Consider the following 72089-nt stretch of genomic DNA (forward strand, 5'->3'; position numbering starts at 1 on the left):
AAGAGTCAAACAGTTTATTAAATACATGAGATGAAAAATTAACAAAGCATAACAGTGTTTGTGCTACCTCTCCAGAAAGTTAACACTTTTCCAGACGATGGCTTGATCTCTAAGGGAATTTAAAAAGCATGGGAGTAAATTATGCATGGAAACATACAAAACAGTTTAAAAGCAGGCTATTTTCTAAGAATCTAATTAAAGCCTCATTGAAAATTTTAAACATTTCACTCTAGCAGATATTTTGGCCCTGGCCTTAATAACTTTTCTTACTGATGGTCTTTACTGCTCAGTATTTCACTTCTGACCTTTTTACTGTGGAGGTGAATCTGATTTGGGTTTTCAATTGCTCCTGTGTTAGCAGTGGCACTAGAACCAGAAAGATTTACTTTCCAAGTGACCTCTTTGGGATACTTGATGGTATTTGAAGATACCTGTATCCTTTGTCCACACATCCACCAGCTGGAAAAGAAAACAGTGGTCATATGTGAGGATCTACAGAAGGCTGGCAAACCTGAGTTCACAATATTGTAAATTTGAAAGTCAACAGTTTTGTATGCTGTCCAGCTATTTTCCTGACCACGGGGAAGTAGAGAGGAAGGAAAACATCTGAGATCATTAGTATATCTGTCTCTCTTTTTACTTCCATCATTACCAAGAAAGGGCCAAGGCCAAGGGAAAGATGAAGTTTTGAAACATTTCATAAATTGTAGCTAATGATGATTTTTGCAAGTCTTCAATTGACCTTAACCATTAAAAAAGTATCTTACAGCAATACTTCATAAGTCTAAGTGTTTTCACATCCAATAGGACTTACCATATAGTATTATGTTTGTGTGTCTAAGACATCAACTGTATATTCATGAAAAAAGGGGATGTGGCAGTCTTTTTGTTTCTTATCTCCAATAACCAGGCATACAAAGCAGCTAATATTGCCATTAGGTTAGGAAATCAGAGAATAAGAAATACATGATTTTGTTCAAGACCACCTGATAATAACAGCATGAAATCAGGGTTTTGGGATAGGTACATTTATATATTTTTCTTCAACTTTTTTTCCCCATTATACCATTCCAAACAGGATTCATTCATTCATTCGTTCCATTTATTCAATAATTTATCAAGGGCCTAATATGAGCCAGGCATTAGGGATTCAGTAATAAGTTATCATCCATAAACAAATGAAAATGACAGTCTATTTTTTTAATAAAGGATTTTTTTAAGATTTTATTTATTTATTTGAGAGAGAGAATGAGAGACAGAGAGCACGAGAGGGAAGAGGGTCAGAGGGAGAAGCAGACTCCCCGCTGAGCAGGGAGCCCGATGCGGGACTCGATCCCGGGACTCCAGGATCATGACCCGAGCCGAAGGCAGTCGCCCAACCAACTGAGCCACCCAGATGCCCCGAAAATGACAGTCTATTAATCAACTAATTATAAAATTAATAAGGTAATAAGTGCAACTACACGTGGAGTAAATAAAACAAGACTATATCTAGACTAATCTAGGGGTAAGAAAAATTTTCCTACAGAGAGGAAATGTCAAGTTTTCCTTGATATTTGAGTTATGTTCTGGGGGATAAATAAAATACAAACTAGAAGTACATGTGTGCATGGGAAGTAGGGGTTGGAGAGAGAGAATGTTCATTTCTCGGCAGAGGGAACAACACTGCAAAAATCAAGGTATAGGAAGGACTGCTGCTCTTTAGAGCAGTATTTTTCAAATGTGGATACCAACTGGGGGATTATGAAATCAATTTATGGGACATAATAACTATTACATAGAATAATAAAAAAATTAGATATCACATTTACTAAGGGTAGGTATTGTTTTATAAAACTTCCATCAGTCAAATATATGTATTTATTTTTTTAGCATTGGGTCATGATGTAAAATATTTTTCTTACTCTGTGGCAGTCAAAATAGTTTGAAGCTACTGTTTTAAGGGACTGAGAAAAGGCCAGTGGGGCTTGAGAGTGACATAAAATGAGGCTGACACAGCAAGAAGATAGCAGATAATGAGAGCCATATTAAGGATTCAGTCTTTAGGCTAGAAACAATAGGGAGCCACTGAAGGATTTTTTTAATCAGGGGAGAAAAATGATCAGATTTAAACTTGAAAAGATTATTCTAACTCTATAATATGGAAAACAGGTGGGAATAGGGGGTCAGGGATAGTTATAGGGAGAGTAAGTCAGAAAATATTGTATTCTGGGGCACCTGGGTGGCTCAGTTGTTAAGCGTCTGCCTTAGGCTCAGGTCATGAGCCCGGGGTCCTGGGATCGAGCCCCCCGCATCGGGCTCCCTGCTCTGCAGGAAGCCTGCTTCTCCCTCTCCCGCTCCCCCTGCTTGTGTTCCTCTCTCACTGTGTCTCTCTCTGTCAAATAAATAAATAAAATCTTAAAAAAAAAAAAAGAAAATATTGTATTCATTAAGGGATGGATGCTAGCCTGGGTAAGAATGGTGGGACAGTAGTAGATGGATTCAAAACACAGAATATAAGATAAATTCAAAGAATATAATTTGGCACTGAAAAATGGTAAAAGAATAAGAAACTTCCAAAGATGAAATAAATCACTGAAATAAGAAATTCCATGGAAACTTAAGAGCAAATTAGATACAGTTGACGAGATCATTAACAAACTAGAAGAAAGAACTGAGGAAATTATGCAAAATGTAATGCAGCACAGGTGGCAGAGATCCAAAGTATGAAAGAGAGGGAGGTTTTGGGGGGAACTCAAAAACAAACAAAAACCTGATGAACCAGGAAGAATTATCCAAAGAGATAACTTTCCAGAACTAATGCAAGACAAAAGCCATTTTCAGAATCAGAAGATCAATGAATCCCAATCAGTATAAATAAAATTCACTTAGAAACATCATAGTGAAACTTCAGAACACTAATGAAAAGGAGATCCTAAAAATGACCTGAGGAAAGTCTCATTACAAGAGGAATGAATAAGAAAAAAGGCATTATTGTATAAAATAATGCCTAACTTATGAAGTTACAATAAAAAGAACAGAATGGACACAAATAACTGGGGAGGAAGATCACTGCAGTAAAAGTTTTCCTTATATTGTTAGAGAGGGGCAGGGATATTAATTTTAGGACATTAAGTTAAAAAAACACGTTAAGATTTCTAGGATGATCACTAAATAGAAATAGAACATTTAGTTGCTCAACCAGAAGATAGTAAAATCAAAGCATAAGAAGGCAAGAAATAGGGGGTGCGGTAAAAGAAACGCCAAAGTGGGACAGAAAGCTTGTAATGAGATGGTAGAAATAAACCCATATAGGTTAGTAATCATAATAAAAGGAAATGGATTTAACTCACCAGTTAATAGAAACAATTGTGAGACTGGTTCCAAAAACTCTACTAGATAAACGAGGCGTGGAAACACCATATGTTCACCAATATTTGGTTGAATTACATATGGTATATTCAGACAACAAAATACCACAAAGCAGTGAAAAAGAATCAACTACAGCTGAATACACCAACAGGAATATATCAACATCGATGAATCTCAGTGTTGGGAAAAGCAAGCAAGATTACTAAGTGTGATTTCAATTAAATACACGTCAAAAACATGTTAAGTACACGTGTCCATAAAACCAGACAGAAAAGTGAAGGAATTATTAACACAAAAGTCATGGTAGTGGTTGCTTCTCAAGGGCAAAGAGGAAAATACAGTATGCCCACAAGCTTGTTAAAGTTACTAGGACCGTTGTATTTCTTAAGGTGAGTAGCAAGTAGGAATACTGGGTAAATGATCATTGGTTTTTCTTTCAACTTTTTTGTATTTTTTTATATTTTATATTTTAAAAAGCATAAAGACGTGCTTGTGAATGCATAGAAACTTTTTAAAAAATACAAGAAACTATTTACTTAATGTAAGCCTCGTGAACTCTTGTACTTCACTGTGTTCCCAGTGCCTGTAAATGTTGCTGACACATGGGGGGTCCATTTATTGAATGGAAACAAATAAAAGAGCACAAAAAAGAAAATTAATCACTACATAATCTGTGCTCAACATCTTACTGGGGCAGTTTACCTGTTATCAAAACTTATGACTAAACCCAGAACCAGGTAATTTGTTTTTATGCAAATTTCAAAAATGCATTTTAATGATGAACAAGTGTAGATAATGTGTAAAAATAGCCATTATAGTTTTTTTTTCTGATTGATACTAGTAATCTATAGTGGCATCATCTTTCAAGTTCAAAGGGCAGCAATATGTGAAAAGTAAAAAGTGGTAGGAAAAGTGAACATTAATTATTCATATAATGGATAACCTTGAGGGAGCAAACCATAAATAGAAAAAAATCAAAGAGATGTTCATCAAGGTTTTGTCCAAATAGATTTTTTTTTTTTGGTGGGGTCACTAGTATCCAATGATTATACTGGTAGAAAAAAACAGAGCATCTTTTACTCTAATTTGAAGATAATGGTGCCAAGAGACTTGAATAGTTTTGTGGATCAAGATCCTCCTTTACAACCTACTAACCATATACCACTTAACCCTTTGTAAATTTAAGGCAATAATGTTGGAAGAAGGAGCAGTGTGATATAATTGAAAAAGCCGGTTTTCAATTCATCGCTTTAACGTTTAGTAGGTAGGACCTAGAGTAACCATCTGTTTCTTCATCAATAATATGCAAATATTAACACCCAAATTTCAGTGTTTCCAGGCAAAATGAGGCACTCAAATGTTAGTTTTCCTTCTTAAAATTCTCTAGATACATAAATGTGAAAATGCCTGACACACAGTAAATGCATATTAGCTTCCTATCTTTCCTCCTTGGGTTTTTTTTTTTTTTACTGGTCCATTAAAGCACATTAAATAACTGTTAGATTTGCTTTTAACTGCCATGTAATCACCTAGAAATCCTTGCCATTAATGTGGTTTGGTTGAACAATAGTTTTAAGATAAAAAGTCATTAACGATGCCTCTAAGAACTTTTTGCCTTTGGATCACTGGTGGGTAGGGAAACAGACAGCTTAACATACTTCCCATTTCTGTATAGCTTGAGTAACAGGTAATTTTATCTAGTTTTGTTTAATTATTTCTTATAGATCTGTACTTCTGATTCATGGAATTAGCTCTTGCACTCAAGGTAAGATGGACCTGTTCTGATCTAGTTACTGATATGCCCCTTTTCGGTACTTCCTCTATGAACCTTGACCATTTTGTACTACAGATGACCCTTTAAAGTTGGCATTTTCACAACACTGGCTAGAGAGTGTTGAATAAAAAATTAGCATTTGGCTTACCCTAACCAGCAACCCTCCCTTTACTTCAGCACCTTTGGGCTTGTTTAGAAGAACCAATACCATAATCCAGGGATCTGAAACCACAGTACATGGACCAAATCTGGCCTATATTCTCTAAACTTAACTGCAGGTTGAAGGTGACCTGATCAGATGCCAAATAAAAACCCAATATGCATGTATCTCCCACCCTTGCACCAGTCTTTTGAGTGCAGAAACAGAAATGTCTGTTGTCTGACTAGGTTTTAGTTCAACAACCAAAGTGAAAATCAAACCACTTCTGTGTAAAGGAGACCCAACCAGAGCTTTATATATTTAAAGATCTTGGGTATCCAGTAAACCATGTGCGTGTGTGCATGCGTGTGTGCAATATTCAAGAAGTCATTTATAAAATTCAGCTTATACTCCTTTTTAGTCTCTGTAGCTGCCCAGTGAGTGACAAGGAGCCACTTTAAAAAGTTAAGAAACAGCAGCTTTATTTGTAGTAGCCCCAAACTGGAAATAACCATATCCTTAAAGGTACATGGTTAAACAATGTGGTACATCAACACCATGGAATAAGACTTAGCAATAAATGGGAAAAAACTACTGATATATATAAGAACTTGGATAGATCTCAAGGGCTTTATAATGAGTAGAAAAAGTTAAACTCAAAAAGTCATGTTGTATAATTCCATTTCTAGAATATTCTACTGATGACAAATTATAGAGATGGAGGACAGATTAGTGGTTGCCAGGATTTAAAGCTGGTAGAGGTAGGTATGACCACGGAGGGAGGAGCACAAGGGAGAAGTTCATAATGATGATAGTTCTTTATCTTTTTTTTCCCCTGAACAAAAGGTCTCACATATTTACTACTGAACCAACCTACTAGTGCAGAAGTATAGTAACAGGAAAAATAATTTGCCCCATAAAAATGTCTATTGTTCAGGTAGTAGTGATGTTCACAGAGTGACAGTATATGAGCACATGACCTTCATGTAGCATAAAGGAGAAAAAAAGAGTTTCTTATCTTGACTGTACTGAAGGCTACACAAATCTACACAACTGATAAAATGGCACAGAGGTATTTGCATACATTGTCCCCATGTCTATATCCTGGTTGTGATAATGTATTATAGTAACATAGATGGAAAAACTAGGGTAAACTAGTTCATGACACCTCTCTCTACTATTTTTGCAACTTCCTGTGAATCTACTATTCCAAAATGAAAAGTTAAAAAAACACACTTGGATATACGAGGAAATTCACAAGATAAAATGAAACACAGCCAATTTTATTCAAATTCCCCAAAATTTATACTCAATATGTTAATTGTTCCTAAAATGTAGGTCACCCTTTATATAATGGTTTTATTATTTCATCTTTATTTTATAGTTTTTTCATCTTGTCTTTATACAGTTCTTCAGTAGAAGCCAGAGTCCTGAGTTGCCCAGTTAGGAGCCTAAAACATACAAAGAGAGATGGACAAGGTGAGAAGAAAGTACTTTCTGAAAAAGTTAACTTAGAAAAAAGTGATACTAGCATTTCCTTTTAGTACTCCAACCCAAACCACTCTCAAAGATTTTAACAACCTCCGTATTTCTACATGTCAATTGTGCCACTTGGAACAAAAAAACACACATCAGAATACCATCTAAACCAGTTTTTGACCAATTATAAAGTTTAACAATGACAGTATCACCAATACTGCAACAAAAGTCAATACAAATTGATCCTCAAGCATACAGAAAAGAACATTATATAAAAGTTGTTTTAGGTTGAGTTATTCTGACTTGGTTGGAAAAGGCATAAACATAATTTCCCAATTCTTCCTCTCTCTTAAAATTGAAGAACTATTCAAAGGACACAAACCTTTTGCTAAAACTTCAATCACATGAGGTCTCTGAATGCACATCTATTTTAGGAAGCAGCTGTGCTTCCTAAAAATAAAAACTTCCTATCCTCCAGTTACACATAATCATAATGGCTAAAAAGCATTAAAGCTTGTTTGGGATTCCAAAATTACAAGGCCATTCAAGTTCCTTTAATATCTAATATGCACAATCTCTACCAAAAGGGGGGATATATTTTTTTGACACAGTTTTTAAAGATCAACACTAATAGATAATAAGACCAACATTTTTATAGAAGTATTTCTTCAGATTTAAAAAGAACACAATTTTTTCAGTTTCCTTAACACATATATCTAAGAAAAATTCTTCTCAGTTTAGTAATATATTTTTAAAAAAAGTTTGTACCCCCAGTTAGAAATACAAAATCAGATATAACCAATATATTAGTATGTTCTCAAATGAAGTCCAGTAATAATTACGTTACATTATTGCTAAATTCCAGACAAAATAGAAAATGTGTGGTTCTTACCTCTGACCTACTATTCTGATTAAGTTTCTTCTCAATATTCATGGCCAACATCTGGCTTCTAAACGAAAGGCTTTTCGTCTTTTCAATCACTTGCTGATAAGGTGAAACTGCATTGTTACCCATAACCACATGACCCTAAAATGAGACCGAGGGAAATTGATCCTGTAATATTACAACTGGGTTTCCCAGGTAGGTCATGAGCATGACATCACAACACTACATGACTGTTGCACACACTATCATGCACTGTACAGAGATGACAATATTCACCCAGCAACAACAAACAATAGGTGGCTGCTGTAGCTTCAACACAAAGCAAAAATTATTAACAGAATAGAATAAAATGTCCTAGTGAAAAGTTCTCAAAAAAGTATTAAAGTAGTCAGCAATTTACAGATATAGCATAACTAATTTAATACTCACTAATTTGGAATCAATCTTGGCATCCAGCCTTGCATTTCTAATCAAATTTACAATCCACCTTTCAGCTTCTTCTGGAGTCATGTTCAGTTTGTCTGCCAACATGCTAATGAAAAAAGTAAAAACAATGTTAATGAAGTCTAAACACTTAGTTTCATACACACAATCTTTGAACCACACTCTGCACAGAGACTTTCAGATATTTATGGATATGGTATTTATGGATAAAAAATACCTTCTTTAAATACTATGACTCAGTAACTGCACTGTTCATATTTGTGCTATTACCTTGTACCACATGTGCATGACCTATCCCATTTCACCAACCAGTAACAGAGGAGAGGGAACATTTCACATTTACAGAAACCTCTGGCCTCTAGAATAGTACCTTACACTTAGCAGGTGCTCAATTAATAACAATCTAAGGGAGAAAAAGGTTTTATGATGCATAATGATTACACAAATTAAATCTATTACAAGGAACATCAGTGATAAGTATAATATAATGAAATAACCAAACCTTAGCATTAGTGTGCACGTTTGTGTTGTAAACTCTGAGGGCACTCTGGGAATTGCACATTATATAACCTAAGTGGCCACTGAATTTCCGAGGAAAGAGAAAGACACACATATACACAGAATGAGAGAGAGGGAGAGAGGGAAAGGAGCAAGAGAGATGACTGGGTTGAAAAAGAGGTGTTACAGGGCTTGCTTAATTGGAACTAACAAAAGCACCCCTTGGTAGTACGTAAATACATCACCCAGCTGATGGAAGAGTTTGCATGGACAGTATTTAAGAGTATACAGTATACATGTATGCACATAAGGGTGTTTAAACATTAACTGTTCTCTTTTCACCTCTCTTCACTGAAGACATTATACATTTGCCAGGCCCTCTAATGTTATCACTCGTTTGATGAAGAGAACTAGAATACCAATAATAGAATCTTTCCTTAGAATATTATAAACTAAAATTCCTGATCTGATAGCCTTCCCGGTTTTAAAACATAGTCAAGACACTGGCAATCACATAATTATGTAATTCCTTATGAGAATAATATCTGTGCTATTCCTATTTTATATATTTACTGAAAAAGAGTTAATAGAATTTCATTCAAAATGTAAAAATTAAGTTAGGTCATCAATAAAATAACTATAAACTAAATCTACAAAAACATAATCATTTAAAATTTATCCTTAAAATATGCCTGGAGTTAAAAACATCTTGATGATGAATATGAACCAACTCAACCATAAAACGCCCTGGATTTGTGTGTCACAATTTTGTTCTCTGTGTTTTTGCAATCTATTTTGTTCTAAGCACACTTTCTGAGCTAAAATAAAGAACAATTAATCCATGACTATTATTTCAGTTTCATGGATTTCATTTTATTCTCTTTATCACTGTTCTCTTTATTTATTCATGAGAGTCAGAGAGAGAGAGGCAGAGGCAGAGGGAGAAGCAGGCTCCCCGCCTAGCAGGGAGCCCGATGCAGGACTCGATCCCAGGACCCTGGGATCATGACCTGAGCCGAAGGCAGACGCTTAACCATCTGAGCCACCCAGGCGCCCCAAAATATACTCATTATTTTATCACGTCCTATAGCAATTTATCTTTTGTGTGTCTCCTGCATACCCCAAAACACAACTCTTTAAAGTGAGGCCAAAAGCATTTTATTCTGAAAAGCACAAAAGAAACTGTACTAAATATATTAAAACTCCAATGTTTAAGATCACTATATTTTGTTTTAAAGAGCAGAAAAATTATTCCCAGTAAGCTACAAATTATATGGAGTTGGTATTATAAACATGTTTTTTAATTATAATATAAAACCTATTTATGAGGGCTGTTTAAATAAAATTTTAATGAAACATTCAGTCTTGAAGCCCAGGTTATCTGTTGGATTCCTCTTCTTGCTGCCATATACAACTGAGAAGACCTGGAATTCTCTTTAACCACTGCCTCTTATCTAACCATTCTACGCTTACATGGACGACTCCTCTCCACCAGCCCTACTAAACCTCTCTGTTCATTAAACATGCCAGATTTTTAATCACTTCAGGGCCTTTGCATATATTGTGTCTTCTGCTTAAAAAGCTCATCCACCTTCTTCTTCATTTAGCTAGCTGTTACATGAGTCTCAGCTAAATCAGTACCCTCATAAGCCTTCCAAGACACCTCTGCAAACTGTAACATATCTGTTTGATACTTTCATAGCCCCTCTATTTTCTTTGGAGTAGTCATAATAGCTGTAGTTTTTTCTGTTGAATATTTGCTTTCATAATACACTGTATATATAACCAAAGAGTGTGCACCATAGCTTTTTTGTTCACTGCTATCTATCCAGCAATTAGCACAATGCTCAGTTTAGAGGAGGCAATTAATAAATATTTCCTGTATGATTTCTTAATTGGTCAACTCCCCCAGTCCAGGCTCCATTACTATTTCCCAGTTTTTTAACTAATCTACCTCTCTAGTCTCTCCTTAATCTATTTTACATAATTGCCAACTAACCAGTTTATGCCCAAATTCCTTTCAAAACTTTAACAAAGCCCTTCTACCAAAACAATAAAATCCAAACTTCTAAATTTCTCATTCATGGTTCTCTACAATTTAGCTACAACCTCATTTTCGAACCTCTCATTATTCTCCCCCATGAGTACCACATGCCAGCCAAACCAAACTAATTATCTTCCTTCCTTGCCATTCATTCAACAAAATATGAACTGTTAAGATGCTAATGACAAAATACAGTCTATTCCCCACTTTTATAAAGTTTAAGCTGGGGGGTGGGGAGTAGAGGACAATCACTTCATTCCCAAAATATATAAACTATTCTAAGTGTAAAGATGAAAAAGTAGAAGAAGCTATGTGAGATGCAAAGGAGTTTACTAGTTCTAGTCTGGAGGCTTGGGGACATATTATTTAAGGAAATATTTAAGGTCAGATTTTAGCATAAAAGAGAGAAAAGTCTATTCTGCATAATAACTCCACGTAGAAGTCTTCATCCTTTCTTTCTTTACAACCATATTCTGTCTCATTTTCCTACATGGCTGGGGCAATACGGCAACATGCATCAAGACCCATAAATATCTGCAAGCTCTGACCCATAATCCTACTTTGGGGATTTACTGCTTCACATTGTACTTGTTGATCCTTTATGTATTAAATCAGGTCAAAGCAAAACCTGAAATAAGGTCCAAGAAGTATTAGTAAATTACTGATGGCATCTCAGGTTATCTAGGCTACCAATCATTCTGAGAGTGAATTAAAGAATGTGGCAACAGTCCAGTTTCTTTTAAATAACAGGAAAATATACAGAATAAATGAAATTAAATGACAGAAATCCTCAAAATTGACAATTCTCTTACAGTCTACTGATTTTATGCAAAAATAGTAAAGATTTAAGAATAAAAATATAAATCTTATTAAAGCTTAAAAAACAAAAAGTTGGCTTAAGCTATCCTATACAATGCTTGTCTTATTTAAAATAATTCAGTTAATCAATAAACTAAAAGACAAAATGTGTTAAAATGCAGAATTTCTAAGAAAAATATCTAATTTGATCAAGATCTTAAGCACAAAAATAATTTCCTGATTATTCAGACTGTATAGAAAATCTCAACCTTGTCTACCGGCAGCTTAAAGCAGACATTTAACTATTTTGTGTAAATATCCCTTATACATATCTTTAAGTTGATGAGCACTTCTTTCTCAAGTGATGCAACAACATATTGAGTATGTTAAATAAGAAATATATATGGAACCACAAAAGACCCTAAACAATCAAAGCAATCTTGAGCAAGAAGAACAAAGGTGAAGGTATCACACATCCTGATTTTATTTTTATTTTTATTTTTTTTTTTTAAAGATTTTATTTATTTATTTGAGAGAGAGCATGAGATGGGGGAGGATCCGAGGGAGAAGCAGACTCCCCGCCGAGCAGGGAGCCCGACGCGGGACTCGATCCCGGGACTCCAGGATCATGACCTGAGCCGAAGGCAGTCGCTTAACCAACTGAGCCACCCAGGCGCCCCACATCCTGATTTTAAATTATATTACAAAGCTATACTAATCAAAACAGTATAGTATTTTTTTTTAAGATTTTATTTATTTATTTGAGAGAGAGAATGAGATAGAGAGAGAGAGAGAGAGAGAGCACGAGAGAGAAGAGGGTCAGAGGCAGAAGCAGACTCCCTGCTGAGCAGGGAGCCCGATGCGGGACTCGATCCCGGGACTCCAGGATCATGACCTGAGCCGAAGGCAGTCGCTTAACCAACTGAGCCACCCAGGCGCCCAAAAACAGTATAGTATTGATAAAAATAGACAAATGGAACACAATAGAAAGCCCAGAAATAAACCCATGCATATATGTTGAATTAATTTACAACAAAGGAGCCAAGAATATACAATGGGGAATTGTATATTCTTTGATTACATATTCTTCAATAAATGGTGCCGGCGAAACTGGACAGCCACATGCAAATGACTGAAATTGGGCCAAAATCTTATACCATAAATTAACTCAAAATGGATTAAAGACTGATTAAAGACTTGAACATAAGACTTGAAACCATAAACACCTATAAGAACACACAGGTGGTAAGCTCCCTGACATCAATTTTGGCAATGATTTTTTGGATCTGACACCAAAAGTAAAGATGACAGAAGCAAAAATAAACAAGTGGGACTATATCAAACTAAAAAGTCTGCATAGCAAAAGAACCCATCTACAAAATGAAAGGGCAAGCTATCACCAAATGGGAGAAGGTATTGCAAATGATTAGAGCTAAGAGGTTAATATCCAAAATATATAAGGAACTCTTACAACTGAAGAGCAAAATCCCCTAAATAATTCAACTGAAAAATGGGCAAAGGATCGGAACAGGCATTTTTCTAAAGAAGACATATGGACAGCTAACAAGTACATGAAAAGATGCTCAACATCACTAATCATTAGGGAAATGCAAATTCAAAACTACAGTGAGATATCATCTCACACATACTAGAATGGCTATTATCAAAAAGACAAGAAATAGGGATGCCTGGGTGGCTCAGGGGGTTAAGCGTCTGCCTTTGGCTCAGGTCATGATTCCAGCATCCTGGGATCGAGTCCTGCATTGGGCTCCCTGCTCAGCAGAGAGCCCGCTTCTCCTTCTGTCTGCCGCTCCTCCTGCTTGTACTCTCTCTCTCTCTGTGACAAATAAATAAAATCTTAAAAAGAAATAAAATAAAATGTGATATGGGTAACATTTCAAATTAATGGGGGAAAAGATAATTTTTCAAGTGAATACATGAATGATAAGAAGCCAACACTGCCTTACTGCTGATAGGCAGAAATTTTCAGTGGTCTGGAAAAAAGATCAAAATAGGCACAACAGGGAGCCTGGGTGGCTCAGTTGGTTAAGCGACTGCCTTTGGCTCAGGTCATGATCCTGGAGTCCCGGGATCGAGTCCTGCATCGGGCTCCCTGCTCAGCAAGGAGTCTGCTTCTCCCTCTGACCCTCTTCCCTCTCGTGCTCTCTCTCTCTCATTCTCTCTCTCTCAAATAAATAAATCAAATCTTTAAAAAAAAAAAAAAACAAAAACAAAATAGGCACAACATTCCCTAAAGCCAAAACCTAATCCAAAGCAAGGTCCTAACTCTTGTCAATTCTTTGAAGGCTCAGAGAGGTAAGAAAGCTACAGAAGAAAAGTCTGAAGCTAGTAGAGGTTAATGAAGTTTAACCCAAGATGAAGCTGCTAATGTAGAAGCTGCAATGAGTTACCCAGAATATCTAGCTAAGATAATTAATGAAGGTGATTACATCAAACAACAGATTTTCAAGGCAGAGCAAATAGCTTATATTGGAAGATGCCACCTAGACTTTCATAGCTAGAAAGAAGTCAATCCCTGGATTCAAAGCCTCAAAGGACAGAATGACTCTCATATTAGGTGCTAATGCAGCTGGTGACTTTAAGTTGAAACCAATGTTCATTTACCATTCCAAAAATCCTCAGCCCCCCCTTTTTTTAAGATTTTATTTATTTTTTGTCAGAGAGATAGACACAGAGAGAGGGAACACAAGCAGGGGGAGTGGAAGAGGGAGAAGCAGGCTTCCCGCTGAGCAGGGAGCCCAATGCGGGGCTTGATCCCAGGAGGTCCTGGGATCATGACCTGAGCCAAAGGCAGACGCTTAATGACTGAGCCACCCAGGCACCACCCTAGGGCCCTTAACAATTATGCCAAATCTCCTCTGCCTGTATGATAGCACATATGTTTACAAAATAGTTTACTGAATATTTTAAGTTGAGATCTGCTAAGGAAAAAAAAGATTCCTTTCCAAAATATTATTGCTCATTGACAATACACCTGGTCACCCAAGAGCTCTGATGGAGATATACAATGAGATTAACATTGGTTTTGTCCCTGCTAACACATCATCCATTCTGCAGTCCATGGGTCAAGGAGTAATTTCAAGTCTTAATACTTAAGAAATACATTCCCTAGGGCTATAGCTGCCATAGATAGTGATTCTTCTGATGGATCTGGGCAAAGTAAATTGTAAATCTTCAAAGAAGGATTCTCCACTAAGATGCCATTAAGAACATTTGTGATTCTAGGGGCACCTGGATGGCTCAATTGGTTAAGCAACTGCTTTTGGCTTGGGTTATGATCCCGGAGTCCCGGGACTGAGTTCCGCGTCCGGCTCCCAGCTCAGTGGGGAGTCTGCTTCTCCCTCTGACCCTACTCCCTCTTGTGCTCTCTTTCTCAAATAAAATGAAACTTAAAAAAAAGAACATTTGTGATTCATGGAAAGAGGTCAAAATAGCAATATTAACAGGAGTTTGGAAGAAGTTAATTCCAAGCCTTATAGATGACTTTAAAAGGTTCAAGACTTCAGTGGAGGAAGTAACTGCAGATGTGGTGGAAATAGGAAGAGACTAGAATGAGAAGTGGAGCCTAAAGATGGGACTGAATAGCTGCAATCTCGTGATAAAATTTTAACAAATGAGGAGTTACTTCCTATGGATAAGCAAAGAAAGTGGTTTTTTGAGATGGAATCTACTCTTGGTAAAGATTACTGGAAATGACAACAAAGGATTTAGAATATTCCATAAACTTAGTTGATAAAAAGTAGGGGCCAGTGTGAGAGAATGGACTCCCAATTTTTAAAGAAGTTCTACTGTGTAAAATGCTATCAAATAGCATCACATGCTACAGAGAAATCATTTGTGAAAGGAGGAGCCAATAGATGTGGAAAACTTCACTGCTGTCCTAAGAAACCATCACAGCAACCCCAATCTTCGGTGGCCCCCCCCATCAGTCAGTAGCCATTAAAATCGAAGCAAGACCCTCCCACCAGCAAAAAGATTATGACTCACTGAAAGCTCAGATAATGGTTAGCATTTTTCAGTAATGAAGTATTTTTTAATTAAGGTATGTACATTGGGTTTTTTTGACAAAATACTATACTGCACACTTAAAAGACTACAGTATAAACACAACTTATATATGCACTAGGAAACCAAAAAATTCGTTTGACTAATTTTATTGTGATATTCACTTTATTGCAGTTGCCTGGAACCAAACCCGCAACATGTCTGAGATGTGCCACATATTACTTTATAGTTAGCACAGAAATACAAAAAGGCTTTTGAAACTATCTTATCTCCATCTGGAAATGCACCTTTCTATATTTCTCTTTAATATCAGGAAGTATAATTATGAATATAAATTGCTTTGTAGTAATAAGAACTTTAAGAAAAATATTAAGATCTAAAATGTTACTTAATAAAATAAGCAAAGTAGAATGACTTCATAACTTAAAGAAATGCAAGAGTAGTTGGCAAATACCTTCTTTTGTGAAAAGCCAAACTAAAGGAAAATTATATAAATGTATGCTCCAACATGTTTATCACACACATTCAAAATATTACTTCCATACTTTGTTTTATCTACAACTGAAAACTGGTCCAAGAATTATTCTAGAACAGCTTTTAAATTTCAGACACACACCATATCTGATTAACTATTCAGCGATACTAAATTAAATCCCACCATAGTAATCTTTTTTGACAGATGTTGCATACTTTATGGTACACAGATTGGTAACTTATCCTACAAATCTATAAAATTGTATATAAACTGATAAAAACATTCTTAATATGCAGTTTTATAAAGATATGACTATCATATGTGCTTATAGCCATTAGTCAAGAAACCTATCAACTGAGAATGTTCCAAATCACAAACAGAAAGAGTTGTTTAATAAACAATTGGTTTTATAATACGTACTAATCTCTTCAGCATTTAAAATGTGTCCACTGTTGGACAGAAAGGACAGAGACAAATCTTTCCCTTTACCCCCAAAAAGATAGAATATCAAATAATTTTAAATTAGAGGCAAAGATAGATCAGCGCAAACTAGTGAACGGAATAATTTGTCATAATTAGTATACCGTGGAAAAGAGTCTACTTTGCAGCTTAAAAATATTCCATTTACTGAGTTATCAGGGTTCACTGAAGCTTCAATCTAAAGTACTTCTCTGATTTTCCAACACACAAATTATGTCCCTGTCATTCTAATTACTCTATATTTTTCTTCAAAATACCTATCATAATTTGTAATTTTATCTTTATTTAGTATGTTTCTTCCTCTGGACTTAAAGCTCTGAGGGTGTGCTTCCTACCTTCTAACCAGTGCTAGGTCAGAAGAGCCACTCATTCACATTCGTAGTATTTCCTTCTCTGAACACCTGTACTAGTTACACTGCTATTACTAATTACATCATAATCATGATACATAGTATATTTATCCTTTCTGGAAAGTTGAACATTACCTTTTAAAAAAGTTTCTGCATATTCTTTTTTTTTTTAAAGACTTTATTTTTCAACAGAGAGAGAGACAGTGAGAGAGGGAACATAAGCAGGGGGAGTGGGAGAAGCAGGCTTCCTGCTGAGCAGGGAGCCCGATGTGGGACTCGATCTCAGGACCCTGGGATCATGACCTGAGCTGAAGGCAGACGCTTAACGACTGAGCCGCCAGGTGCCCTCTGCATATTTTTTTTTAAAGATTTTATTCATTTGTTTGACACAGAGAGAGAGAGCACAAGCAGAAGGAGTGGCAGGCAGAGGGAGAGGGAGAAGCAGCCTCCCTGGCTGAGCAGGGAGCCCAATGTGGGGCTGGATCCCAGGACCCTGGCATCATGACCTGAGCTGAAGGCAGACGCTAAACGACTGAGCCACCCAGGTACCCCTGCATTTTCTTAAAATGACAAAATTATAGAAATGCTTAACAAATGAGAATGTATCAATATCAACATGTTGGTTGTGCTATTTCACTACACTTTACAAGATGTTATTCCAAGATGTTATATTAGAAATGTGAACTGTGTAAATGCGAAACTGTGTGAAGAACAAAGGGGATCTCTATTATTTCTTACAACTCCATGTCAATCTACAACCACCTCAAAATAAAAGATGTAATTAAGAAGAGGTTTTTATATCAGAATTATTTATTTTTTAAAGATTTTATTTATTTATTTGAGAGAGAGAATGAGAGATAGAAAGCACGAGAGGGAAGAGGGTCAGAGGGAGAAGCAGACTCCCTGCTGAGCAGGAAGCCTGATGTGGGACTCGATCCCGGGACTCCAGGATCATGACCTGAGCCGAAGGCAGTCGCTTAACCAACTGAGCCACTCAGGCGCCCCTATATCAGAATTATTTAGAGGAACTCTAAAAAAATATAGATACCAAGATCTCCTCCCAGGGAATGTTTCAGATTTTTAGGGGTTGGGCTCAGTCATCATGTATGTATGTATGTATGTATGTACGTATTTATCTTTAAGATTTTATTTATTTGAGAAGGGCACACAGCACTCCAGGAGGGAGAGAAAATCTGAAGCAGACTCTGCACTCAGCGCAGAGCCTGACACAGGGCTCAAAACCCACGACCACAAGATCATGACCTGATTCAGAAGGTCTGCAGTGAGGCCAGAAAATCTATTGTTTTTAAGTTGCTGTTTTTTTTTTTTAAAGATTTATTTATTTGAGAGAGAGAGAATGAGAGATAGAGAGCACGAGAGGGAAGAGGGTCAGAGGGAGAAGCAGACTCCCTGTTGAGCAGGGAGCCTGATGTGGGACTCGATCCCGGGACTCCAGGATCACGACCTGAGCCGAAGGCAGTCGCTTAACCAACTGAGCCACCCAGGCGCCCTAAGTTGCTGTTGTTTTAAGTTCTGTACAGCTAGCTTAAAAACCTGGTTTATAGAACAATGATTTTTTTCTATTATTGTTTAAAGGTAAACATTAAACTTGATTGGTCATTATCACAGATTTCAAATCCTTGGAGTCTGAATGAAGATGTTTTCTGTATTTATAAAAGCCCAACTTAAATACCTAACATTATTTTAAGCCATATTCCTAACCCATTAAAACAGCTTTAAAAAATGAAAAACTGGGGCACCTGATTGGCATAGTTTGGTCGTCCAACTCTTGGTTTCAGCTCAGGTCATGATCTCAGGGTCATGAGATCGAGTCCCGTGTTGGAGGACTCCGTGCTCAGCACAGAGTCTGCTTAAGATTGTTTCTCTCTCCCCACCCACCCCCTCTACTTGCAAGCTCTCTCTCTCTCAAAAACAAAACAAAACAAAACAACAACAAAACAAAGAAAACAACAAAAACAAAATCCTAAACCCTGGACTAAGTCCTACTGGATACAACCTCCCCCCTGCCAATGAACCTTACAGAGATCTCGTTGCTCTAAGATGAGTATTTCTTTTTTCACCTGAAGCTATATATTCTGCTTTGCCCCTATCTTAATTCTTTATATACTAAAACTACTAAATCACTGATTTTTCTTTCCATTACTTTAACAGGCTGTAAATGTGTGCCTAAAAATTGGCAACCTGATGCAGGTTCTTAACCCTGGATGTGCTTTGGAATAACCACTCTGAAGGTATAGTATAGTAGCTGTTACACATCATAGCAGAGCAGACTCAGAAAATCTGACCCAAAAACTCTGAGGTGGCTTCAGGGAATCTGTATTTGTAAAACAAAACAAACTCTACAATGATTCTGAGACACAAAGTTAAACAATGACTTATGATTTCCATCTTTATCTTCTGGCTTTTAGTGAAAGGACTAATGACAAGTTAGTCTAAATCTGATATTTCTAAAAATATCAATTGTGCACAATGAAAATGAGAGAATTCATAGTGAGGTACAATACAATGAATGTCCAAAACCTATTAGTCCAGGCTCTGTCATTAAATAGGACCTAAGCAGCTTAACGTCTCTGAGCCTAAAGTTTCCCAGCTATAAATAAGGAGCTACAAAACCAGTAGAAAACAAAGGAGTTGTACTGGATCTTTTTTTTTTTTTTTGAAAACGGTGTTTCCAGAAGTTTTAGGGTTCCACAGAAGTGTTTTAGCTGTCAGGAGGAAAGCCGAATAGAGATAGGCTAAACAGCATGAAGGGGCTCTGATTTGACTTACACAGAAACACAAACATATATATATATAATGCTACATCTGAAAATAAGCTGTAACATACACACATGATTTAAAAACCATGGTTCTAGAATTTGAAACCTGAGCCACATTTAAAGTGCTCAAAAGCCACAAATGACTACTGGCCACTACACTAAACGATGTAGATATAAAAACATCTCCACCACTGCAGAAAAAAGTCCTATTGTTGCTGATTCAGTAACTGTGCACTGTTGGATTAGAAACTCTTGAAGATTTCTTCCAACTCTAAAAATCTTTCTTAATATTTGAAGAAAATGCATTAATATATGTATTCAAAATCTCCTTAGTTAGAACACATTCCACAGGTAGCCAAAAACATTTAAACAATTAAAACAAAAGGGAAACACTATCACTGGAAAAGAGAAAAGATTTCTGGACTTTAGTTAGTCTGAAAATGCTTTAGACTTTGTCCAAAACTTTCAAAAAGCTACAGGTAGCAAAGAACTACAGCAATCAAAGAAAAGCATAAAAACTACACTGATATCAGCTTTAAAAAATTCTTAGATAATGATAGTCACATAAAAGCTTCTGGAAGCATTATCCACTCTATTACCTCCTTTGAACTATACTTCTTTCTTGAGTACACAGGACAAATAGTTTATTTTACTGTTAAACATGGTAAACTGAATCTCATAAACATAAAACAATGAATACAAGGTCCCAGAGTTAATAAAGGGAACAAGTCAGAAGTGGAACAAACTTTCTTACTCATGCTACCTCTGAAGCAAACACCAAAGTGAAAAAGCATTATCACGGATGAAAATACAAATTCACTAATAGAAAGAAAAGAAATTTATTCATTTAGCAAATATTTATTGAACACCTATACTGTACAGAGTCAGTATACTAGGTACTAAAGATATAAAAAGGAGAATTTGCTTTCAAAAGGGTCATAACAGGGATAATTAAGGTCTAGACAAAACACCCAAGTGACCATACTATAATGAGAAATGGGGAAAAGTCCACAAGGAAAAACCAAAATATTAGCATCCGTCTTTCACAAGGCTGAATTATAAATCTTAAAAAAAAAAAAAAGGCAGTGCAAGAATTCAGTTATCTATTGTCCACTAGCATCCCACATATAATTCATTTCACAACCAATGACATATTAGGAATCTGCATGTATTCCTTAAGAGAATCAGATTTTTTAAATTATGTGTTTGCTAGGCTGTAATAAAGTACTAATAAAACTGGTCAAGGCTTTAAATTCCCATAGCAAAAGCCCCATGATTACACTATACTTCTAACTCTGAAAAACCACTTCAATAACAACCCAGTAAAATTAGGCAAACAAGTACGGATGCCTCAGAAAAAACAAATGGCACTAAAGAAAAACTCTGGTCTACACACAATTCCAAAGAGGCAAACATTAAAGTAATTTTTTAAACATTTATGGAGCATATTTACTGTTTGACCTCATCTGTGGCCAAAAGGGCGCTAGTTATTTTTCAAATTCTAATATGAAAATTAGTTTCTAATAAGTTATGTAAGTTTCACAATTTTTCCGCCAATAATTTTCTCACACAACAAAGAGAATTTCAATTGAAATTCCCCATACTTTCCATGTTTCAACATTTTAGGATGTCACAGTTTACTATATGAGAATTCAAATATATAATTAAATAAAACAAACTCAATTAACTGAAATGATTACCAAATGTGGTCTTTCAACAGTATTTCCGATTCACTAAGGGCTAACTTCTTCCTTATTTGAACTCCTGTTGAAACCATTCTAAAACTGGCTATTTCTCTTTTCTCCCTACATAGGGCATAACAGTACTCTTTAAAAGGTTAACTGACAATCATAATACTGCCTTGAAGTTACCATTTTCAAAAATCATGCTATGCCACACACATAGAACTAAAGAAGGTATTTCTGAGTCTGTAGCATCCCCAAACAAAAAAAGTTAGGATTTTAATAAATCACTATCAGATTGTTTTTTTTCTTCTAAAGCAAAGGGAAATAAAATAAAAATCCAATTAACTGGAATCCTATTAAGTATAATTTTACACTCAATGGAAATTTCCAGGAATTTAAAAGTAGAAAAATACAAATCAAATCAGAGTGTTCTTACTTAATGCTGATACACTGGTGGATGCGACAAAAAGTCTCAAATATGAAGAGACGAGCATTTTCAATGAAATCCTCAAGACAAGCCACCAAGAAGAAGTCATTCACAAGTACCTATGTAAAATATAACAAAAAAATTAATAGCACTGACAAGCAATTTTCAAAAATGTGACCCAAAATACTTCCTGTGTGCTTTACTCATTGTTCCAGTTACTACAATTCTCTTACCTAATATCACACAAGTTCTACACACAGCACTTTCTAGAACACTATGTTCAAGCCTCTAACAATTTAAAGAAGTAAATGAATGCTACGAGAAAAAACCTTAAGTACTGCCATGTTTTCTTGTTCTATTGAGGACTTAAGCAACCCTGTGACAAAGTAGCTTTGTCCTATCCATTACGCTACATAAATGCTTTGTAGATAACGTGACTTTTCTAGCTTCTTAAAATAGTTATAACAGACTAAAAATACGCGTATTTCTGTGAAGTGAGTAGACTTGGAAATAAGCAAGGGAAAAAAAAATTCAAGGGGTGGCTCCTACTCCACATTTGGTATCATAATTAAAAGAGAATTATTTTAACTTCATTAGTGTATATTTAACAAATATACACCAAAACATAATAACACTGCATATAACTACACGAACACAAATTATCACATTGGAATCTATTTTATATTTTGTCCAATGTGTGAAAATCACCTCTGAAGTTATACTTACATGATAATATACTTACATGATAATTTTCTCCTTAGAGAAATAAAATCTTAGTCCTTCAACAAACTCTTTATATTTTGTGTTAACATTTGGATTCAAAAATGAACCTGACAACTAGTAACACGGATATGGTAAATGTATTCAAAAGGTAAGTTTTTAGTTTAATTTCTTAGAACTCTGCAAACTAACATAAAAAAAACCCAGATATCTAACTCTTTCAGTTGCTCCAAGGTACTTTAGTTTCTACCAAAAGACATTACTGTTAAAAAATTCATGCCCTTATAGCTTTACTGGTTTATAGCAAATGTGAAGTACAACGTGTGAAAAATTCTGAAGATAGGCCGATTTATGAAACAAATTGAGAATCAGTATGTGCAATTCTATACAATCTCATACATACATATAAAGTACTTCACATATTTACTCATATAGGATAAGACATGGAATTATGGGCATATGTGTGTATTTATAATGTCGCCAATGTTTTAACAAACTACTAACAAAAGGGATACACATATGGTAATAACATTAAAAATGTCTTTACCCTAGCACATCTTAAAATGATTGTTTCTGATATAATTCCTTTAATAAAACACTACAAGTTAACTCTCACAATATCCAAACATTAAAGAATGTTATTAATTTATAAGTAAAAATTCATACTTACTGATTCACATTCCCTCAGCTTTTTCTGAGCCCCATCAAAGTCAAAGTTAACATATAAGCATTCAACAAATTCTGTAATTGGGTCTTTATATGTGTAAGACTCCTGTAGAATTAAGTCAAAGGTCAAGTTGGATCAGATTAACACTGTTTGGTAGACTACCCCTAGAATATCCCAATCTTCCTGTTTTCTCGTCCCTTACCATTAATTTCTAGCAAATTACCTAGTGTCATTTTCTCAAAGCAACTGCTCATATCCTGATTCCAGGCCACACCTTAAGCTTATAATGTCTTCCAGACTGAGTTCTCTAAATTCTCATCCTAGGACGCCTGGGTGGCTCAGTCGGTTAAGCGTCTGCCTTCGGCTCAGGTCATGATCCCAGGGTCCTGGGATCGAGTCCCACATCGGGCTCCCTGCTCGGCGGGGAGCCTTCTTCTCCCTCTGCCTCTGCCTCTCTCTCTCTCTCATGAATAAATAAATAAAATCTTTAAAAAATAAAAAAATAAAAAAATAAATTCTCATCCTAGAATTATTCCAAAGGCTTTCAAGTTGCTCTATTGACAAAAGTCTCCCTTAGTTAATAAACAGTGATGAACATCCCCAAGTATAAGGGTATTCACACACTGCTGAATTTGTCTTTTTATATTTAATTTATCCTTAGGTCAAATAAGTAAGTTATTTTTCTAACCCATAGTTATTGCTGAGAAGCTCACTAAAAAAAAAAAAAATCCATCAGTAGGGCTGCAGCTTTTGTACAACTTGGGGACTATTAATATTGTATCCTACGTAAAGATCACTTCTCTGGAATTATATAGGTAAGCCATCTCCCAACAAACAGTGTCAGGCTCCAAATCTCCTTCACTCTTTGCAATAAAGGCAACACTAATACACAATGTATATTAAGTATCCACCCAGCAGAGAGCAGTATTCATTCATACCACATCTAACATAAGTACATCTTGGAATTAGAGTAAATGCCCATCTGAGTATCCTGGGATCCTCTTTCTCTATGTATAGCGCATGTATCCTTTCTCCTATTTTTAAAGCATTTTTACCTTAAGAATTAAGAGTCCTACTCTAGAAACAGATGTTAGATCTAGTTTAGACATATTTTAAAACACAATAAAGATTTTAGTTTTTACCTGTTGAATAACTTTAACAAGATCTTTTAGCACCTGTCGGCGTTTACGAACATCTTTGTTTGTTATGACGGCTGTAGTCAAATAGCGCAGAATATGTGGACACATAGTCTGAATTGCATTAAGATACCTGAGGTAAAAATATAAATAACTTTAATATTTTTTAAATTTAATGTTAATAACTTACCCAGTTTCTATAAATCTGTGATTAACCACAAGTGATTTAAAGAAACACTTGAACAGCCCATTACACTGTGCTGCTTCAGTAACGTAAGACTGCAAACACTGAAGAATGATTATTATAAGGATCATCTCCTCCAAAGAAATGAAAAAACAGAAATCTGCAGAGAATTCCAGCTTATATCGCCCAGTTTGAAGTAAACTGGAAGACTCACTTCAGCGGTAAATAATCCTATTACTATTGTTGAGTAAAAGGATTTTGGAAGGCCCCTATACATGCTGTCAGTCTGTTCCAAAAGACTGCTAAGCTATGGCGTTCAGTCATTCACTTTTTGGAAAAAGTGTGTGAAAACCTTCTATGGGCAAATTAGTCATCATAATCAGAAAATGAGGCACTTAAATGATTCAGAGGATGAAAGACTTAAAACTACAGGGAGAAGGAAACTGTTACAGTATTATAAGGCTTTGGTTAAATTGGTAGCACTGGGAATTAGAAAGGAAGGGTTATATGTCAGACAAATGTCAACAGGGCCATTGCTAATATTTAACAAATCCTGCTATTCTGATGATCAGCAGCTGGCCACCCTGTCGTTTCATGTTTATCCTGTATTCCTCCTGCTCAACTCCTTAAATAGCTCCCTAATTTTTATCCAAGAAGTACCTCTGAGTGTCAGGCACTATGACAATCTTGGAAATATATGTCAATAAAGTCCATTCCTCTTGGCTGAATATATAAACCCCAGAGTACCATCCAGCTTCATCTCCCACCAGACCATCATTGACTGCTTCCTGTTTTTCTCACTTAAAGCTCACTCCACATGGACTGCTCTCCCAAACACATCCTTCTGAAAGCCTAAACTCTAGCCATCCTTCAAGATCCATACCTTATCTTCCAAATTCTTCTAAACTATGATATTAATAAATCTTTATAGTTCATCACATTGTAGATTCCCCATAAAATGTTGTTTGAACTCCTCAGAGGACACTAGAATCTGATAGTAATCTAACAATTAATAATATTTAGTCCCTCCTTAAATTCCCTCTAAACAGGGCAGGGAATAAAAAGAATCAACACTCAAGAATAAACCAATTTCTAGGAAAAAAATAACTAAATAAATCAGCTAAAAGTTTCATTATTTGAAATATTAAACCTGATTTTCAGGCAGAAATTTTTAAACTGCAATTTTCATTCAGGATAATTCTTTTTCTCAATACTCTCTCTTGCCAGAGATCTCATGTACAAGCACAAGAAAGGATGACTGTTTTTCAATACCGATTTTGAAGTAAGTAATTTTAGTAAGCATTTCTAGAACTCATAAACTTATCCATATGGTTTAAAAAACTAAGTTTATTGTATAAGATGTTAAACATATTTTACTTACCCTAGCTTTATATCACTGCATCACATGTATCTTCATTGTTTTTAATGGAGGATACCTTCCTGGGAAATCACATCCCACTCTTTTTGAGAATGTATGATAGGGGTTAGCAAAACTTTTGTAAAAGGCCAGATAATAAATATTTTAGGTTTTGCAGGCCAGGAGGTACAATTGAGAATATTGTACAGGTACTTGTATGAAAAGAAAACAAATTTCCAAAATATTTTATTGATAAAACTCAAAATATTAATAGTGAAGTATGATTTTTTTTATAACTTATCTACTTAATGAGAAGAACAGCATTTATCTATTGGGGATAATTTTGCTTAATTGCATTCTAAGGGATCCTAACATTAAAATTTATTCCAAATGTTTATCTGTTAATGCTGTTCTGTAATGAAAATTTACATACTGTCTTTGTAAATGTTTTTCATGAACCTAGTATTACCAAAACCTGATATCAACTGATAGAAATGTGATTTTAATTTATCATATTTATCACCTGGAAGGCATTACAGAACTCTGTTAAATTCTTCTTTTGATACTGTCCTTTAGGGTATCATTACACTGCATATAAATCACTTCCAATTCAATAGCACAGTTAAGTGAATTTAGAAATATGGAAATTTCCGGGCGCCTGGGTTGCTCAGTCGTTAAGCGTCTGTCTTCGGCTCAGGTCATGATCCCAGGGTCCTGGGATCGAGTCCCACATCGGGCTCTCTGCTCAGTGGGAAGGCTGCTTCTCCCTCTCCCACTCCCCCTGCGTGTGTTCCCTCTTTCCCTGTCTCTCTGTCAAATAAATAAATAAAATCTTAAAAAAAAAAAAGAAATATGGAAATTTCCTTTGTATTTACAATGAGGTCTAAAACTTTCTGGAATTATAATTTGAGCTTGAAAAAATATATCTGCTACAAATCTGTGTGGGAATGAAGGTCTCCTTTCTTGTTTTACCATGTGAAAGAACAGAAAACATATAAAGCAGCTGGACATTATTTGTTATTCATGCTATGTTAGTTGTCATCAAAGTGACTAATGCAATACAGTTTTTCCATATGAACACTATTTTGTTTTGTTAATTTTAGGGTGAATTAAGAAACATTAACAAGGTACAGCAAAAGTTAATTTCCAGAGCCACCCAAGGCTTGATAATAATGTTTGAGGGCAATTTTTCTCATTCAGAAAAAATTCAATCTTGCCCCGGGCTCAAAAAAAGTCACACTAAAACTGCCATTGCTAAGCCACCCAACTGTTGTTAAGTAGAGAAAGCCAAGACATTCTATTTCTGACAAAAATTTATGGACTGATAACAGTTAAGTCCACAGGAGCAAAAGAAGTTCACTGCTGACAAAAATGGTTCAAAAATATACCACATGGGGTACCTGGGTGGCTCAGGCAGTTAAGCATCCAACACTTGATTTTGGCTCAGGGCACGATCTCAGGGTGGTGAGATCAAGACACGCGTTGGGCTCTATGCTGGGTGTGCGGCCTGCTTAAGATTCTCTTTCTTCCTCTCCCTCTGCCCCTCCCCACTGCTCACTCACTCTCTCGAAAGAAAGAAAGAAAGAAAGAAAGAAAAGAAAAGAAAAGAGAAGAGAGTATACACCACAGATTCAAGTGTTTTCCGCCAAGTATCTGGTGATGAATAATGTAACAAATAACCACAGGCTTTGAAAAACCTCTTTTTCCTCCATACATATTTGCCACCAAGTTTTAACACATCTTAGCAGATTCCACTTCAGGTTGTATTAAATTAGTGTTTTATCAACTCTGAAAATATTTTCACCTGTAGCTGTTCCACAGAGACTACTTATTCATAAAGGCATATTCTTTAGTCACTTCAAATCCAACACTGATTCCTCAAGTCAACAACTAAGCCACATTGGTAACATCTGTTGACTCCTCAAGAGCCAAGGAAAATCGCTAAAAATCATGTGCCTTGTTTTTTAACTGATTGATGTTGTTACAGATAACTTCAACTCTAACTGTTCTCACCTAAAAGCTAATATTTTTAAACAAGTTTATCTTTTTCTGGACATTATTTCTTTAGCTGCTGCAACTGAACATGATTTAGAATCAAAATTGGTAAATGGCTTTCCCTACCTCGCTTTAAACAAGAGCCACTCAGGGCACCTGGGTGGCTCAGTTGGTTAAGCGACTGCCTTCGGCTCAGGTCATGATCCTGGAGTCCTGAGATCGAGTCCCACATTGGGCTCCCTGCTCAGCAGGGAGTCTGCTTCTCCCTCTGACCCTCTTCCCTCTCGTGCTATCTCTCATTCTCTCTCTCTCAAATAAATAAACTCTTTAAAAAAATAATAAATAAATAAATAAACAAACAAGAGCCACTCAAACTTACCTGCTAGAGCCTCATTTTCATTAATTTTTGTGAGGAAATTCTGCTATTATGAGATATTCTGTTTTAAATTTCTAATTTTTCTGATTGTTGCTTTGCTGTCAGTTGGAATATTATAATGAGTGATTACAATCTTGCAATGTGAATTAAACTGCATTCTTTTAGCATACCTATAGTATCTAATTCAAACAAAATAATCCCCACTCCACTGTGCCTTAAAAGCACATTTGAAGTCCACTTGTCTTGTTTTGACATGATGAGTACATACTGGTCAGAAAGTGTTGCAGTATGGCAATACACAGGGCCCTTGAAACATTGGCCAGGTGTAACTGCAGCATGGCATCACTGGGATTCATAGCGCACTGAGTAGCAGCGTTGAGTCAACGAGAGTGCAACATTGTATGATCTCTGTCACAACTCAACTCTGCCTTACAGCTTAAAAGTAGCCAAAGACACTATATAGATCAATGAAGCTGGCTGTGTTCCAATAAAAATTTATGGACACTAAAACTATAGTCTCATATTTCACATGTCACAAAATATTTTTCTTTTAATTTCTTCAACCATTTTTTTAAAGATTTACTTATTTGAGAAAGCGAGAGCGAGTGAAAGCGCACAAGTAGGTCGGGGGGAGAGGGAGGAGAAGCAGGCTCTCCCCACTGAGCAGGGCCTGAGCCCAGGGCAGACACTCAACCAACTGAGCCACCCAGGCACCCCTTTTTCAACCATTTAAAAATGTAAAAGTCATTCTTAGATCACAGGCCTTAAGAAAAAAGGCAGTGAGCCAGATTCAGCCCACGGTCCAGATTCCTAATATATATATTACCATGGCTCCTGACTTCCCTACCTTCTAGAACAGAAGTGATCCTTCCTATGTATGTGTATCTACATAGATCAATACATAAGGAAGGGGAGTGGGGATTAAAAGTGACTTGAAGTTATTTTAGTTCACAATCTTGTAGGATCAGTGATGATATATTTTATCTTAGTTCAAATACAAGCAAAACCACACATGTAGTTTAACAGTCTACACATGTCTGTTGTGCTTTTTTGTTCTATTTCTTTCTTACCATCACCTTTCCTGTCAACTGAAATTTAAGGGTCAATTTTCATCTTTACTGGACTCTTCTAACTTTTCCAGATCTTACTGGTTGCTGTTATACCTACTGTGTATTTATAATGCACAATCCATCAGTCCTTAGTTAAGTATGTTCTTAGGCTACTTCTTGTATTACTTGTTTGGATTATAAACTATTTAAGAACAGAGGCTGTAACTCCCCTATTTTGGAATCTAACTTTATTATTTTTCTTTTTTTTTTTAAAGTAGGCTCCACACCCGGTGTGGAGCCCAACAGGGGGCTTGAACTCACAACCCTGAGATCAAGACCTAAGCTCAGATCAACAGTTAGACGCTTAACCAACTGAGCCACCCAGGCATCCCTATTATTTTTTCTTTTAAATAAGAGCACTGATATTTACTGTGTTCTGAGGTATAATTTCATGATAGGTAATTAAAAATGTTTTAGTATATTTTTTCTCTAGTACAATCCCACTCCAATTGTACAGTTTTATGGAACTTTTTTAGTGTTTTCTAATTGCAAGTCAGATCATACAGTAATCAAAAGATAACACAAAATATCCCAAAGTAAAAAAATATTTAAGTATCTATCATGTGCCAGATACTACAAGAAGAGAGAGAATAAAAATTCTGCCTTCAAATATGCTTATACTCTAGTAGGAACAATAAAGCAATTACAAATTATTTTAAAGACATTAAATAATTAAATATCAAATATAAAGTAGGCACAATATACAGGACTTCATGAACGGTAAAGTAAACCTGAACTGGATCTTCAAAAACAGGCAGGCTTAGATAGAGGTTCAAAAAAAGAGAAGGGCATTTCTGGAAAGACAGGCTAAAAAACAAAAAACAATGCAGGACACTTAGTAGAACATCAGAGGACAAATTTTTATTTTTATTTTAGATGGAAACCTTAAAGGTCATCGTCCTGAGCTAGAATAGGTAAGATACCTACATGAAGAAGAGTTTCCTTACCAGGAACAATTAGAAAATAGGAAAAATAAAGATGGAAAGGTCAGTCAGGACAACTTCTGAATACCACACCCAGCTGACTATTAATGGTAAAACATGAAATTTCTTAGGGTGTTTATGTTATTTTTATGTAGAAAACACTCAAAGGAGTGTTTAATTCAAACTGAACTTTCAATCTTTTTACAATGGAGAGTAATAACTAGGGCATTGTCTTACAAATGCATTCTTTTCTCTAATACCATCTACATTGGGTGACAAAGCCTCATCTCTTATTAGTCTATGAACACTTCTCTTACACCTGATACTTTATCTTAAGGAATAAGTTGAGTTTTCTCAAGTGGCTCCAGGCTCCCATCACAAGAGACCCATGCAAATCTTACCAACTACCAATGCTGAAATTCAATCAGTAATCAAAAGACTCCCAGCAAACAAAAGTCCAGCACTAGAAAACTGCAGAGGTGAATTCAACCAAAATTTAAATCTATTTTTCTCAAATTATTCATAAAAAATACAAGAGGAACGGAAGTGTCCAAATATGTCCTATGTGGCCAGCATTACCCTGATACCAACATCAGATAAAGGCACTACTAACAAAGAGAACTACAAGTCAACCTCTCTGATGAAAATAGATGCAAAAATCCTCAACAAAATATTAGCAAACCAAATCCAACAATACAAAAAAATCATTCAGCACAATCAAGTGGGATTGATTCCTAGGATGCAAGGATGGTTCAATATTTACAAATCAATCAACATGATACACCACATCAATATGAGAAAGGCTAAAAACCATATGATCCACTTAAATAGATGCCAGAAAAGCATTTGATGTTAAAAGCATTCAAAAAAATAGGTCTAGAGGAAACACACCTCTAATAAAGACAATATATGAAAAACTCACAGGTAACATCCCACTCAATGGTGAAAAACCTAGAGCTTTCCCCCTAAGGAACAAGATAAGGATGTGGACTTTCAACACTTTTATTCAACATTGTCCTGGAAGTCCTAGTTACAGCAATCAGACAAGACAGAGAAATAAAAAGCATCTAAATTCGTAAGGAAGAAGTAAAACTTTCACTATTTGCAGATGACAAGACATTAAATATAGAAAGTCCAAAAGATTCCACTCCAAAACTACTAGAACTGACAAATGAATTCAGTAAGGTCGCAGGATAAAAAAGCAATTTACAGAAATCCACTGCATTTCTGTACACTATTAATAAACTAGTAGATTGCACCAAAAATAGTAAAATACCTAGGAATAAACTTAACCAAAGAGGCAAAAGATCTGTACTCTGCATACTATAAAACACCGATGAAAGAAACTGAAGACAACACAAATGAAAGATATTCTATGCTCACGGACTGGGAGAACAAATACTGTTAAAATGTGCTTACTACCCAAAGCAATCTGCAGATTTAACACAATCCCTATCAAAATACCAATAGCCTTTTTCACAGAATTAGAACAAATAATCCTAAAATTTGTATGAAACCACAAAAGACCCCAAACAGCCAAGGCATTTTTGAAAAAGAAGGCATAACTGGAGGCATCAGAATCCCAGATATCAAGATATGCTACAAAGCTGTAGTAATCAAAACAGTGTGGTACTGGCACAAAAACAGACACAGAGATCAATGGAACAGAACAGAGAGCCCAGAAATAAACACACATTTATAAGGTTAATTAATCTTTGACTAAGCAGGCAAGGATATGCAATGGGAAAAAGATGGTCTCTTCAATAAATGGTATTGGGAAAACTGGAGAGCCACATGTAAAATAAAAACTGAACCACTTTCTTATACCATATACAAAATAAACTCAAAGTGCATTAAAGACCTAAATGAGAGACTTGAAACCATAAAAATCCTAGAAGAGAGCATAGATAGTAATTTCTCTGACATCGTCCATAGCAAAATTTTTCTAGATATGTCTCCTGAGGCAAGGAAAAAAAAACAAAAGCAAGCCACCAGTACTACATCAAAATAAAAAGCTTCTGCACAGCAAAGAAAGCAATCAGCAAAACTAAAAGACAACCTAGTGAATGGGAGAAAACATCTGCAAAGGACGTATCTGATAAAAGGTTGGTATCCAAAATATACAAGGAATTTATACAACTCAACACCAAAAAAACCCAACAACACTGGGCAGAGACATGAAGAGACATTTCTCCAAAGACATATAAATGACCAACAGAACATAAAATGTTCAACATCATTCATCAGAGAAATGCAAATCAAAATCAATATGCGGTTATCACCTCTCACCTGTCAGAATGGCAAAAATCAAAAACACAGGAAACAACAATTGTTGGCAAAGATATGGAGAAAAAAGAGCCCTCATGCACTGTTGGTGGGAATGCAAACTGGTGTAGCCACTCTGGAAAACAGTATAATGATTCCTCAAAAAATTAAAAATAGAATTACCATATGATCCAGTAATTCCACTACTGGGTATTTACCCAAAGAATACGAAAAAACTAATTTGAAAAGATACACACGCTCCTTGTTTATTGTAGCATTATTAACAATACCCAAATTATGGAAGCAGCCCAAGTTGTCCACTGATAGATGAATGGATAAAGAAGATATATATATATAATGGAATATTGCTCAGCCATAAAAAAGAATGACGAATGACATCTTGCCATTTGCAACAACATAGATGGATCTAGAGAATATAACACTAAGTGAAGTCATTCAGAGAAAGAAAATACCATGATTTCACTCATATGTGGAATTTAAGAAACAAAACAAAGGAAAAAAAGAGATAAACCAAAAAACACTCTTAACTATAGAGAACAAACTGATGATCACCAGAGGAGAGGTGGGTGGGGGCATGCGTGAAACAGGTGAAGGGGATTAAGAGTACACTTACTGTGATGGGCACTGAGAAATGTACAGAATTGATGAATCAATATATTGTACACCTGAAACTAATATAACCCTGTATGTTAACTATACTGGAATTAAATTTTTTAAAACAACCTACTTTTTTTGCATTATTTACCTTTTGCAAAGTTTATCTTTTTTTAAAGATTTTATTTATTTGAGAGAGAGAGAGCACGAGCGAGAGCGTGAGTGGGGGAAGGGGCAAAGGGAGAGGGAGAAGCAGACTCCTGCCGAGCAGGGCCCTGGGATCCTGACCTGAGCCAAAGGCAGACGCTTAACCCACTGAGCCACCCAGGCGCCCCAGTTTGATTTTTATCTTAACACTTTCTGCAATCTCAATAGAACTACCTTTGTATTTCTAGTATCCATAACAAATGGTTCTACTAATTAATAAACATATTCTATATGCCTTTAAAATTTCATATAAGCCATAAAGCTGTCAGGAATTGATCCATCTTGTTCCCCTCTTGTATTGTATTAACAGAATTTTCACAGTGGGTTTGAATACTTTTATTTTTCTTGTTTGCATGCTTCTTTTCATTACTTGAAAATATTCAAAGAGCCTGTTAAATTTAATATTCCTTTCTAAATACATATTTAACTGCAAAAAACACAGAAGAGTGGGCCTACTAGTAAGTAGTACCATGGAAAGCCAATTCCTAATGGTTTCTATGGCTTACTTCAGGAAGAGCTGTCCTTACCCTTAACCCATCCCCTAAGTGTCAGGATTACAACCGGGTGTTACAGGCCAATGCCTGGGTCCAATCTGCACATTCAGAATAGGCTCTTCCTCCCACATCTGATTTTGGGGCTATTAATCAACTCTTAAGAAATCTTACAGAATTTATTAATCAGGACACAGACAAAATACTAACGTGTTATTTTTAATCTCTTTTCATTTGAATGAATGTTTGGTTTATGTCCATAAATACTGAGAAATATATCCTTAGTTCTTTTTTAAAATTCTCAGAAAACACCTTTTCTGTAAGAGGCACAGATAGTTTAACATAAAAGACAGGTATGTAGCTATTTTACTAACCAAGATTCCCAAATTTCTCACAGTGATTTATTAGTCATTTTCCTGGATACTCCAGATTCATCCAATATTGATGTGTCTCAACTATATTGCATGAGATTGTAATTGTCAGTATCACAAATAAAAAAGCCTCTTCTAAAATGTAATGGTTGCATAAAAGTACTTCTCAAAAGGGTACCTCTCAAGAATCACTGCCCTGAGAAGATTAAATAAAAAGTGTACCACAGCAGAAAGAGATTAATCAATTTACTCTCTGATCAGAGAAAGCTACCAGATCAGGAAGACTTGAGAACTTGATAAAATACATTAACATATTTAAACCAGAATGGGGAATGGGAGTAGGAACACAGTGAGAAGTACTGATCTGAAATGGAATTATGAAAAGAGAAATAAAAAAGCAAATCTCAGAAATGCCCATCCATATGTTTAGGGTGACAAAAAAATGTTCATTTTCTGGTCCTAGTGCAAGAACAGTCCTACTGTGAAGAGAGAGATGTTAGGCCAGCTTAACCTGATGGTGCCATTAACAGTCCAGTCACAAATTAACTTTCCATTCTGATTCCAAGTACTCTTAAAGCAACCTTCTCTTTATTATATGGCTTCCCATGTGTGAGACTTACAGACCACACCTCCTCAAGAAGCTAACACTGCCCCTGTAATCTGGATCAGAAACTCACTACTACCACTTACACTCTTCATTATGAATTACTGATGGCATTCTGGTTTTATAAATCAGTTTTTCCGAAGCTGGTTCAGCTTTGTTCTTCATAAATCTACCTTTAAGATACTGCCAAATAAAGTTGCTGAGTTTACCATGCTAAAGCCCAGAACGAAGTATGACACCCTTGTAGGATCTCATTTTAGTGTACAATTGTTTTTGGTTTTTTAAATCCTTCCCACTAGCCTTTTCCTTAACTCAACATACAGACGATGATTTACGTAACTTTTCAGATTATGAACAATTTATCATGGCATTCAGCAAACAGTAAAATATATACCAAATACAATTTAAAAACTGTATATATACAATTTTAACAGTGAATTTCCCACAAACAGGATTTGCTTAAGGAATTAACAGCTCAGAATGAGGCTATTATGTATACATTAATGAATAATGTGAATCTAGAAGGCATACTTAAGTACTATAAAATATCTCTAATAAGAAAAAGAAATACAATGCTATGTAAATCATAAAATTTCACCTCTTATCATTTATATTTAAAATGGGATGCAAAGATCATATATTGTCTTTTATCTTACCCAATGCCATGTAGTTTTTTTTTTTCAAGGAAAGAAAAACATATTTTCCTGTTACAAAAACTCCTCTGCCTATGTTTGATTTTAACATACTAGGTCACCATGTCATTAAAATACTGACGAAATACATTAATACTGAACTTACATTGCAATGTTAATATTTCTGTTAAGACTGCTTCTTTTTACCAGATTCAGGGGAATATTTAGCATTTAATGCAGAAAACAGAATATATACCATTTAAAAATGGTTCCCTGATTCGCCATAAAAAAAAGTTACTGGCATTTCTCAGTTGGCTGGATATTTTTCATCTGTATTACCAGTAATAACTTAATTTCTTTTAAATTCCAAGTGCTGTTGATTATGTTAACAACTTCACTGAAGAGGTCAAATATTTTAGAGTCTTAAAAAATCTTACTAAAATAAGCACTTAAAGTACATTTATTAAAGTACACTTATTAAAGTCACATTTATTTATGTGACTCAGTTTAGAATATCCTATCAACTTATCCAAAAATATTGCCATAGATACTATTTTCAAGACTTTGGAAATTACAAATCAACTTAAAAACAGGTTATTCAATCTTCACTGATGTTTTAATTCAGAAAAGTATTACACCATCTATTTGTAAGCTATACCTTTATAAATTAAAATATATATGCATTTGAGAAAAATGTTAAAATCATAATTTGACAGAAAATAATAAGCAGAAATCAAGTGAAATGTAACAACTGTATCTTCATTTAGGTTAACATATAACAAAAGTATGGCCCAAGAATGTTTATATGAAGTTTAGCTGACAATATAGCCAATATAAGCCATACCATGTAGGAAATGCGAATATTACTCCAATCTTGAACTATGTTTATATAAGCACACATACAGGTCAAGAAACTAACATTGGCCCTGTAATCTATAAAACTCAAGTAACAATCCTAGAATTTTAAAGATCCATATTTTAAGAAGACTGTGGATAAACTGGCAGTTACCTAAGGAGGACAACCAAAATACTAAAAAGTCTGAAAAATTACACACTTGATAAAACCATAGATATTTAGCCTGAAGGAAGAGATAAAGAAAAATTATCTTCAAATATCTAAGTGTTTCTACCAAGCAGTTTTGTTTTCTGTTGTTCTAACCAAATAAGAAATAAGATTCAAAGGCACTTAAGCTCAAACAGAAAAATAAATTTTTAAAAATGATTTGTAGCTAACAAGAGAATAGTCTAGTTCATAGTGAATTTCTTAGCACCAAAAGTTGGATAATTGAGTAATGATATAAAGGATTCTGGGATGTATTTATTTCTTCCATGCAATTTGGCCTGGAGCCCTAATTCTAAAGCTTTAGTTAATATATTAATTACCTGGGATCTTGTTAGGATGCAGATTCTGATTTAGTTCTTCTAGGGTAAGGTAGAACCAAGAGATTCTACACGATGCCTATTCTGCTGGCACAGGAAACACACTGAACAGCACTTCCACAGGCTTAAAGTATGCTTTTTTCAAATAATTTACTAGAGTTACATGTAAGCTTTTTCTTTTTTTTTTTTTAAGATTTTGTTTATTCGAGAGAGAGTGAGAGGGAGCACAGGCAGGGGGAGCAGCAGAGGGAGAGGGAGAAGCAGGTTCCTCACTGAGCAGGGAGCCCCATGTGGGGCTGCTCATCCCTGGGCCCTGGTATCATGACCTGAGCCAAAGGCAGACGCTTAACCGACTGAGCCACCCAGGCGCCCCATGTAAGCTTTTTCAATTAATAAGCTAATCTACCACATGTAGGGGGAAAAAAAGGTTAACAACAAATTCAAATGTGAGAGAGAAGTGCATTTTTAAGTTTAAAAAAATCCATGTAATTTCACATAACGAAAGCCAGAATTATACAGTGAAATAACTTACTGTGGCTGGTAAAGGAAGAGATCAATAATGTTATCACGCCCTTTGGGGTGGTTGAAGAAAACGAAGAGAGACCAGTGGATGAGCCATGTTCGCTGCTGAAGAGACTGAAGTGGAGAACTCACAGACTACAGGGTTAAAAAATACATACATAGGAAATCTTAATATATGAGAAAGAGGCAAGAGAATAAACAAAGCTGATCTCCGAATTTTAGTTAAAAATGAGAACCTTCTGAGGCATGATCTATGGCCATTAGGATCTAAGTCCTATCCCCTAGACCCTCTGCACTAACCTCAACATTAGAAATTACCTCCCTGCTCTGAGAAATATATTCAATAATGTCTGCTAAGCCATTTTTATAGAAGGCGTAAATTATACTCATACCAGAAAACATTTTAAAAGCAAGGACCGAACTAAATACTCAATAAGTTGTTTTATTAGACCTAATTGTAGGTGAAAACTGTCATCTTCTACATAGGACTTTATTGAGGGCCTATCAGTGAGGTGGCACTAATAGTATTATGCCATTTTCACTGTACAAATAAAAAAGGTGCAGTAGCTGTAAGAGAAATGAAAACTTGAGTTCTTTTCTCTAAGAGCCAAAAAAAAGTTTGACAGTTTCTTTCAGGGAGATTAAGTGAAACTAGTCACCCCACTAACCCACTGTGATTTTTATGTCAAGTCAACAAAAGCTAATCTGAACATTTTTGTTTCCCTTCTTCCCTCCCACCATCCCTCACTCCTTCCTTCCTTCCATTCCTCTCTCCCCCAGCCCCACTTTTTTAAAAAAGTACACAGTGTTTTCCTTATCAGAAAGTATGAAGGACACACAAAAATTTCAGAAAATCACCCTGGAAAAATACTGTAACTCACATTATTATCTATGGTCTCTTTTAACCGTGTAAGGTCTTCCATAGCTGCATCCCAATTCTGCATTAAGATTTCAGAGGCCAATTTTCCCCAGAGTGAACTCAAAGCATTTCTATCTGTAGCTGGAACCTGTTTAAGCAATCATAATTAATTATATTCTGAATATTCTAGGAAAAAAAGACATTGTATATTTTATGCCTTACATATCCACCTAACCTACTAAAAGACCTGTAGCTTTCTAACCCAAACAGTAATTATCTAAGTCCTTATTGGATCACACTGGCTCAACTGATTCAGTTTCCATTTAACTTAATTTACTAAAAATATTAGCTCAGAGTGCCTGGGTGGCTCAGTCAGTTAAGCATCTGCATTCTGCTCAGATCATGATCCCAGGGTCCTGGGATTGAGCCCCACATTAGGCTCCTTGCTCAGCAGGGAGCCTGCTTCTCCCTTTCCTTCTGCCGACCACTCCCCATGCTTGTGTGCTCTCTCGCTATCTCTCTGTCAAATAAATAAATAAAATCTTTAAAAAAATAAAAACACACAGCTTTGTGATATTCAGTCTAAATCAGAAAGAGTAAGTTAAAACTAGAATACAGCACTAGTGTTAAAAGTATTATTTTCAGAACAAAAAATATCCAGGGTGCCTGGGTGGCTCAGTTGGTTAAGCATCTGCCTTTGGCTCAGGTCATGATCTCAGGGTCCTGGGATCGAGTCCCGCATCTGGTTCTCTGCTCAGCAGGGAGTCTGCTTCTCCCTCTACCCCTCCCCACTGCTCATGATCTCTCTCTCACGCTCTCTTTCTCTAATATATAAATAAAATCTTAAAAAAAAATCCAAATTATGACACAAATGAAAGGAGTCAGAGAGAGAAAAGCAGGTATACTAGTTAATAACAATTAATAATTATCAAAGGAATATGTACTGAGCAATAAATGTTCATTTTTCACATAATCCTAATAGAAACATTATAAAAGGTAAATATTTTTTAACCCCATTTTAATTAAAGAGGGGAAACTCATGCATGGAGAGTGTAATCTGCCCAAAACTACACTTCTGATTATGAAAGCTATAAATTTTTTTAAAGATCTATTTATTTATTTTTAGAGACCAAGGAGTGGAGGAGGGGCAAAAGGAGAGAATCTTTCAAGCAGATTCCCAGCTGAGCACAGAGCCCAATGGGGGATGGAGTGGGTCAATCCCCATGACCCATGAGATCATCACCTGAGCCAAAGCCAAGTGTCCAATGCTTAACGAGTGAGCCACTCAGGTGCCCCAAGATCTATAAATTTTATACCACCATCTAAACCACAAAATAGGAGGACTAAAGGCACCTATCTCTTTTTGCCACTGATGGAAAAGGGTCACAAACCCAAAACACCTATTAAGGACTTTGACGGCAGTAATTAATTCTAATGTACTCAATAACATTAAGCAAACTCTAACAAACACTAAATTGGTAAATTAAATTTTGAAACATATCCATGAAACCACTGGTTCTTATCATTACAATATATGTCCACAAAAAAAGAGTTGTATTTGAATATTCGTGGCAATTTTTTTTGTAGTAGACAAAAACTAGACTTTTTTAAAGATTTTATTTATTTATTTGACAGAGAGCACAAGTAGGCAGAGCAGCAGGCAGAGAAAGAGGGAAAAGCAGGCTCCCCGCCGAGCAGAGAACCAGATGCGGGACTTGATCCCAGGACCCTGGGATCATGATCTGAGCCAAAGGCAGACACTTAACCAACTGAGCCACCCAGGCATCCCTAGAAGTTTTTTTATTCATGTTTCTAAAACCACAACCAATTCAAGACACATCCCAGTTTGATATTAAAATGTGATAAATTATGCATCTGAAAATCAATATGAGACATCTTTTACATCAACATTATCAAACAGGGCACATCAGACCCAAAACTTCAGTCAAGATCCCAAAGCTTCCAAAAGTCATCATTACTTAAGCTTTCTTGAGTCAAGGAGAAGTACCTTTAAATTAAATGGCATGTACTTACAGGCGATCAATTTTAAATTCTGAGTGATCACACTACTAAAATATGATCACCAACAGTTCTAGCATCTTAAAATCACTTTTATTTCAAGTAGCTGCTGGATAAGGGGAGGGGTTATATTTTCAAGTCAGACCAAAGGGACAGAGAGTGCAAATTTTAACAAACTAATTAAAATACAGTGTTAATTCCTTTTATTTATTTTTGTAACTTTTAAAACAAAAATTTTCAAAAATTCCTGCCAATTCTGCTCCACCATTTCATACCAAATTAATGCATTTCTTAGAACACAACCAAATAGGATGCATGTAAATATTCCTTGATGTATTCTAAAAACCATCACATTTTTTAAAAATAAAGGTAGATTCTGGGGTCACACAGCTTTAATTTACACAAAACTGACCTACAATAGGTCACCTGGAGAGTCAAATTCTAATCTCAGATCATAGTTACAATGGTTCTTTCATAGCTTATGTTTCCCTAACTATAGATTTAAAAGAATAACCAATCAAGAGACAAGAATTTAGAAATGAAAAAAAGGAAAAGGCTATTACAAAAAAATAAAAGTAAATAACTAATATGTAAAACACTGATATTTTTCACCCCAAATCCAATCCAGGATTTTTAATCTTTGCTATTAACAAGATTTTGAACAAATACATAGATTTTATAGTAGTGCCTATCTAAACAAAAGAAAAAGCAAAGTAAAATTAACCGTTGTTTTAAACTTAGCTTGGTTAGCCCCTATCAATATGCCAACTCCCAGCTACTCAAATGTTTTGTCACACAGGTGGGACATAAATTTAAAATAAATTTCACATAATTTCTAAGCACTATCCAATCACTATATTTTGACTACTCTTAATGTAAAACGTTGATTTTTGTGTTCAAATCATGGTAATCAATCACCTAACCAAATGCCATTTGAATTCCAACACAAGACCTGTTAGGCAATGCAAAAGCTTAAAACTGAGATTTTTTTTTTTTAAGTTAGGGAGCAAACTAGGATCTTCATATTTAAAAAAAAAAAAAAGGAAACAAAAACTTCACAAACCTTTTACATATATATACCTACCATTTGTAGAAATTTTCAGACTAATTATAAAACCACACTACATAAATGTAAAATGCTGTTAAAACTAAGATATGTTTTATTTGTTAGGATAAAAGCTTTTTGTAGCAGCAGAGCAAGTTTTTTAATCCCCCAAAGGTTCATGCGTACTACTCTGGCTCAAGTCCATGTCATTACAGTTGGCTCTTCATACCAACCTGCTTTCAAGGGTGGATATGCTAGAAGAGTTTCAATATCTGGATTTCCAGCAGTTACCTTAAGTTTCCATGTCTTAGCAAAATGGCACATTCACTCACTGACCAGCAACAATAAATTTACTGTGCTAGAACTCTAACATGACACTAAATCTTCATTCTCAAAATTCACTCCCAGCATTAACAAATGATATGAATAACCAACTCTTTTCATGTACCTGTAATCATATCAGGCTTCTGATTTTACAATCCTGGTTTAAGCTGTTTACATTTCCAAAGTAATCAACTTTTGCTCTCCTAAATCCTTCGTAATATTCAAAGTAAAACTGATGGAATTTTCTGATAAGCACTACAAGTTTAGAATCACTGATTACCTTCAATGCACTTGTAAGCTAACCAAGCTAATCTATAATTAAGAATATTCACAAATGGGAATAAGAGAAAAATAAATTTTTTTCAAATCAAACTTCGAAATAAACTGAAAATCTTTATTTCCTTTTGAAGGATGGATGGTAGCTTTAAAAAACGAAGCTCTCTAAGTACTTTTTAAATGTAGAAATTAGCTGTATTACTAAAACACCAATCTCTTCCCCTTCCTTGCTCCCCCAAAAAGAAAAATTTAAGTTCCTAGAAAACAACCAAAGGTAGCAGCCATAAGTCTTTTCTTTGTGGCAAGCATATGGAGCTAAAAGAATAAAGGCACCAGAAAGTAGAGACAGAAGAAATACTCTTCCAAGGTTAGAAAACAAGAAGTCCCTGTCTTAAGAGGTCATTTCCCAACATCTAGGACTAACTAGAGAAATCAGACACTTAGGTACTTGCTTACTAACCCAAAGTGAGTAACAAATTATAATTTCTCAAATGAGAAGTTAGTTAAAACAAGGGTGTTTTGACAACTCTAGAAGGCATTAATACAATTACCTACACAGAAGACAGAATGAGAAAAAAATTTTTTCATTTGAAAGCCTTATTTTTTTCTTTGGCTTCATGCAATTTTCTTTTTTCCCAGAAAAAGCACTGAATCTAGGAACTTGTCAATAGGCAAATGAAAATAACAACAGGGCTCTTCATGGTTAGATATTTGCTCTTAATAGCACAATTTAAATTTACCTTCCCCCTACATTATTAAAAAAAAATCATTGAGTTTTATTTCCTAACAGCTAAGGGTAGAAGTAAATGGAAAAAAGTTACTATTAAGGCATAATTTTTTTTCAAATATCATTAGAACTCCATAGTTGTTTGAAACAAACTCAAGGGATGTATACAGCATAACATATTTAATTAAAATTAGGAATAATGGATTTATTCAATAAATATTTAAGCATCCACAATGTCCTGTTCACTGTGCTACACAGTAATATTACAAATTGATTACATGATAGAATTTTGCTAATGCCAATCACTCAATTATACATAAAATAACAAATTAGCGGGTCTTACTTTTGGATTTCAAGGAAAGTTAAATCTCTCTCCAAATTTTGAGGTCCTGATATAAGCTTTCCTATTTCTATTTGTTCTTTGTTGAGAAAGTTTTTCTCCTTTCACCAAGGATTCTTGAAACTTTATGTACAGAATCAAATCTATAGATATGTTTTGACAAACTAAGGGAATCCTACAAAGTCTGAGAGAAGAAAAAAAATTTACTCACCAATACTCTAAAGAAGTAAAGATATTCTGCGGCTCCAGAGTAATTCCCACATTCATACTGAAATTTCGCATACCTGTAGAGTGTATCTAAATATTCCTGCCTAAACTAAAAAGAAAAAAGAAAAAAGCATCAGTTCTGTTTTTAACTTTGAGTTTTAAAATTGAAACCATTTACTCCTTTAAATGTCCCCAGATACGTCAATTCTCTCAGTGTACCCCAAGTGTCACAAAAAAACCAAAATAAAACAAAAACCATGATCAAAAACATGACTCTGAAAACATACATTAGCAATTGGTAGATTTTTCATTCATAATTCTGGTCTCAAAGAGTTATGAATTGTAACAATACCTAATTCGTTGCAGTGAGAATTTGAATTGCAGGGAAAGGTCTGAGGTGTGAGTCTCTCAGTTAGCGACTGAGCTTAGACAACTACTAAGAGCATGAATTCCTACAACGTTTGTGATTCTGTACAAATAACATGTACAGTAAATTTCAGTTCTCTGTGAAAACTGGCCCCAAAATTACAGCAACTTTTAAAGTTAGCAATGCAAGGAAAGCGAAAGTAAAGAAATGTAAGAGAAGGGCTACAAACTAGAACATTATTAAATATACCAAACATTCTATTTGGAAACTAGAAAGAATAATTTGTACAGTGGTCAGCATACTTCTTGTTACAGTTTATTGTTAAATGAGAGAAGAAACTTGAATGCAAGTAAAGAACTAATTGTATATGCAAATCCTCACACTTTAAGTTAACACAAGGGAAAATGAGACTGGGAGACGACTAGGGAAGTCTACGATAAAATTCCTTTATGGGGGATTTATGAAGACCTTGATAATGTCAAGAACTACTATATTCCACAAGGCAGCCAAAGTATTACTTAATTCTACTGCTCAAAACATTTTTAATTCCAATTTAGTTCTATCTTTGTTAATCCATCAGAAATATAAAATGGTACCCATTACTTGATTATCCTAAAAAATAAAGTTTTGAAAATTTCTATGATCTAAAGTATAAGCACCTCATTTTCCCATCAGCATCAATTTTTAAAAACTGAAGTTTCAAAACTACCAGGTCTTATATTTAATAAATTAATCTAGAAATTATAATCTTGCCAAGCCTTGAACCTATCTATGCAGCACTGTTCTTTAATTAGCCCTATTAAAACAGAACTAAAGAAAATTTTTAAAATACCACTTACACCATGCTTGTCCGCCAGGTAGTCAAACAGCATCCGACCATCTCTTAATTAGAAAGAAAAATTATTGTACTTTATAGGTCACAGAAACAAAATAAGCATAACCAATGTTCATCCTATTACCCACATAAAGCCATTTAAATATCTTAATACTTAAACACTAGAAATAGGACTTCCAGAATAAACAGAATACAAAATTAATATAATAATTGATTATGCTTAACTTACATTTCTATGCCACACACCCTATATAATTATTACCCGTATCAGTGTCAACCCAATTGAACTTTTCTTAAATTGGCTTTGTGTAACTAAGACGCTGCCAGGCTGGTAAAAGACAAAACGATAACAAAGACACCAAGGAACAAGTGATAGATGGGCACAGTGGCCCACTTACTGGGCATTTTCAAAAAAGAAAACATTTTCTTATGCGTATCACAGAGGGAATGCTGTGGCATGTTTTTCCAGAGTTTAATTTTACTTGAAGATTTAATGGGGAGGGAATATATCATCACCAACATTAACATGGGTATATTATAATAGTGAATATGAAATATGCATGAATTTTAACAAGATTTAAAAAAAAAACTTAAGTGTGGATCACAGTGAATAACTGTGTTACACTCCTTGTATCTTTCAGGTACATAATCACTGTCCTTTGGTTGACTAGGTATTTCTGGGAAAGTATGAGAAGTAAAACGTTATATATTCAATGAAATTTAAAAACAGGAATTGGCAGGAAGAGGTTATTCCTTTGCAAAGTTTTAAAACACAATTCCATCCTTTCATTTATCTCAATGCTATGCCTATTAAACCGCAAGGAGTCTTCTCTAATAATTGGTGAATAAATCTATATTCATCTTGATTCATACCCTAATCCCATTAATTTCTAGTATTTAAGTCACTAAATTTAGAATTTAAATTCTAAATTTTCTGTTGTACCCTAACAGCCGGATTATTTCACCTGTTCCTCTGGGTGCACTTACATGTGACCTGCAGGTCTCAGTCATTATATTCTATTCTGTGTAGTAAGTAGTATAGTGCACTTGCACGTACACACACAGCCATATATAACTGCTTTGTAAGATAGAGCTGTGTATATATGTATATATCTACCTGTATATACACAGATAGATATAACATGGTGTAGTTAGTAATGTAGCAGGTTACATTATAATGGTATAGTAATCGTGTAGTATTTGCTCTTTTGCTTAAAATTATCTGGTAACACTTCCCCAAATCACAAATGAAAATTTGAAACTAATCTCTCCAAAAATTTGTTCTGGTCACATACTGTATGAACTGAAGACACAACACAGGAAAATCTTCAGCAATTTCTCTAGTAAATACATTAGCAGCTAAGATCTACCACAATGGCAATGTACAATTTTAGCAGATTTTGTCTTAAAGAAGTTCTAATAACCCAAAGGGCTTCAATTAATGATATACATTAAGTCAGAATGAGGCAACATGCATTCTTTGGAAACCAAACAATAAGTTTATTTCTAGTTAAGAGGAAATTAAAATAAAATTTCAGCTCTACACTACCCTCCCTTCTTGGGCTGGGCAATGAGGTTGGAAGGATATTAGAGAATGCAACCAAGTGATAAAGTGAGCTCAGGTTTCCCTCTTGGTACTGCCCAGGCACAGGTACGTCAACCTCAGTACTACTGACACTTTTGGGTTGGATATTCTTTGTTGGGGGTGTAGGGTACTGTTGGATGCATTGCAGGATGGTTAGCAGCATCCCTGGCCTCTCCTTGCTAGGTGCTAGTCGCACCCCTTCAATAGTGATAACTAAAAATGTCATCAGACATTGCCAATGTCCACTGGGAAGAGAGGAAGAAGGCAAAACTGCTCCAGCATAATCAGATTTGGATAACTGGTAAAGAAGTTAAAAATAAAATTAGGATTAATGTTTATTAAGGAATTCCTGGTCCCTACACAAGGATAAATGAAAATAAACAGGTAATCAATTAAGCCATGAACTTTTATGATGGGATATTAGATAAAATTTGAATTAACATTAGTCTTAATCCAGAAAAGAGAATTTTCAGATTATTCAAATTAAGGGAGGTTACCTGGTTGACTGCATCTGCCTTGTAGTTTCTGGATCTTCAAACATCTTCACAATTGGTTCTGTTTCTGCCTGAAGCTGTTTCAGTTGTGCAACAACTGTGGTTCTTTTTTCTCTCAAAGCTAATTAAAAATGCAAAGGAGTACTCTATGTTAAACTATACTGCTCACCATGAGGATGTCTCTGGAAATTTTTCAGTTTATTTAAATTATTCATAAATTTATTTACCCCCAATATATTCATATGCCAGGAACCACCAATTCAATAAGTCTCCCAGATCCATTTTTTACTTTCTAGCGGTGCAAAGGCACATAAAGAGGGAATCTTCTTACTCTTAAAGAAAACTGAGGAAGATACAGATACAGCCGGGGGGAGGGATGGCTGCCGAGAAACGATTACCTTATTCCACATTTCAGAGACTTCACTCTTATTGTTTTTATATTTGTTCTCATTGAATTTTCTCAGGTGAATATTATCCCAGAGTTTCTGAACAGAGACTCAGAGGGTTTATATATTACTATAGATTTCCAATTAGGTAAAATGGAATTTAAATCCAGTCAGTAATCTCTTTTCACTATAAATCTAATTCTGTAATCTCGCAAACCCAGTTCTCATTTCCTTTTACTGCATTATGAAGAATCAGAGAAAACTTGCAGATAACCTACACTGCAGGCATGTTTTAAACTTTCACTAAGAAATAGTTAACTTTTTCATCACAAACTAAAATTTAAAGAGCTGCTGTCATTCACTATAATTTAAAAAGGTGATTATGTTTAGTGTAATAACGTGTTATACATTAAAAAGTGTTACTACAACGTTTCTCAAACATAAAAGGGTATCTGTGATCAAATTTTGGAAAATGTCAATTTAAACAAATTATACTTCTCTACTGAAAGTATTCTTAGAATTTTTTTAAAATACCAGGTGCCTGGGTGGCTCAGTTGGTTAAGCGACTGCCTTTGGCTCAGGTCATGATCCCGGAGTCCCGGGATCGAGTCCCGCATCAGGCTCCCGGCTCAGCGGGGAGCCTGCTTCTCCCTCTGACCTTCTCCCCTCTCATGCTGTTTCTCTCTCTCTCTCTCTCAAATAAATAAAATCTTAAAAAAAAAATACCAGGTTCATAAGAGAAATAATATTTTTCAAACTTATGGGAAAACCTTTTTTTTTTTTTTTTTTAAAGGAACATCAATTACCACAGAAAACAAGAATGTGGAAAACACCATACCCCAGTAGTTCTCCAATTTAAGCACTGGGCCTCAGCCAACAGTTTCTGATTAAGTAGATCTGGGGTATGACCCCAAAATTTGCATTTCTAACAAGTCCTCCCAGGTGAACTGATGATGCTGGTACTGGGGACAATACTTTTGAGAACCCTCGCTATTCCCAGATGCTTCAAGATGAAAAGTCTCTAAGGCACACAGATGCTAACTCAAAAAGTTAGCAGACCAAAAACAGCAACATTCTCAGATCATTCTAAGGAGACAATCTGATTCATAAGCACAATTTTGATCATACATACTATGAACGGAACATATCTGAAAATTTAAAGTAGTATCACACCTTTTGTAGTGAGAAAATATACTTTAGATGACATGTAACCTTCACATTACCTTTCATCCAGAGAATTTTTAAACCATTCAAATAGTTATTAAAAGACTTTTGACTAAAGCTCTTTTATAAATCACAAAATTTTTTTTTAAAGATTTTATTTATTTATTTGAGAGAGAGAGAGAGAGAGAGCACATGAGGGGGGGAGGGTCAGAGGGAGAAGCAGACTCCATGCCGAGCAGGGAGCCCGATGCAGGACTCGATCCGGGGACCCCAGGATCATGACCTGAGCCGAAGGCAGTTGCTTAACCAACTGAGCCACCCAGGCGCCCTATAAATCACAAAACTTTAACACACACACATACTCAGTTCATGAGAGAAGCTGACAAAACTTACCATGTGGAATATCATCAGAATAAAGGTTTTTGTATACATCCATAGCAAAGTCCACCATGTTGGTATCACTAAGGAGATCCAATTTCCCTTGTAATAATTCTTTTTCATTATATATCTGCAAGAAAAAATTACTTTCTAATGAATATGTTGAAGTTCCCCCAAATAAAATGATAAACAGCCACACCAACTCTACTGACAAGCACATAGAGTTGTTTCCTTACCACATCAGGTAATTAGAAATCAACTCAAAATTTTTATCTTCTCACTATCTCACATCCACATGATACCTACTCATCTCTCCTTGAGATAGCCTTTTGTCTACCCCCACATATTTTTTCACTAAATCATTTGAATCCTTTCTTTATAATCCTTCCCCATCCACACCACTAAAACAGAACTAGTACCTATTCTCTAAGTCAACCATGTCATAGGTTTTTGCAAGGACTTAAGAAACAATTTAACCCACAGGACAAGGACCAAATAGATACACCAGCAAACTCACAAAAATGTGAAGTTTAGGGCAATGAGCAGTATGTAGGGATCCCACACAACAGTATTCAAGGAGACAGAAACCAAAATTAAAAAAAATTTTTTTAAATAAGCAGTCATCGAGATAAAAGCTTCAGCAAAAGATTTGCGTACTAAATTTTATTTTGTCAAGGAAAGAAAAATGCAGGAAGATTCCACATTTAAAAGCCTGTGAAAAGATGAAGGTGATGAAATGGTACAGCCATGAGATCAAAACTGAATCTTCCAAACTCCTACAAAAGAGTAAGAAAATAAAGGACTGAAAATGGCTAAAAAATTTTAATAGCCACTTTACAAGAGTATAACCAAATGGCCAAAAACACCAAATATCTCAACTTCATTAATCATACAGAAAATGAAAATTAAAGCCACATTAAAAAACAAAAACAAAAAAAATGGCAATACCAGTACTGGTGTAGATTTAGAGCAACTGTACACTTACTCTTCTGGCAGAAGTACAACAGCTTTGGAAAACTGTTTTTATCTCCTAAAATCAAAAATACTTTTAGACCTAGTCATTCTGCTCCGTGATACCCAAGAGAACCTGGTGCATATATTCAAAGGACATTTCTAAGAATGTTCATAGTAGTACTACTTTAATAGTCAAGTTTATCAACATTAGAATGGATAAACTGTAATATGTAACAGATTAACATTCAGCATTCGAATCAAAGAACTACAGTTATCCTACCAACTTGGATGACTATCACAATGTTGAATAAAATAAGTCATAAAAACAGTATAATGCTTAATTTCATATATGCAAAATCAAAACCAGGCAAAACTATTCTAGATCAGACTAGTGCTTACCTTTGGGAGGTGTGAGTAGTGACTCAAGGGTCAGAGGAAGGTTTTTAGGATATTTGTAATGTTTTATGGTGGTCACACAAGTGGTTTCACTTCGAAAAATGGTGCTTATATTGGGCACTTTTCTGTATGAATGGTATATCTGATAAAAAGTTTACTTAAAAAAAATCAAAGCTTCCTTTCAGTGTACCCTATAGAAACCTAATCTTGTGAAAACATCTTTCCCAAACATGCCAACTTCTTCTTGCCACCCCATTAATAAGCTTTTAATTTGTATTTTCTCTATCTATTGTAGATTCAAAGCACTGCTCCTCAGCCATCAGATCTTACTGGCCTCTTAAATCTGTATCTGCTTATATCACCTTCCCTAAATTCTGCCTTATAACCACACTTACTCTATAAAGGGCAGGCAGTAAATAGTCTAGACTTTTGCACCAAGAAGCAAAAATCTAGGAAACTAGGGGCGCCCGGGCGGTCCGTTGAGCATTTGACTCATGGTTTCAGCTCAGGTCATTATCTCAGGGTCCTGGGATAGAGCCCCAAATGGGGTTCTGCACTCAGCAGGGAGTCCGCTTGAGATTCTCTCTCTCCCTCTTGTCTCTGCCCTCCCCCCCGCCAAGTGTGCTCTCTTGCAAGCTCTCTCTCTCTAAAATAAATCTTAAAAAAAAAATCTAGGATAATACTTATAAGTACTATAAGAGTTTCCACAATTTCTTTCTTTTTTGAAGCAAAAAATAATGGAGTAAACTTTTTTGTAAAAGAGATCTACTAATGAGATGAATGAAATTTTGGGGGGGTAGGAACTATTAAGGTACCAAAGTTAGTGTTCTATAACTGAAAATGTTTGCAAATGTTCATCTGTTAAAAATTATTTTTAGGGGCCCCCAGGTGGCTCGGTCGGTTAAGTGTCTGCCTTCAGCTCAGGTCATGATCCCAGGGCTCTAGGACAGAACCCCGCATAGATTCCCTGCTCAGCGGGGAACCTGCTTCTCCCTCTCCCTCTGATGCTCCCCCTACTTGTGCTCTCTTGCTCTGTCGAATAAATAACATCTTTAAAAATTAAAAAAAAAAAGAAAATATTCCTTTGACATCTCTTCCTGCTGTCATCCTCCACAAATTCAACATCCATACTGATGATTCTTAAGAAACTCGAATCTTAAAATTTCCAACTTTCCACAACTTTCATTTAGTACCTTATCTCTAAGATTTAACTTAAATTCATCTCTTTCACCATTACCATTAAAATGCTTCATTATACCCTCTGTTCTTTTTAATTTTTATAACATCCTTTTTGGTTATCACTTTCCACATTAGTTTAGATGTCATTTTTAGCTATTTCAAAGATTTTCTCATTAGTAATATCATTGATTCCAACCATTTTCTCCAATCAAACATACTTCAATGTCAGTATTTCTGGAAAAAGTCATCTGTCTTGTATGTTCTGGCTAAGGACGACTGTAAAATGTTTCAAAAGCAGGCAATAATGCTATTCAGTCACATCTGTGCTTTTCTCTGCTGATCAGCAATCCATCTCTAAATGACGTATATCTACAAGCATACCTCCAAACATTTCTACACTACTTAAGTAACCTTCCACTGCTGCTCTCGGTTTGAAAATTACATCATCAGCTCTTATAAATGTATAATTTTCAATCTCAGTTGGGCCATCCACACTTACCAATCCTTATACTTTGGTCAGTTTTCTCAGTCCCCATTTCCATTCCTTACCTCACTCCTCAAGACCCCAATTGGCTGCCTCACTCCTCTCTCACACAGGATGGCCTAGCCTCCTAATGGAAAATATTCAGGAATACTCACTTTGTCCCAGAAGGTTACGTGCCTTCCAAGATTGGTGGCAGTATCAACACTCCTACGCATGAGACAGGCTTACTTAAGATGAGAAAGTAACACCTCTGAAGTGCAGAGATATCAAATAATCACTAAAAGCCTTTATGCCAGACTCTCTTTTACATGCTAAGGGCACAGCAGAGAACAAAACAAAGTTCCTGCTCTCATAGAGCTTACAGTATCCAACATGTTACAAATATATCAAATTGTTACTCTTATCAATCATGATCACTGCCTCTATCCTAACCATCTAAAACTCAACCTAAAACCTATCCTCAAAAGTCCTTTTTGCCCACTGAATAGAATCTCTTCAATTTTGACAGCACTCTGCCAGTACTTCTCTGACATGTGTTCCTTTTTGTCTCATATGTAATTATAGATCTTTATCTCCTCTAAAGGATAGGTAAGTTTTTCACCGGTGAAATGTCTGGGTTTTATCCTGGATTTAACACAATTCCATGATAGCCCTATACTTAGTAACTGCTAAGTAAATACTCTAGCATCTGTCTTCCTCTTGGTATACTCCAGCCATCTTACCAACATTCTCTACAAAGAGGCAAGTACTGAGCAGTTATTTTCCACGGATTCTCAGCTGCCCTTCATGGTTTTGGTCTTACCCCATGAAAAACTAATTTACACTCACATATTCCTTCCTTTTATCTATCTGCCTTGTAAAACAAAAGTGTAAAGAACACATTACAAGAATATGAACTTTGGCTGATTTAGAAGCATTTCTACAAGTAGCTGATAAAGGATTTCAAATATGGCATTTTTCTATTCTTTGATCTTTGGTGAATTATCCTCACACATCCAGGAAGGGAAAAAAAAGAATGTACTGTTTTAGGCAAGCTCTAAAATATAGGTGTAAGTACATCCTACGTGAGGAAAAATAAAGAAAAAACATATCCTCTCATGATAAAGCTTTATATTGCTTTATTTTTACATTCCTGAAATTTACTGAAAATAAACTTTGCTGTTCCCTAACATCACAACTTTAGAGTCCTTAGAAAAGGATCAGATAAATTTGAGGATTATACCTAATGATCAGTCACTACCAGGAAGATCTGAAAAGTTAGCAGAACAATTTAATGTTTATTTGCAGAGCTTTTCTGTTTTATTGTTGTTGAGCCACACAAATCAACTCCCCAAATCTAGAGTTCCCTAAAGTAGACTTACGTTGTAATCGGCTTTCAGATATAGAATTCATTTACTTTTCTGGCCAATAATCAAATCCCTTCATCATAGTAACGTTACTTTATAATTACTACAATGTATCGATTTTCCAACAAGCTCAAGATATAACTAAGCCCAATAGTTCAAAAACTTTCAGGATTGAGACGTTTTGAAATGAGGTACCAGAACCACAGGCTAATTCAAAGTATCGTGAGTAGCTAAATGAACGTTAACGTTCAAATTTACTCGAAGTCTGTATACACCGGAAAACCACTTTTAAGTAAAAAAAAATTGTCCAGGTTTTTTTTTTGGGGGGGGGGAGGGGAAGCCGTCCCCATCCGACAAAATATGCCACGCTTCTAGGAAGTGGCTACTTACCGAAAAACCAGGAAAACTCTTGGCGAAGAATTCACAACTTCATGTAAATTAAAGTACTAGGTATTTAAGTGTAAATTATTCCAAAGATCCGGCAAACAAAAACACAAAGCCAAGCACACCCCTCCCACAGTTCCCTAAAGAAAACCCAAAATCTGTAACACTCCCATTTGCTTTTAAGAAGCAGGCGTTACTACAGGGAAGCTGGCGAATGGTCCGTCAACTTCCGAGAGGAACTGACGCGGAAGTCCCTCCAGCACTGTCACCTCCAGTAGTGAAGCAGAGACCTTTCTCCCTAAGTTGCCTGCTGTCACCTCACTTCTCGTCACAACCAAATTCTGCGGTGCTAACTGGGACGACGCTCAATTACCAGCAGATCCTTACTGCCCAACTCGGGACCAAACTCGCGGCCGCCTCACACGTGTGTCAGGCCTAGGGCTATCGCCACCGCCTCTCAGCCTTGCCCCGAGCCTCACGCGCTCCCACACCTTCCTCGCGGTCAAAGCCCCCCTCACCTCTTTTACGGAGAGAAACTCAAGCAACGGAAAGACCAGATGCCGATCCAAAAAGTGAGCGATGCGAGTAGTCAAATCGTACTCCGCCATCTTGCCAAGTAAAAAAGGAGTCTGTACTCGCTAAAACTTTATTGATAACGCCGACAAACGAACAAACAGGTCCGCGTTGCGCATGCGCAGTGGCTAAGCACGCCAAGGAAAAGGGGTGGGGTTCAGCCCGAAGCGCTCAGAGAACAATGGCGCATGCGTGCGGGTCCTCCCTCCTTTTAGGCAGTTCTGGGACGGGGCGGAGCCGCGGGCGTAATTTCTTCTGTTTTCAAGTTTGCAGTATCCTAGTCTCCGCTCCGCTAATAAATTTTGGAAAACTGAGATTTGACTGCTGAGGGATTGTCGATTACATTGGGATGCGGCAGAGGACAAGATAATGGGGCTCTTGCTCCCCGAGAAATTGCGTAGGAGAAGGAATACCTGAGGTTTTATTTGGCATATAGTGATCGTTTTGTAATCGTTTGTTAAATTAAGGTGGGACGGGTTTCTAGACGGGAAACAAGTGAAATAATTTTAGATTATAGTAAGAGCCATAATTTGGTGAGGGTAGTCGGGCTGGGTTTATTTAATTCGGGGGGTTAGAGAAAAAACTCAGAGTACCAATTTAACTGAGAGTTGTAGTGACAGAAGGAAGCGACTAAAATTGGAGCCAGGGTAAAACCACGCCTGGTGGATGGCTTAGCAAACGAAAAGCCCACGAGACAGGAAAGGACTTGGTATATTCCAAAAGCTAAATATCCTGTGTGACTAGACAGCGAGGTGAAAGACGTTGAGAAGGGCCAGGTCATGATTAAGGTAAGGAATGTGGATTTTATTCTAAGTGCTCTGAAGTCTCCTTTGCTAGACCGTTTTCATCTTTCAGGCCTCTTCATTTTGGAGTGCCTCAGGGTCTTGGATTTTTTTCCTATGTAAGTGAGTACCCTAGTTGATATCATTCAACCTAAGGGCTTTAAATGCAGTATATACACTGACAACTCCCAAATTATAGCACCAACACAGACCATAGTTAACCACAGACTCACAAAAAATCTATCTAGCTACTCAATATCTCAATATTAACATGTCCAAAACCAAACTCCCCCATGTAGCTCGTCAAAACCTGGTCTTTTTGCGCTCTTCTCCATCTCTATGAATGCTAGTTCCATCTGTCCGGTTGCTCAGACCCAAAACCTTGGAGTCATCTTTGACTTTTCTCTTGCTGTTACACTGTGCACTGAATTCACCAACAAACCCTTTGGTTTTAACATTTGAAGCATATCCGGATCCAGTCAGTTCACACACCACCTCCAAAGTCACATCCTTAGTCCAAACCACCATCATGTCTTGCTTTGATATTTTGGAGTAGCTTCTTCACTAAGGACCTTGCTTCCCCTCTTTTCCACCTGTGATTTATTCTCACACAGCAGCCAGAGTGACTTTTCAATATGGTTAAAACTATCCAAGCCTTATTATCTCACACTGACTTCATCTTCATCTCCTCTTCTTTTTCACTCTACTCCAGCCCTAAGCAACACTATTTTCTGTCTGTATAGATTTCCCTATTCAAGACTTTCATATGAATGGAATCATATAATATGTGGCATTTTGTGTCTGACTTTCACTTTGTATAATATCTTCAAAATTCATCCAAGTTGTAGCATGACCAGTACTTCATTTCTTTTCATGGCCAAATAATATTCTATTATATGGCTATACCACATACAGTTTACCCATTCATCCACCGATGGACATTTGGGTTGTTTTCTACCTTTTGGCTACTATGTATAATGCTGCTGTAAACATCTGTTACAAATTTTTGTGTAGACATATGTTTTTAGTTTTCTTGGTTATATACCAGAGATGGAATTGGTGGGGTATACAGTAACTATGTTTAATCACTTGAGGAACTGCCAGACTGTACTATAATTTTGCAAGATGTTAACACTGGGGGAAATTGAGTACAGGATACATGGGATCTTACAAGTGCCTGTGAATCTACTATCCCAGATAAAGTTTCAGTTAAAAAAAAATGATTCCTAGACTTGGGGCATAAGAAACTGGGTTCTCACTGGTGACTAGTAGATGGGGGGGAGAATGGTAAAGGAATAGGTATGGGTGCTAAAATCAGGAATTCTGTTTCAGACAGAATAAGACCCTATCAGATATCCAAGTGGTGATGTGTAGTATGCAAACTGAGATACTATTCTGGATCAGTTGATATAGTTGTTACCACTTACCATGCATGTAACCTTGTACAGTAGACGCCCCCCCCCCCCTTATCCATAGCAGGCACTTTCCAAGACCCCTAGTGGATGCCTGAAACCATGGACAGTACTGAACCCTATATATACTATGCTTTTGCCCATACATATGTATACCTATGATAAAATTTATATTATAAATTAGGTACAAAGTTTCCTGGAAGCCCAAAGACTAAAGTTGTAATAGAATATAGACAGAAAAAGAGGAAGTTAAAGAAATAGCAGCCAAGGTTCCAGCAGAAGTGAGCTGGGGCAGAGGAAGAAAGCAAGCAGGTAGCAGTATGGAAACTTGCCAAAAAAGGAACAGAGGGCATTTTTGAGAAGCAGAGAGAAATAAGATGCAATTCGGTTTGATTAACATTTTGAACTTTTACCATATGGAAGGTACTAAGCTAGGTGTTAATGGGAATATATAATCAGTAAAGGCTATATAGGAAGACTATATAGGAACTTTCAATCTAATAGGTGGCAATTATTTGTTAATTCTGTATAAATCAAATACTTACAATGTTCTAGGTCCTGGGAATATAAAACAGATGGCCTTCTCTAGAGAAGTTTATATTTGAGGGGAAGGAGATGGATAAAAACATAAATATATACTTTGTCCAGTGGTGGTGAATGCTATGAAGAACAATATGCAAGGTAGAAGTTAGAGAATGGTGGGGAAAGGCTTCTGATTTATATAATGTGATTAGGGAAGGCCTCTCTGGTAAAGTAGAATGTAAAAAGAGACCTGAAGAAAGTATGGAACCTGTGGCTCTCTAGAGGAGGAAAATTCCAGGTAAAGGAACGTTAAGTATAAAGGTACTGAAGCAAAATGGCACTTGGTATCAATGAGAAATAGCAAAGAGACTAGAAATTCAAGATCTGACTGAACAAAAGGAAGTATGATAGAAGATGAGTTCAGAGAGGGAGTTGTGGGACAGATGACATAATGTTTTGGAAGCCACAGTCAAGACTTTGGGTTGTATTCTGAATGAGGTGGGACGCTATTGGAGAGTTTTGAACAGAGAAATCACATAATCATAGTTTTGCTTTAAAAAGACCACTTCAGGGGCCCCTGGGTGACTCAGACGGTTAAGCGTCTGCCTCCGGCTCAAGTCATGATCTTGGGGTCCCAAAATCAAGCTCCACATCAGGCTCGCTGCTCAGTAGGGAGTCTTCTCCCTCTCCTTCTCCCCCCACCCCTGCTCATGTGCTCTCTCTCTCTTGCTCAAATAAATAAATAAAATCTTAAAAAAAAATTTAAAAAGACCACTTCAAAGGTTGAGGGGTAGGGATGTCAAGCATGTACATAGAGAAACCAGTTAAGAGACCATTGAAATAATTCAAGCAAGAGATGATGGTGGCTTAGACAAGAGTAATAGCATTGATAAAGTTGTGCACAGTAACAAAATTCTGAATATATTTTAAATGCAGAGCTGTCAAAATTTGCTAATGGATTAGATGAGAAAAAGAATGGGTCAAAGATGACTCCAAGGTCTAGAACTGAGAGGCCATTTACTAAAATGAGAAAGGGTGTGATAGATGCATGCTTTAGAGGAGAGAAGTCAAGAGTTTAGTTGTGGACATACTATGTTTTGGATGCCTATTAGACATCTAATTACAACTGATTAGTGGTGTATATGAATTTGGAATGAAAAGCTGGAGACAGAAAACTAGATCTTGTCAACCTATTGATGAAATTTACAACATATGACTGAGTGAGATCAGAGTACGAGTGTGTTTGAAAAAGATACAAGGAAGGCTAAATCTTAGGCACTTCAACTTGTAGAGGTTGGGACAACTTAGATCAAGTAAAAAAGCTAGGGATGGGCCAGTAGGTGGTGGAGAGAAGAGAAGAAAGAGTAAGTGTCCCAGGCACCAAAGGAAGAGAGTGGTCCAAGCAGCAAAAGAGCAATGAACTATGTCTATTGGTGCTGTTAGTTCAAGAAGACAACTGACTATTGCCCTTTGGCTTGGTTATTGATGACCTTGATAAAAGCAGTTTCAGTGAGTAGTGGATGAAAGTCTATTTTGTGCGAGCTTAAAAGATGGAGAAGTGAAACAACATATAAACATATCTTTTGAGGAATTTTGGTAGAAAGGGAAGGAGTAAAATAGGGCTATGGATGTGCAGTCTAGGGAGGGTGTTTTAAAAGATGTGTATATACTGATTGACATTCAATACTTATATATATAACTGTAATGGAAGGATAGAGTATTAGCAGAAACTGTAGGGAATATGAGAAGAGCATGCGTCCCAGTCAGGCTGATCCCAGAGACTGATTCTCAGTGGGAGTAGAGAAAATGGAGAAATATGGGTGGTTGGATGTCTTTTGTATTGGGACTACTGACTTTTTACAACAGCTGTGGAAGAGAGCATTCTAGGGGTTCAGGAACAATTTGAACATTGTAGAGATACAAAAACAGGAAAATAGAAGAAATTCTTGAGAAAGACAGCTTGGGAAGTTAGCTGAAGATCGAAGACTCGGGAGGATATGCCAGAAAAGATGGGGGCCAAATAGTAGAAAGCTTATGTGAAGAATTTAAAATTTATCTGAGGTCATGAGGAACCTTAAAGTATTTTTAAATATGAGAGTGAATAATTCTCTGTGTTTCAGGAAGATAATTCTGACAGTTGTGTGGACAGTGGATTAGATAGGTGAAATGCAGCCAGACTGTGGAACGTCTTCAAAACCAGACTGGGAAACTTGGATTTGATCAGATAGGCAATGGGAGCCACTCATTAAGTTCTTAAATAAAAAAATACATGAAAACAGTGGTGTTTTGTCCTTTAAAATTAAACTAGAAGTGATTTACAAGTTGGATTAAAGTGGTGACAGATTGGAAACTCTGCTGATTTGCCTGGCTTTTCCCCTGGAATTTTCCTTGCTGGTTTATGAAAATATCTTGTTTCTTTTTATAAGAGATTCAGCCCCAAATATGGAAAATCTGACTTTCTTGCTTTAGTCTCTTCCTAGTGTTTTAGTTAAAAAGAGATATTACAGAAGGACAGGCAAGGCCTCACCTGGTGCTCAGTGGTATTTGATTCTCATTCATTTGTTAGATATTGATTAAATACTTTCCATTGGCTATCACCAAGTCAGACTCTAGGGAAACAAAGAAAGGAAACCAACCTCAGCCGACAGGGAGCTTATAGTTTATCAGTAGTAGCAGGTGTGTAAAATGTAAAATAATCATAGCACAGTGTGAGAAAGTCCATGCACAGAGTGCTCCTGAGAGTCCAAGGGAAGGAATGATTTGCTGCCAGAGGAAGTTGGAGCTTCATGGGGAAGGTAACATTTGACTACCTGTATCTGAATTGATGTTCAGCTAGCTAAGCAAAGGGGAAGAATGTTTCAGACAGAGGGATGAGCAGGCACACAGGCTTGGCCTTGGGAAAAAGCCTAGGGTGATCAAAGACATTGAGAAGGTCTTTATGCCTAGAGGGTGCCATGTGTGATGTTGAGTGGCAGAATAATAACTCTGATAACTCTTTTAACATCTCCCTTTGACAGATCCTCTGTCTTTCTAGTTCAGGCTCTGATCATCTCTCATATAGACTACTGGAATAGTCTTTCAAAGGTTCTCACTGTCCCCAGTCCTGTGTTCATCTAACCTAACCTCCCCTCTTCTGTCTGGATGACTTAAATATACATCTAACTTTGCTATGAATTGAATTGTGCCCCCAACTCCCAAAATTCATATGTTGAAGTCCTAACCCATCGTAGCTTAAAATGTAATTGTATTTGGGGCGCCTGGATGGCTCAGTTGGTTAAGCGACTGCCTTCGGCTCAGGTCATGATCCTGGAGTCCCAGGATCGAGTCCCACATCGGGCTCCCTGCTCAGCAGGGAGTCTGCTTCTCCCTCTGACCCTCTTCCCTCTCGTGCTCTCTATCTCTCATTCTCTCTCTCTCAAATAAATAAATAAAATCTTTAAAAAAAATGTAATTGTATTTGGAGATAGGGTCTTTAAAGGGGATAATTAGGGTGCCTGTGTGACTCAGCCAGTTAAGCGTCTGCCTTCGGCTCAGGTCATGATCCCAGGGTCCTGGAATCGAGTCCCACATCGGGCTCCCTGCTCAGCGGGGTGTCTGCTTCTCCCTCTGACCCTCCCCCCTGCTCATGCTCTCTCTCTCTTTCAAATAAATAAATAATTTAAAAAATAAAGGGGATAATTAAGTTAAAATGAGGTCATTAGCTGAGCCCTAATCAAATATGACCGGTATCCACATAAGACAAGGAGATTAAGACGCACACACGTACAGAGGAAAGACCATGTGAAGACATGGGGAGAAGAGGTCCATCTACAAGCCAAGGAGGGAGGCCTTTAGAGGAAAGAACACTGCCAACACCTTGATCTTGGACTTCTAGCCTGTTATTAAGCCATCCAATGTGTGGTACTTTATTATGGCAGCCCTAGCACACTAATACACTTTGCACTTCCTATTTCATATAGTAAAAGTCAAAACTTCTTATCACACTATATCAAGTTCTTTAGAAATTTATCTCTCCAGAACCTTATGCCTTTCCATGCTAAGCTCTGCTTAAACAAACCACCAGGTTTATTGTTTTTCTACATTAAGAAGCAAGGAAGATCCCAAATAAACAACCTAACTCTACACCTTAAAGAACTAGAAAAAGAAGAACAAGCCCAGAGTTAGTAGAGGAAAGAAAATAACAAAGAGTAGAGCAGAAATAAATGAAATCGACAACAGACAAACAGTAAAGAAGATTAACCAAACTAAGAGTTGTTTCTTTGAGAAGATAAAATTGATAAATCTTTAGCTAGCCTAACCAAGGAACAAAAACAGAGGATGCAGATCAACAAGATTATAAATGAAAAGACATTACAACTGATACATCAGAAATACTAAGGATTATAAGAAGCTCCTAGAACAACTATACACCAACAAACTGGACAACGTACAAGAAATGGAAAACAAATTCTTAGAAACATATAAGTTATCAAGACTGAATCAGGAAGAAACAAAATCTGAATAGACCAATTACTAGTAAGGAGATTGAATCAGTAATAAAAACTCTCCCAGTGAAGAGAAGCCAAGGACCAAATGGATTCACTGGTAGATTTTACTATTTAAATAAGATTTAACACCAACTCCCCCAAAATATCAAAGAGGAAGGAACACTCCCAAACTCATTTTATGAGGCCAGCATTATCTTGATAATAAAACTAGAAAAGGATACTACTAGACAAGAAAACTATAGGCCAATATCCCGGTAAATACAGGTGCAAAAACTCTCAATAAAATACCAGCAAACAAAATTCAGCAGCACATTAAAAGGATCATTCACTATGATCAGTGGGATTAATCGTGGGATTCAAGGATGGTCCAACATATGCAAATCAATCAATGTGGGGCGCCTGGGTGGCTCAGTTGGTTAAGCGACTGCCTTCGGCTCAGGTCATGATCCCAGGGTCCCAGGATCGAGTCCCACATCGGGCTCCCCCCTCAGGAGGGAGTCTGCTTCTCCCTCTGACTCTCTTCCCTCTCGTGCTCTCTATCTCTCATTCTCTCTCTCTCAAATAAATAAATCTTTAAAAAAAAAAAATCAATCAATGTGATATATCACACTAATAGAATGAAAGAAGAATCATATGATCATCTCAATAGACAAAATGTGTCTATTACACATCTACACCCAGGTGTTGTTTAAGTCTTTTTTTTTCTGAAATAATTATTTGACAAAATTCAACAATCATTTGTGATAAAAGTTCTTAATAAATTAGGTATAGAAGGAGCACATCTCAACATAATAAAGGTCATGTATGACAAGCTGAGAACATCATACTCAGCGGTGAAAGGCTGAAAGCTTTTCCTCAAAAGATCAGGAGCAAGACACGTGTGTCCACTCTCACTACTCCTATTCATTATAGTCCTGCAAGTCCTACCTAGAGCAGTCAAGCAAGAAAAAGAAATAAAAGGTATCAGAATTGGAAAGGAAGAAGTAAAATTGTCTCTATTTGCAGATGACATGATTTTATATAGAGAAAATCCCAAAGACTCAACCCAAAACTGTTAGGTCTAGTCAATGAATTCAGTAAATTTGCAGGATACAAAATTAACATATAAAAATCAGTGGTGTTTCTATACACTAACAACAAATTTTCCGGAAAAGAAAGAAAGAAATCCCATTTACAATAACATCAAAAATAAAATACTCAGGAATAAATTTAACCAAGAAGATAAAAAATCACTACTCTGAAAACTACAAGACATTGATGAAAGAAATCAACAAAGACACAAATAAATGGAAATGTGCCTCATGTTGATAGAGTAAAAGAATTAGTATTGGGGTGTCTGGGTGGCTCAGTCAATTAAACTTCTGACTCTTGATTTCGACTCAGGTCATGATCTCAGGGGCGTGAGATCAAGCCCCATGTTGGGCTCGCACAGAGTGTGGAGCCTGCATAAGATTCTCTCTCCTTTGGCCTTCTCCCCCACCCAAAAAGAATTAATATTGTTAAAATATCAATACTGCCAAAGCCATCTATAGATTCAATGCAATCCCAATCAAGAATCCAATGGAATCTTCTACTTTCTACAGAAGCGGAAAAAAACCTTCTAAAATGTATGTGGAACCAAGCATTTTACTGTTTCATCACTTGCTCTCCAGCAGGTCATTCAAATTAAAATGCCCTTCTGCCCCATCCCACCCCACAACCTTTTCACTTTATAAGACTCAAATGAAGCATCCTCTTTCCCATTCTGTATCTGAAGTAATCAGTCTCTCTTTCTATGCCCTCTCTACTGGCAACAAACTTTTATTTCAGCCTGTAACAATCTAGCTCACTTTTTCTTTTTTTACATGTTTTTTTCCTCCTACTATACTAAAGGCTATGTGTGTATAAGGACTTGAGTATAAGGACTATGAATATCTGTCTTTAAGTCCCCATTCCTGCCTTAGTACGTGGCACATAACAAGTACTCAATAGATGCTATGGAAACGAATAAATGTGTATAGAGATGGGATATCCAGACCTACATGTTCTTGAAAGAAATTCAACCATATTTTGAAATAGTTTAATGAATACCTATCACTACTATGGGGGCACATTTTTTAAAATGCTCGTGTCTCCTGATTTAATAGCTCTGTTAGATATTTATAAGTAACATTAAATAATATTATTTGTAATCCAATTACCCCCTTTATATACTGCATGCAGATGCGTATTGCATTTTTTTAAAAGATTTTATTTATTTGAGAGAGTGAGCAAGAGATTGAGAGAGAGAGAGAGAGAACAAGCAGTGGGGAGGGGAAGAGGGAGAGAGAGAGAGAAGTAGACTCCCTGCTAAGTAGGAAGCCTGATGCGGGGCTCCATCCCAGGACCCGGAGATCATGACCTGAGCCCAAAGCAGATGTTTAACCGACTGAGCCACCCAGGCGCCCTGCCTATTGCATTTTACTGTCTGCCTTCTTTATTTATATTTCCAGTTCATGTATTCAAAACACATTTGTTCCTATTTTGTGCCAGACACAGTGCTAGATTCTGCGGGTAAAAAAAAATGACTAAAACACTGTTTCTCTCTAAAGGAACTCATAGGTAGAAGGGACAGATACATAAACCAGTAGTTATACTTTAGTATGGTAAGTGCAATGATAGAAATGTACAGGAGGTATTAATGGAGTAGTTTAATTAGATTGAAAGCATAGACATATCTTACATCTAGGTGTTGTCTTTTTTTTCCCCCCAAATAATTATTGCTTCTTGGAGTGTGTATCTTCAGAAGATGACTTTTTCCTGACCTTATTCTCTTGCACTGGAGGAACTTTCTTGTAACTCCTTATGTACTGATTCCACCCAATGCCTGTGTGAGAATTTCCAGAAGCCTCTGTCCTGCTGTCATCCTCATTAAAGTATCACAGAGAGAGAAGGCGCCTTTGGAGGACTTGAATCCCCTTCTTTCTTCACTTACCACCTCATATAAAGCTAGGATTGACAGCTAATTCTATTCGACTCTGAGACCTTGTAATAAGCACAGTAAAAGGATATTGGGCAAAGGGAACCATCACTGCTCTTATCTGTCTCCAATACCGGGACCTGGAATGTGGCTACCCCATTCTTGAGGGAAAGTAGCAATTATCAGTAGTTGGGAGTATCTCAGAGGAATCTGAAAGAATTGTGATGAATCGAAAAGAGTTGACAAGCTAATATAAACCACTAGCCACTTCAAAACATAATTAAAATACCTGTGTATCTGTTCAAATACTTCCAATTCTGTGTGTCTTTTATAGAATATTCTGTGTTGGTATTATCTGTCTTTAAAAATTCCTGCAGTACAAATAAACTCTTCCTGATTACCAGACCGATGTGGTTGGTTAACATACTAAACGATAGAAATATGTACTGAAATGCAGTACAAGCTTCTGATAATGACATTTGTCATTTGAATACATTCTCTTATGTGATAACAACGAGCTCCAATTATCTGGCTAAAAATCCTATTTAGCATTTATTTGGAAATTTTGATGTAAAAAATGTGGCCTCTTTAAGAATGTAATTGTTTGATAAAGTTTCCATGTTACTTTAAGTTATATATCTCAAGCCAATGCTAGGATCTATTGGCTACGAAGGCATTAAGCTAGTATTGCATGCAAGTCCAATTACTGCTGATCTAGCCAAAAAATAAAAAGTAAATATTGAGATGATATAGGGAGCCAGGCAGAATTTTCAGCCTGGAACCCAAACAAGAAAACACAGTTTTCTAGGGACTCCAGCGTCCCAAGCAGAATAGTTAAGTAGGAGAACAGTAACACTGTTCATACTTGTGGTATACCCTTTGTCATATTGGTATTTACTTGATCTGTTTTACATGTCAGTCCCCTTCCACTGAACTATGAGTTCTACAAGATCAGGAATGAGGCATATTTATGTCTATACCCATGTACCTTTTGGAGGAAATAAAGAAAAAGGGGGGGGGAGCCCTGTAGGTAGCCCCAAAGGAGAAATAACAAGTGGGATTTATTGGAAGGCATTTAAATATTTTAATATTATCAAACTAATGGTAAGAGACTGCGGATATGGTTAGTGAAGTCTTCCCTGACTTTCTCATTTAGAATAGCTTCCTCCAACATTTCAATACCTTGTTTATTTCCCTACCAGTGCTTATCACCATCTGTAATGACCTTGTTTATTTGTTTACTGGTTTAAATCTTCCTCACCTCAAGGTAATTTTCATGAAGGGCAGGAACCCAATCTGTGGTCTTGATGGTTACTGCCTGATAATGACTTGTTGCTTAGTAACTATTTGCTGAATGAATCTTTGAATGAATTAATATGTTATTTAGGCGGAATACGTTTGTGTCCTGAAAATTTCTTCCGTGATACAAAAGGCTTATACACCAGGGTGCACGAGGAGAGATAGAACTATTGAAAAAGGAAAGAATGTAAAAAATGCCTTGATTCCTGGTGTTTGATCTCTGAGAGAGAGATCAACCCTTTTATTCTCCTACGTGACAATGGAAAATGAACTCAACGCCATGGAGGAAAGGGGCTGGGTTAGTGTTACTCTTACCTTTGAAGACTTCTCTGAGTCCCTAGAGATCAAGATTGAGGGAGTTGTTACAGGCATTAATCTCCATTTATTTAACAAAAGTATTCTGTACCTGTTTTGTGACAAGAACTGAGTGGGGGCCACAAGATACAAAGATGGGTAAGAGAAAGGCTGTAAAGCAGCAACAGGTAAAAACCAGAGCTCCCAGTCTGTAGCTGGCTGGAAAAGATCTTGTACTAGCTTGACAGTTTTTTTTTTTAATCTTTCTTCATTTCTTTTTCATTTTTAAGATAATTTGTTTTTTAAAATTAGAAATTTTCCTTTTTCACTTTCTTTTTAAGGCATTAACATAATTTTTAATTTACAGATTAATCATCTAATTATTAATCATCTAATTCTTTTCTAAGTTCTGTCATCTCAATGCTGAGCCTTTCTAATTCTGATTGATGATGTTCTCTCACATCTTGAATCACTTTCTTAATGTCTTTTAGGCTTGTTTTGAAGGGTGGGGTTACAGTTTGGAGCTGTTTTGTGGGCACATCTTCCTGACACCTGCTTTCCTTGTTTGTAGGAATGTTAGTTTGCTCCTTATTCCTTTTTTCTTATAATATTTGTTTTAATTTTATTTTATTATGCTATATTAATCACCATACATCATTAGTTTTTTGATGTAGTGTTCCATGATTCATTGTTTGCGTATAACACCCAGTGCTGCATGCAGAACGTGCCCACTTTAATACCCATCACCAGGCTAACCCATCCCCCAACCCCCTCCCCTCTAGAAACCTCAGTTTGTTTCCTAGATGAAGAATTCCTCATATCATAAGATCATATGATACATGTCTTTCTCTGATTGGCTTATTTCGCATAGCATAATACCCTCCAGTTCCATCCACCTCTTATAATATTTTTATGTGGGATTTTCCCTCGATACTCTTCTCACGCTCATTTCTATGGGAAATTAGGTTTTTTTCCTCAACATTTACAGTGACGCTGGTGGAGAAAAACTTTCTGACTTCAGCATGCTCCCTCTTCTGTTGCTCTTGTGTAGTGGTCAAAACCTTGGTGGCTTGCTGTCTGGAATTCTCTGACCCCGTTTCCTTCCCCCCCCCGCCCCCCACCCCCACCCCACCTTTTTTGTCCTTTGTCCCAGTTGTCCAGCTCTTGCTGAGATTCATTCTGCACGCCGCAGCTTCTCCCCAGTGTGGAGCCGTGCGCCAGATCAGAGCACTGAGAGTCGCAGGTTTTGGAGTCCCAGGGAGCGCTCCTGCTCTGGCCCCTGCAGTTCCGCGGGCTGGAGCGCCGCCCCGGCAGAACGGGCCAAGCGCCAGTTCCCCGCCGAGCCGAGCGGGGCGGGCTGCTGAGCCTGGATCTGCGGCGCCGTCGCGGCGGCCGTGATCGAGCGCACCTTCCGGCACCTGCCGGCACCTGAGCTCCCCTGCGCACGCCTATCGCAGAGCTTTGGCCTCTTCGCAGCTGCCGCCTGCTGGCTTCCTTCTTCCTCCCGCCCTGACCCTGAGAAGCTAATGGGGATTTGGCTCCACCCGCTTTTATTTGGGGTGCCCTAGCTTTGTCGTAAATTTGGCTCAGGCGTTTTGGCTTTGCCACCTAGTTGCTGTGTTTTTGTAGTTGTTGTTTGCTTGCTTTTGCTTTGTTTGTAGGAATTTAAAAGATTTAAAACTTGGGGTTCCACCATCTCCCCCGAATTCCGGTCAACTGCATCTAAAACAGAGAAACCTGGGACTAAGTAGATATGACCTTCCACACGGGCTCTTTGAATTAAAGAGGGGTGCTAAATGTTTATCAAATGTATGCTTCCCCTTTTCTGTATCATCACTCCCTATACATACAGCGGCTTATTTCTTCCCTAACCAATTCTGCTGTCCTCAACCTCCATGCTTGCTTTAAGTATATTCCCTAACATGCACAGAGGACCATGTCACTCCTCTGTTTCTACGGACTAAATCCCCAACTCCTTGGCAAGGCATGCAAGACTCTCCATAATTGGGGCCTTTCTCTGTTGTCTAACCTGCTGCACAACCGTCAAACTCTGTGTGTTTATACCACTGGCCTGCTTGTGGTCAGACACATATGACATTGTTTCATGCCTCAGTGCTTCCGTGCATCCTATTGCTTCTGCTTGGAATGCGTTTCTCACCTTTCTTCTTCTGGCTAATTCTTGACTCGACTTTCCAAACTTCATTGCCCTCCTCTTGGATCTTAAAGCATCTTGTACTTCTTGTCATTTACCAGGTAAGATGTATATAGTCTGCTAAAGGGTCTGTCCCGTCCACTTGGCGATAAACTAGGGACCGCATCTCACCTATGTGTGTCTCAATCACATAATGTGCCTTGCACAAAGATGATTAATAATAGTTTGCCTGCTTCTTGCTTCTACCTGTCCGTTCTAAGTCATTTTACCTGCTATTTGGTAGTAGCTATGCCCTATTTCATTTACTGCAATGGTATGTTAAAAGAAAAGAAATCTAATGTCTCTCTGGCTCAGGTACTTCTTCTGAGTTTCAGATCATGTATTTATTCACTGCTTGGGTAGCACCTGCACTTGTATATCTCCCAGGAATCCAAAATCAAGATCCAGCTCTCCACTACTGTTCCCTTTCGTCATCAACAGCACCTTGTTGATCATGCTAGGAAATAGGAGTCACACTAAAATCATTCTGTTTTCTCAACTCTCCGGTCATCAAGTCCTATTGATTCCACCTTCCGAGCCTATTTCAGCTCCAATTCTTTTCTAATCCACTGTCACTGTACCACCTGAAGCCATATAATCTCTCACCCAAAGGCTTTTAAAAGAAATTTCTAACTATATTCCTGTATCTACTCTTAACTTTCTCTCATCTCATCTATGTTACATATGACAGACACAATTACTCTTTATGAAAATCTGATCAGTTTGTTCTCTGCTTAAAACCACTCAATGGCTTTTCATTGTTTTTAGCGTGAAGTCTGAAAATCTGTAAAATGGCCTCTAAATTCCTGTTCCTTTTGCTCACTGATTTCCTTTAAATTTCTCAAATTCAGCCAACTCCTTCCTATCACCCAGTCAAGCTATTTCCTCTGCCTGGATCATCCGCCCCATCCTCTGTAGCCCCCTTGCCAGGCCAAACTCACCCTTTGGCTTTAATATGGTAACACTTTTCTTTCTTCTTCTTCTTTTTAGTCTTTTTTTTTAAATTTTTTATTGTTATGTTAATCACCATATATTACATAATTTGTTTTGGTGTACTGTTCCATGATTCATTGTTTGTTCATAACACCCAGTGCTCCATGCAGATCTTCTTTTTTTTTAAGATTTTATTTATTTATTTGCCAGAGAGATAGAGAGCACAAGCAGGGGGAGTGGCAGGCAGAGGGAGAAGGAGAAGCAGGCTCCCCACTGAGGAGGGAGCCCGACGCGGGACTCGATCCCAGGACACTGAGATCACGACCTGAACCGAAGGCAGACGCTCAACCATCTGAGCCACCCAGGCGTCCCAGTGGTAACACTTTTCTGCTCTTTATAGTTATAGTCACTTATAAATGTATCCCTAAAAATAGTTTGCATTTGCTTGTTTTAGAACTTCACGTAAGTGAAATCAAATTCTACAAATCTTTTTATGCCTTGTATTTTATATTCAACATTATGTTTGAAGGATCCATCCATGTTGCTGAATGTATAATTTGTTCATTTTTGTTGCTCTATAATATTCTACATTTTCTTAAAAGCTATTCTAAAATCAATGAACTTTAGGGTTGTTTTCAGTCTGGGGTTGTAATGAATTATGAATAATGTTGCTATGATCCTTCTTATACATGTATCCTGATCTATCACTGCACCCATTTCTTCACAATATATACTTATGACCTTTGACAGTTAATGCCAGATTGTTTTCTGGAGTGGACATTCCAGATTATACCCATAGGGTTATTTTCAGTCTGGGATTGTAATGAATTATGAATAATGCTGCTATGATCTTTCTTATACATGTATCCTGATCTATCACTGCACCCATTTCTTCACAATATATACTTATGACCTTTGACAGTTAATGCCAGATTGTTTTCTAGAGTGGACATTCCATATACCCAACCAGGAATATATGAGAGTTACTACTGCTATGCATCCTTGCTGACACTTTTAATTCATGCCAATCTGATGGAGGAGTGTTTTGCTTACACTTTTTATAATAAATTGATACTTTATAAAGTAATATGGCAATAGTGGTCACTTGTTTCCAAAGCTGGCCACAACAATGCCTCCAATCCTACATGCCCTTCTGCAATGTGATTTTGTAGTTTCTCCATTAAAAAATGGAGTCTCTTTCTCTTCCCCCTAAATCTGAGCTGGTGCCATGACTTGTTTTGACTTCTAGATCTAGGTCTTATGAAGCCTGGTAGTTTCCACTTTCACTCTCATGGTATGCAGCTGCCATATAAATTCAGGCTAGACTAATGAATGATGAGAGACTACATAGAAAGAGAGAGGCCAAGCCAGCCCCCAGCTATTCCAGCTACCCCAGCTAAGGTGCCAGATGCATGAGTGAAGTCATCTCAGATATTCCCACCTCGACTGAGCTTTCAGCTGAATGCAACTGCATGAGTGAACCCTCCATAGCAATTTTTTAAACAATCTATCTTAAAGAAATGTTTTAAAATGAAGGTTTAAAATATGTACAAAAATGTTAATCATGGTGATATTTGCATTTTTTAAAAAAAGTGGAAACAACCTCTATGTTTAAAATTTTAAATGTGGAGTAATTAAATTATGATGCTTTCATAAGGTAGAACACTCTACAGGCAAAACTACATTGAAAGGATTTTTAATGACTTTGGAAAATACTGAAGAAAAATATCAGGTGGTGGTAAGGGCAAGATCATTATATATTTATACATATATTCTTGTTTAAAAATTGTACATTGAAAAACACTGGAAAAAAACAAATCAATCTATTAACAATAGTGTGGTTTTTCAAAGGGTTTTCCCCCCAGTCTTTGAAAGTTTTCTACAGAGAAGATATATTACTTATAAGAGAAAAGACGCTAATGCCATTTTTTGGGACAGTAAAAAATTCCCCTAATTTGAAAGTTGTGCAGGCTGTGGAACTCTGCTTCCCCTGGTGGCAATCAGTTCAAATTTCAGGAGCAGACCTGAAGGCCTGGTAGCCCAAATTTTTGAAATTGGTAGACAGAGTTTCTAACTCTTTATTTTTCTAAATTAAAAATAAACTCTACTATTTTACCGTTAGAATTATTTCATAAAAGAAATGACATTTCAAAGTCCTGAATGTAAGAAGAACATAATTGCAAAATAAGACAACCCTTTAAACATATTTAACTTTATGAAAAACTCACTAGGGACTTTGAAATTTTCATTTTGCCATGGACTGGTGGAGACTTCATCTGGGAGACTGGCTCAAAGAGAGGAAAAAAAAAAACAACAACACTGAACTTAAGCCTACACGGGGATATCAAAAGTCCTATATATTCTTACTCAGTAGAAAACGACCTAGATTTCCGAATAAAATTATCTTCCAAGTTGAGAGGGATGAAACTTCCAGAGTCAGGAGTCAAATTCGGCTTTCTTCAAGGGCAGAGTTTGTCCAAGTGGAGGTGCTTATTCAATATTCAGCTTCAAGGGCGCTCTCCCAGACCTACTGATAATGAATCTCTGGGAGTGTGGCCTAGGAACCTACATTTTTAACAGCATCCACAGGGGAGATTTATACACCTGACATTGAAGGAGACATTGCCTTTTAAGGGTTGTCTATCTTGATCTGGTTGGTGGATCATGACTGTAATGTGTAAAAATTCATCAAGGTGTACACTTAACTTTTATACTTCATGAAAGTTATACCTCAGTAAAAAGTAAAAAGAAACAAAAAAACACTAAGAGTTACATAATTGCCTTAGCAAAATAAATTTAGTAAATTTTAATTCATACTAGCAATCATGATTTATATATTTCTGTTGCTCTGAAGCAGATTGTTTTGCATTTTGTTGGCAAATTTAGGCGCTGGTTATTTTAGAAACAATTTTTAAATAGTTTTGGTTAAAATGGTCTAATTTTTTAATGGAAAAATAATTCTAGTGTATAGCCAAATTTATTTGAAAAACAAGCCATTATTTTGTTTTCTTTCATATAGATAACATTCATTACTATAGATTGTTAAAAGTTTGTATTTCTTCAGAAAGTTGATGTTTCAAGTAAATTGTACGTTTAAACCCCTATGTTTTTTGTTTTGTGAATATGTAGAAATGAAAACTGTAAGAAGAAAGAGAGGGAGGGAGGAAAGAAAGAAGAAAGCAAAAGCAAAGCAAAGAAGGAACATGGAACAAACAGTACCCTAAGGACAAAATATTTCTGCCCATCCACTCAAAATAAATCCCCTCATATAGCTTAAGACATTTCACATGTTTTGATTGTTAGTTTTATCTTAACTATTCTCTGATTCCCACTTAGAACAGCTTCTTAATGCATAATACCTTATTGTAACACTTTATGTTTGAACATATTTTGTAGTTGTTGCTACTGATGTGTACTTACAAGCTTTGTTATTATTGTTTAAAATGTGTGACCATTTCTGTGTTGGAAAGAGAGAAGCAGGGACTCACTAAGGGGCAGAGTACCTTAAATAATTTATGCCTTCTCATTCTGATGCCTGATTTATCTCACACCTTCACAATTTTACTGGAGTCAGAAGGAGGCCTGTTTTCTCTTGGAATGCTACGTTCTTGGGGGGAATGAAGTGCTCAGAGTCTTTAACCCTGTATTGGAGTGTCCCCTGAGTAGTTAGCATCTGGGTATGGCCGTCATCACAGTAATGAAAGGTAGAGCAGGCCAGA

General features: G+C 36.5%; 1 protein-coding gene across 2 annotated transcripts; it reads right to left on the bottom strand.

The window, feature by feature from the left end:
• Positions 1-6517: 6517 nt before the first annotated feature.
• On the bottom strand, positions 6518-53613 carry EIF3E (eukaryotic translation initiation factor 3 subunit E). 2 transcript variants are annotated; one of them, XM_027615495.1, is made up of 13 exons: positions 53458-53613; positions 48212-48326; positions 46272-46389; positions 44194-44236; positions 42992-43096; positions 38072-38197; positions 37201-37325; positions 24166-24292; positions 23027-23128; positions 21646-21755; positions 8059-8161; positions 7636-7770; positions 6518-6715 (listed from the first exon to the last, which is right to left on the bottom strand). In XM_027615495.1, exons 1-13 carry the CDS (start codon positions 53545-53547, stop codon positions 6677-6679), a joined length of 1338 nt encoding a protein of 445 aa, XP_027471296.1. In that variant the 5' UTR covers positions 53548-53613; the 3' UTR covers positions 6518-6676. The 2 variants fall into 2 exon arrangements, with proteins under 2 accessions (XP_027471296.1, XP_027471306.1); XM_027615505.1 differs by lacking the exon at positions 38072-38197.
• Positions 53614-72089: the final 18476 nt, after the last annotated feature.

The sequence above is a fragment of the Zalophus californianus genome, chromosome 4 (genome assembly GCF_009762305.2).
Source record: "Zalophus californianus isolate mZalCal1 chromosome 4, mZalCal1.pri.v2, whole genome shotgun sequence".
Taxonomy (NCBI): domain Eukaryota; kingdom Metazoa; phylum Chordata; class Mammalia; order Carnivora; family Otariidae; genus Zalophus; species Zalophus californianus.

Coding starts and splice junctions, on each gene's coding strand:
- EIF3E (XM_027615495.1), bottom strand. CDS start 53,547: ATGGCGGAGTACGATTTGACTACTCGCATCGCTCACTTTTTGGATCGG. Junction 43,097..44,193: donor ACCTGGCGGACAAGCATGGT/GTAAGTGGTATT, acceptor TTTTCTTTTTAG/TTTAGGCAGGAATATTTAGA. Junction 8,162..21,645: donor CACCAGTGTATCAGCATTAA/GTAAGAACACTC, acceptor TTTTTTCATTAG/CATGTTGGCAGACAAACTGA.